The sequence below is a fragment of the Scomber japonicus genome, chromosome 19, assembly GCF_027409825.1.
Source record: "Scomber japonicus isolate fScoJap1 chromosome 19, fScoJap1.pri, whole genome shotgun sequence".
Lineage (NCBI taxonomy): Eukaryota > Metazoa > Chordata > Actinopteri > Scombriformes > Scombridae > Scomber > Scomber japonicus.
Window position 1 is genome coordinate 12,030,914 of NC_070596.1, and position 72,089 is coordinate 12,103,002.

The following is a 72,089-nucleotide window of genomic DNA, read 5'->3' on the forward strand; positions in this document are numbered from 1 at the left end:
CTACAAAGGTTGTAAATCTATGTTTTTCATCTGAGGGGTCAAAGTTCATCACTTGTTTATGACTTCACAAACTCAAAAAAACATATGACCACCATGGCTTGAAGAAGTGTTTATTAAGCCACCAAACACTCACACACTCACATTTGCATTAAGCAATTACACATAATACACTCATAAAGGAAGCACCAGACCTTTATGGACTGCTCTGGATATTGGTAAGCAAGCAGTTAACCTTGATTTGTTGCTGTAATTGCCTATTGGACTGTTTTTATTGAGCACCATGTTAACAAGCAGATTCGAGAGAATTGCGCTGATGCCACTACTGGTTACTGAGCTGAGGTTTGTATGTGGACAGTCTTGGCTGGAGTTTGCTGAAGCTACTGACTTACTTCTTACCCTTTGTGTCTTCTTTGTTCTTTTCTTCTACAGCTTCAGCTTTGGCTGCTTTTCCTTCATCTTTTTCCTTTTTGGTGTCAGCTTTGTCATCTGTTTTAGGAGCAGCTTTGTCATCTTTATCGTCAGCTTTGTCTTCTACCTTGGCATCGATTTTATCGTCTTTCTCTTCACTCTTTTCTTCTTCCTCCTCTTCCTTTTTTTCCTCCTCTTTCGTGTCCTCGTCTTTGTCGTCAGCGCCTTCTGTTTTCTCCTCCTCTTGTGCTTCTTCTTCTTTCACTTCAGTTTCCTCTCCTTCTCCTTTTTCCTCTTTCTCTCCCTCTTCTTCAGCTGTTTCTGTCACCTCTTCATCACCTCCTGTATCAATAGATGACATTTTTTTCATTATTATTATCAGTCGGTGTGACCTGAATACTTACGAAATATGATCAAAAAGATGTACTAACCCTCTTCTTCTCCCTCTTTAGCCTCCTCATCTCCCTCCTTAGCCTCCTCATCTCCTTCTTTAGCCTCTTCATCTCCTTCTTTAGCCTCCTCTTCATCTTCTTTCTCTTTATCTCCCTCTACTTCTTCTTCTTCTTCCTCCTCCTCCTTTTTCTCCTCTGTCTCCTCTCCTCCCTCTTCCTCCTTCTCCTCCTCCTCCTCTTCCTCCTTCACCTCCTCTTCCTCCTCCTCCTCTTTCTCCTCCTCTTCCGCAGGTAGGCTGGCCTCTGCTTGCTGGGCGTGGCTGGCAGAGATGATACCCTCAGTGGTGCTGACACTGGAGCTGAGCAGTCGTGATGTCACCAGGTAGGAGGTGCCGGAGCTCATGCTGGAGAGGAAGGGCCGGGCGTAAGAGGGCGCTGAAAAACTGTGGCTGTATAGAGAGGATACTCCCCCACCCACTCCTGCACTGAAGCGAGACTCCTCCCCTTCCAAGAGCTTCCTAAACAGGTTGGACAGAAGGCAGGTGGTGAGTCATGCAGTAGATGGAAACTCTTTTTGACAGCACAGTTTTAAAAATGGTTAATTAGTATCCTTTTTTTCACCCATAAAAATGAAGCTCATGGATTTGAATAAGGCTCTGATTAGGCTCTTGAATGAGTTTACCTGATGTGTGGATAGAAAAGTGATTAACTGAAGCTAACTCCCACTATTTTTAATACTTATTTATACTATTATAACAGCCTTCTCATGCATCTTTCACATTTGACAGTACTTAATTAAACATAGCTTAATTTGTAATTTACTAACACCATGATGTATAAACTAAAAAAAAGTCTTTCTCATACATTTTATAGATATCCACATTTTCCAAGAGAAATGACAAATAGAATTTCCTAATATACTTTATCATCTCTTACAAAATAATGTGAATCACTTGTAAACCTATTCAAACTTGTATATTAATTTGTTATAGATACAACTGTTATTATGATACTCCTTCATTACGTTATATTATACTTTTTCAGTAATTAAGGATTTATGCAGCACTGTAATATGCTAATAAAATCATAACTAACCAGAACTGGGTTTGGATTTTTCAGACTCCTTCTTGTTGCCACTCACCTGTATGCAGCAATCTCGATATCCAGAGCCATCTTGACATTCAGAAGGTCCTGGTACTCCTTCAGGTAGCGTGCCATTTCCTGTTTGGTGCCCCTCAGCTCACTCTCCAAATCTGCAATGGTGTCCTAAATAGAAAGACAAAGTCACTAATCCTTTATAGGTCATAAAGACACATCATTGTAAGAGCATATGCAACATGCAACATGTAAATAAAATGCTTTATCCTGCAATTTAAATGCTAATCCAAAAAGTCTGAATATTAATAACCCATGATAATGAGGGTACACATGCAGCACCATTGCTGACCTGCATAGCAGCTATCTCTGCACTCTGCTTCTCCTCCATCTCATGCAGCTGTTTCTCCAGGGAGTCATTGAGGCCTTTGCATGCATCAATCTCCAGCAGGCGGGTCTGGAGCTGGCGTCGGTACTCTCCTGCTTCGTCCTTTGAGCTCCTCACAACGTCGCTGTGCTGGGCCACGGTTTCAGTCATGGACCCCACTTTCCCTCTGAACCACTCTTCAGCTGCCTGCATGTTCCTCGCTGCCAGCCTTTCATACTGGGACCGGATGTCCCTGAGAGCCCCAGAGAGGTCAGGAGTGGCAGCCTCAGACTCTACGGCCACCTGGACACCCAGCTGGACTTGGGCCTGAAGCTCGGTCACTTCGCCCTCATGAATCCTCTTGAGGAAGGCCAGCTCCTCAAGCAGGGTTTCTACACTCTTCTCTAGTTCGGCCTTACCTAAAGCGGCCTGGTCAGCTTCACGACGGGCCTCCATCAGCCTGCTCTCAGCCTCCTCACGAGCCAGCACTTCCTCCTCATACCGACCCTGCAAGGCACTCAGGGTTTGTTCCAACCTCTCTCTCTGTCCCAGTATAGCCTGTTGTTCAGCTCTGGCCTCATCCACAGCAGCTCTCAGAGAGCGGGCCTCTTGCTCATACAGGGCTTTTAGGCGGGATGGCTCAGTGTGCCTCTGCCTCAGCAGCAGTAGCTCTGCCTCCAGGGCACGGTTCTGCTGCTCTAGGTCACGCACTCTCTCTATGAAGCCAGCAAAGCGGTCATTGAGGTCCTGCAGCTGGGAGCGCTCTTGGGTGCGTATGGTGCGGAAATCAGAGCTGATCTGGGCTGCCTGGCTGAGCTCCAGCTCCAGAGAGGTGGCTGGTGAGGAGGAGGAGAACAGCGCCCGGCCGGGAGAGGAGTAATGCAGACGGGAGGAGGACAGTGGGGATGCATGGGAGGAGTAGACGGAGTGGGTCCTCCCTCTGGTTACCACACGAGGGGGAGCCTCGACATACCAGCGTCTGTATGACGAGGTGGAGTAGTAGGGGTCATATCCGATGCTACTCATGGCTGAGTGATGGGAGGACAGGCTGCTCCCCCTCTCCTCTCTGTGTATGTGTGTGTGTGTGTATGTGTGTGTGTGTGAGTGTGTGTGGAGATGTATTCAGGGCTCAGGTTTAAGCCTCGACTGCTTACTGCTGCAGCAGCCTGTGCTTTTATAGCTGGACGGTGCTCTGTGACGCAAGCGCTTTCCCCAAACTCTGACAATGCAGGCTCGATAGGCTTACACTGCAACAGCAAGAAATAAAACAGAGGGGGAATCATGGGAATAAGAAAGAGAGGGAAATTAGTTCACACAGAAGAAGACAGGATGGAAGAAGTTGCAAAAGTACATGTTATAACATTGGATTCATCTGTTTGTGTTGTTTTGGCTTTGCCTTGGATGTAAACATGTAAACAAGCCATGTTTTTTTAATGAAATCCCTTTCTATAAAATATGTTCATCACATTGTGCTTTACACTGCAACAAAATCATAAATACATACAAAACAAGACATATTGCACATCTTCAACTTTAAAATAAAACCTGAACTTGGACCATGACCATGAACATGATACCATGTTATAGTTTGTTTCGGAGTTCCATATACAGTACAGAGAGCAAAAACATGGTTTAAACATACTTGGATGTAAACCGTGCTGTTCTCACTGCAGGAGAAAGGGGGGGTGTCCTGATTTAACAGCCGTGACACAGCATCTCTCCCTCTGGTGGAGAGCAGAACTGCAGCAATGACCTCAAAAGACCTCTAATGATACATTTCAACCTGAACAGAAGGTAAGTGTCACACAGTAAGGACATACAATTTCAGTATTACCAGTTAGTAGAAATATGATAAATAAGAAAACATGAATTTGAATTTCCTGATCCATCAATAAGCTGGGCTGTTTACTATGCAGTTGGTTAATTAGTAGTATATGCACGCAAGCTCGGTTTTTTATGTTTAATTTTTTTGTTACTATTTTTTTTTTAATTTGTCTTTGCTTTTTCTGTCTGTGCAAAATGTCCTCATGAAAACTAGATCAAAAATTATCTCAATCACCAATATAGTTAGGAAACAAAAGTCTGGTTTGTGTATGTGTTATATCTGGCTGTAATTTCATATCAACTTTTTATTTATGCACAAATTTGAATTAAATGTAATGATTGCAGTGTTTAATAAATGACACATGAATGGATGAATGATGGTATATAACATTGCCTTCATAATTTGACATGGGAGAAAGCAAGCATTATGATCCCTCATCAAAACACAAGATGTTCATATTGTACTTTAAATGTTATATATTCCTAACTAAAATAAATCATTTTTATCAGTGAAAGAGGAGCTGATTTGCCTTTTGCGCATTTTGTCAGCTTGTACTTTAAATGCTTAAAGACAAACAGTCCCTCTCATCTGAGGGACTGTTTGCACAGATACTCTGGCAGGTCAATTTCATCTAGTTGCTGATATGCATTTTCTTTTGTGTGACTCATGAGTGTGTGTGTGTGTATGTGCAGGTATACAGTGGCTCATTTATGTAAGGAGATTCATCTTGCTTTCAATCTACATGCATAAATGAAATGTATTGCGGGCTTTGCAGCAATATCTGTGTGTGTGTGTGTGTGTGGTGTGCAAGGTATGCAGTACTTATAAACTATGCTGTTCTCAAACAGAAGTGAGGCAGGCAGTGGGAGCTGCACGGACTCTGCTGCTGCAGGCTGAGTCATCGTAACAGTTGTAATCACACAAACTCCCCTGTGTACACTTTTTCCCACCTTAACAGCAGTCTGACAATCTGCACCAGCACGATTTATGGCTGACAATTACTAGATCCGAGGAAATGACACAGAGAAGACTATTGACTTCTCTTCAGTTACAAATTAACTTACTTATGGTGTTACTTTTTCTTGTTTTTCTGTATGTGAGACAAATTACTATAAAAGCTCAATACAACAAGTACAACATTATAACATCCCCATCATCATACAACTGACAAATAACCACAACATTGTCATCCACAACATCCATATTATATCTAGCCTTACAGCCTCTATACACAATGAACAAATATTCCCTTACTTCTCTGTATGTAGGCAGAAACAGCTCCTCTTACATGCATCATCACAGATAAGCCAAGTCTAACCACAGGACAACAAAACCATAAGTCCCCCTTTAAGCTTACATGTTGGCAGTTACAATGTTAATCTAAAAATTAATTCATACTTGGTGGGTTTAGTCTGAAGTTGAATCTCTTGCTTTATGAATTGTATTTATCAACTCTTTAATGGCTCATTGGTTCTTTTTTGGCCACTAGGAGGCAGACAAACTAGCTGACAGGTACACAGCCACCCTGTTAAAACAGTTTCATATTTTCCCATCCATCAAATGCAGAAAGAATACAGCACTGATTATGATTGCTGTATCTGGGCACCTAACAAATACTAATCCAATACTCTAATATGTATTTTAAGCTGTGTCATTGTTTCCATCAACTCCTGAAAAATATGTTTTGCTCTGTTGCTTCTAGATGTGCAACTATAGTATGATAAACAGCCATTCTGTAACTTTGTTGCCTTGTTGGTGCTTAGCAGGTAGTGCACAGCTGGTTTATTTTTTCCCTACAGGCATTAATGAGAGAGGTGAGACTGGAAGACCAAAACAAAATAGTCTAAAACACTCTGTAGAACTGCATAGCTGTGTTTTATTTCTTCATTTTTTCGACATTAAAAACTGTGTCCTCATATTAATTTCATTAACATCAGTTTACCAAAGAGCCAGTGTGACCCCAGCCTTTTCCTGCATCATCATACTTAATAGTTCCTGTTTTTTTCAATACAATAACCTAATCACCTTTCATGAACACATGATGCAGGTTGGCGTCACGCCTGGAGCTCCATTAATATATTTTTGGATTATTGTATTTTCTTTTGTCTATATATGGATCGTAATTTCATTTGGTCATGGGGCATTGACTTTTCCTGACAGCTCAGCTTTGGCTCAGTGGCTTAGTTTTCAGGCTTAGTCAGCACTTGCATCTGTATGTCCTGTAAGTTGCAGAGCATTTTTGATTTCCAACCTTCAGCTTCATAAGGGATATAGCAGAATATCTGGCTTTGAATTTTTATAATCATTTAATTATTAAATACAGTAAAGGTAAGTTGTAATACAGAAACATACCAGTTTCCTATCACAGGATTTTTTCCTTCTCACAGGATCTTTTGGTTTGCAATCAGCCCCATGCTTGTACTACATACAGTTCCTAAGACTACTGACATAACATGACTGAAATAGACCTTTTATGAGATGCAAAGCTTCCTCAGTCTGACCTGATACAGTGTAGCATGTTGCACGCAAAATATAATTTGTGTAAATGATACAAGAGCAACTCCTAGAGGTGATGGGCAGAAATAACGCCCTTAAAAAGCCCTCTTTACCATCATTTGCTATGACATGCTGTTTTTCAGCATTAGCTATTTCACTGTGCACTTCGTTAATGCATTATGCTGCTTCTGTGTTTGTCTTTATAGTGTCACCAGATGATATAAAGGGCAGGTGGTGTAAGACACCAAAATGAACCCCAGGAATTTAACAAAAACAAGTATGCAACACAAATATAAAGTCTGCAGCTTCACAGCAAGCTGCCACCTTCCCGTCACTACCACATCACAACTGAGCTGTGATTGGCCTTTTACCTTCTCAGTCTCTAACCATGTACTCAGGTTACCGTAGGGTAAGCTAGACCTACAAACTTTCAAAGCATATAGAACATCACTGATGTAGAGTGTCTCTGTTACTGCTGACAATCACAATTTTCTATGGTCACACATGCACTGCCATGACCGCACCAAATTATACAGAATGTCATTTACTACAGAACTGTTTTATCCATCCTGCCTCAGCGTGACAGCACCAAGTGACTCACTGCTTAGTGCAGCTAATGATGCACATCTGTTGTCACTATCATTGATTAAGCAGACATCTGCCCAAATGTCACAAAACTCTTTCAAAAAAAGAAACATCACAGCAGGACTAATGCCCTTCAACAACCAAAATAGTTAACTGAAACTTGTATTCTATTATTTATGTAACATGACTGATAAATTAACTGAAACACTGGAATGAAATGAACGATTTAATAAAACACTAGTAATGTTGGGAACTAGGGCCTACAATCATATTTCAAATGTATATTTCAATTCTATCAACAATTATCACTATTAGTAGTAGCAGTAACAGTATTAGCAGCTGTGGTAGCTGGCTGCATGATTACATAATTAGAGTAAGAGAAAGTGAGAATGAAATGAGAGCATACTGTATGTAGCTCTTCATTCAACTGTGATTGGGGTACATACAGTACATGATGTCCATGCATTTTTGCCTATCACAGTGTGGAAACTTGAGTGGACCTCTGTAGGCCTCATTGTCATTGGTATTCCACCCAAATGCCATGTACACAAATGGAATGTTTACTAAACATACAGTACGAACTGCTTTCAGTGCAATGAGTTCCAGTTTCACTTTTAGTGATAAACTGTACATGGAGTGTGGGTCCTCTCTGCAGGCAACTCTGATCTTTACACTTTTGTTCCACAGTTCTCAGTTTAAAAGTCATGTTGCTATTTTGGCTTAATATCTGACCTATGCCCTTCCCAGCCACCACATGCAGAGGCCTGGGTTTATTGGTTGAGCCTGTATGTCAATCAGAGTACGAATGCCTCTCACAGGTGGAAAGTAAAGGAGGCCTGTCTGCTATGCACTGCCACTATCTAGACTGCTATAAAAAGACTGTTGTATGCTGGCGGGGCTCACTGTTGGTCAGGCTGTGTGTGTGTGCACAACTTAGAAGGGCTGAGGGTACTTTGTTTGCTTTAAGGTAAACTCAGAAGAACCATTGCAAGCATGGCTGGTGTGCATCGTCTGGTTATCGTTCGCCACGGTGAGAGCGCCTGGAACCAGGAGAACCGCTTCTGTGGCTGGTTCGATGCCGACCTCAGTGAGAAGGGTCTGGAGGAGGCCAAGCGTGGAGCCAAGGCTATCAAGGACGCAGGCATGAAGTTTGATGTGTGCCACACATCTGTGCTGAAGCGTGCCGTCAAGACCCTGTGGACCATCATGGAGGGCACAGACCAGATGTGGCTGCCTGTGCACCGTACCTGGCGTCTGAATGAGCGTCACTACGGAGGCCTCACCGGTCTCAACAAGGCTGAGACAGCTGAGAAGCACGGAGAGGAGCAGGTGAAGATCTGGCGTCGTTCCTTTGACATCCCACCTCCACCCATGGAGAAGGACCACTCTTACCACAAAGTCATCAGTGAGGTGAGACAACTGAAATTAAGATAGATGTTTCTCACTAATAAATCGAACAGTAAAGACCAAATTCAGCAGTCATATGAGACCACTAAGCAGGTATTGACATGAGTTTATTTGGAGCACTAGTGGTTTCTCAGTGGTTTTATCATTCAGTTATGTAACTTTTGTCAATTGTTGTGGGAGTAAACTATCCTCTAACTGTTTCTACTACCTGCAGTCCCGGCGCTACAAGGGCCTGAAGGCTGGTGAGCTGCCTACATGTGAATCACTGAAAGACACCATTGCCCGTGCCCTGCCTTACTGGAATGATGTCATCGCTCCTGAGATCAAAGCTGGAAAGAACGTTATCATTGCTGCCCACGGCAACAGCCTCCGTGGCATTGTCAAGCACTTGGAGGGTGAGCATTACAGTTTGCAGGTGGCAAAGCTTAAAAAAAAGACAATGAAATAGAAGAGTGGTTGGTAGGGGTGAACGCTTAGATTATAAAATCTCCATTAAAAAAGTTAGGGTCAGGCTGTTGTCTTTGCACACACACAAACAAAGGCACATTAGTCACTTGTGGGGACATAGGGTTATGATTAGGGGTACATTCATTTCCTGGAGTTTTATCCTAACCATAACCATAACCACTGCTTGCCTAACCATAACCCTTACACTAACCCTAGCCTTAACCACAGGCCCAAAAATCGGCTTTTTCCTAATTGGGGACACAACTTTTGTCCCCAATTGGACAAGCTGCCCCCAATTAACTGGCGTTTTAGTTTGGAATTCATCCCTGAAAGTAGACTATGATAGACAACACCTCCCTCCCACTGCCCAACACATACACACACACGTACACACTCATGGATTACAGTGACTATAAATAGCAGATGGGGACTCTCGCTCTAAAGCTCAGGGACAGGGGAGATGGTCATGAGCTTGGTTCCCATTACAGTCACGACCTTTATGTAGAAAGGTTGTCCTTTTTCAAGGAGTGGCCAGACATGCATAAGGGAGTTACATAGTCAGAAAGGCTTAAGGGCAAATAGCAAATGTCACTGAGGAAGTGCAGAGTTTAATGCTGAGGAAGAAAAAACAAGCAACTCAAGTTTCTTATATAAGCAATACATAATGACACCAGTTTAAGATAGAAAAAAATCTTAAAATGCAATAATATATGCGGAAAATCTGCTCACTTGACTAAGTTTTATTATGCAGGACCATTGTCTGTCCTGTGTGCTTTGCTGGGCTCCAGACAGCTTCATATCCTATCAATTACATTTCCTCTGTTCTGTCTGCTGCTCTGCTTGTTAATCTGTCTGGTCTGTGTCCCTGTTATCTTTCCAGGTATGTCTGATGCAGCAATCATGGAGCTGAACCTGCCCACAGGAATCCCAATTGTGTATGAGCTGGACGCCAACCTGAAGCCAGTCAAGCCCATGGCTTTCCTTGGTGATGCAGAAACCGTAAAGAAGGCCATGGAGGCTGTGGCCGCCCAGGGCAAAGCCAAGAAGTAAACCTGCCCTGGAGGGTCTGTGAAGGAGGAAGAAAAAGAGACTCTTCCCCTTTTGTCCTTCAACCCTTTCCTCCTATCCATTTGTCCATCCTTGTTGTCCATTCCAACTGAGGAAATGTTTAATGGTTCTTTTGGAGACGGGCCATTTTCAGCACATTAGCCTCCTGTTTGCTTTAATGGCAGACAGAGATGACCTGTCAATTCAAGCTGACAGCCAAGCTCTACATTTTCAACGCCCACAGACCACTCAGCCCTTTTAAATTGTGGTCAAGCCCTATTTTGAGGGCCCCACCACCCTGGCACAACCAATAAAAAAAACATGTTTTTATTTAGGCTCATGTCTCCTTAATCATCTCATGTCTCTCTTCCCATTTTCTTTCTTCATATTACATTGTCACCCTTATCTGGCACCCCTATTCTTCTTCCCATTTGGAAATCGGTGGTTTCAGCAAAGTGCAAAGGTGCTGTGAAATCTTATCCAGGAGACAGAGAAGAGGAGGAGGGGGAGGAGAGATAGCGAGAGCGAGAGAGAGAGAGAGTCAATGGGTTCATCTTGGCAGCATTCCCATGATGCAGGAAAGCTTATCTGAGAGTTTCTGCCTCTTCTCTGCTACAGTCAGATCATACAAAGAAACACACAGGTGAAAAGTCAGTTTAAGCAGTTACCTATCAAACATAAAGGAGTTTTAGTAACAGACAGGTGAAATATTAAAGGACAATAAATGAGTAGAGCAACATAAAAAAATCTGAATTATTCAATGCAGGCAACATTTTCCTGGCATGGTTTAGGTCTTCTTGCCACTTTACAGAAAGGGCCACTTATTTATTTATTTATTATTATTATTTATTCTGGGTGATCAGCTTTTATTCAATGATGAAACACTTCAATACTGAAGGAAGTCCACTCTTTCAGGATGATAATGTCCCCATCTAGAGGACATGAGAGCTCACTGAATGGTTTGATGAACATAACAATGACGTGATTCATAAGCAGTCACCACTTCCCACCCAAATGAATACCAAAGGGATCATTTGTACATACATACATTCTTTTGGAAGAATATTATTCACTCCTCTGTGGAGTTACAGAGACAACTCATAGAGGCCCAACACCTCGCACTTCAATTTTGTTATCCTTTAATCTGTACATCATCCCACTACTTAAAGCTCTTTGAATACTGTTTTTTGTACACATTAAGGTAATTACTTTCAGGTGTGAGGCGACAACTTTTAGAAACAACCTTCGATAACTTAATATTTTTTCATATTAAAAGCATAAACCACATCACAGGTCAAGCACTGTTAGAACTCAGACTGTTGTACATTGCATATCATAATTGGTTCAGGTATGTGTCATCATGGTAATCCTCTTTTACTCCAAGTATGATTGAAGCACTATCAACAAATGGACAGTAGCATTTACAGTGCCTCTAGTGCTAAAGACATATTACCCTATACACAAGATGAACTATATCTCAGATAAATTATACTTTGTACACATATCACTATCCACATACTCCCTTGAAAAACTTATCAAATGTATAAAATGCAACATATTTTTACAAAGTGATCAAAATTAATAACAAAAATACAAAATATTAGTTTGCATAAGCATACACACCCTTTAATAGGACGCATTACTTATAACAAATTGGTGTTGATCTCCAATGTGAAATAGAGGGGTTTCAATTGAGCGTAGAATACGTACACTTTCATTTAAAAGGCCCAACATTTGGTGAGTCAGAGCTGCTCAGTGAAGATGATACAAAAGCATTGCAGCTTTATGGGAGAGAGGCAGAGAAGAGGAAAACACTCAAACTCATGCCATTTTTACAACAGTTTCAAAAGGCAATCTCTGGAAAGGCTCAAAAATTCAAGAGCCATCTGATCAAATGCTACAGTTATCAACACTATCCCCACCATGAAGCATGGTGGTGGCAGCATCATGCTGCAGGGATGCAACTCTGCAGCAGGCCATGGTGGGCTTGTGGTGTAAAGGGTAGAAGGTAAAATGACTGCAATAAAATACACAGGGAAATCCTACAGGGAAAGAATGAAAGACTTCTGCCAATACAATTGAGAATTTTTATGGCTGGGCTTGAAAAAGCCTGTTCACTTACAATCCCTGAGCAATGTATTAAAAGGGTCTTTTTTCTGTTGGTCAGTATAAAATAATGGCATAAAATAATGGAACATAGAAACAAATAGAAGTGAATATTTTAAAAAAAAGGTACTGTAGGTTTATTTTAGGATGAACATGTTCTACAGTTTACAGTCACAGTTTTACCATATCACATCATTGCATTAATAAAACACAGACACACATATCAGAGACAACACAGCACCGGAAACACAAACAGGATTGCAGAGATGAGGGATGTTAACTGACCCTGGTTCACAGTTCTAATGTTTTTATGCCACCTACTGGCTGCCAAAGGGAACACAGACAAACTGTGACAAACAATTGTTTGGTTTATTTTAAACAATTTAATTACTGCTATGCAATGAAACCTAACCTCTCAGCATTTAGAGTCTGTAAACATCTGACTAATAAAGTTAAAATTATGATTCATGTTTGTATGATTGTGTCCTTGGCAAGATTTGCATTCAAAATTGAAGTTAAAATAACATTCCTCATTATACTTTTAGAGAGACAGCATCTGAGGGGGCAGAAAGACACTGCACCATAAATCAGATGAAAAGTATTTTTCCCTCTGGCTTTGATGTTGATCACGACGTTTGGTGCAGTCAACGTTCAAACAGCTTCAGGAGCTCAGTCATGGTTTAAGTCTGAGGTGTTTTGATCACTACCAGTTTTAGCAGCTGTTCGCCTCTTGAAGGGTTTGAAGAAGCTTGGGAGAGATGCTATCTTGTGTGGGTTTTTCTTGTACGCGACTGCTTTGTTAGTTTCTGCTTTGGACATGTCTACAAACTCTGTTGCACTCGTCACGTTCTTTTCTATGTTGTTGATCAACTCCCCCTGGCAGAAGAAACACATGATTGACACCAGTCACGTCAGCATATTCCTTTACATGTGTCACCATAAACAATTTTGAAATGAGGCAGCCACCTTACCTGATTCTCCAACAGCATGGCGGTGGCAACAAAAATCTCATGCAGCTCTTTGATACTGGCCTCGAGGCAGATGATGTCCTGATGACGACACTCAATCTCACTCAAAGCCCGACTTGAAGTTTGAGCATCAGTTTTGATCTGTGAATTTTTTAAATTCTTATATCATTGTCAGAATAGCTTCACACTACATGCTTGAGTGGTACAAAACAAAAACAAAACTATAGTAAGTATTATTCACTTTATTCATCTCTCAAAACTGAAATAAATTCTGTCTTACACCAGATATGAAGATGGCAATACTGTCACAGTCCAGCATCTCCTCTAATTCGTCATCTGTGGTCACTTTATCCACTGAACAAGAGACAAACCAGATTGATTTTCAAATGATTATACAGGTTAGGTACAGGTTTGTTTAACTGTTATCTCAAACACATCTCAGAAGTTTACATCCTTAAAAATCACAGAATGAAAAAAGATTTACTGTGGCAGTGAAATACCCATCAATGAATCAGTCAACGAACTGCTTTGTTAAGTGTCTTTGTAAATGAACAAACTGTGTTGGCTGTGGAGTGTGCAGCCAAGGCAGAGACAGCATTAATTAACATACATTAATGCCTGTTCACCTCTGGATGGTGTAATTTTACATTTCTACTTAACTGCTGTGTCACTTTCTCTCAGCCCCAATCAATTTAAGTATACTGCAGAGCCAGACCATAACCTGTGTGATGGGAATATGGTAAAATGCTACCTTTTTAAAAAATTCAAATAAAGTAAAAACTGAATAAAATGTGAGTGAAGCTGCATGGCCTGATGACAACATGTATCTACCAGTTAGCTGATATTACATTATTAACAGATCACTGTCAGGAGAGTATTTCCACCTGCTTCAAGACAGCCACCATCACCCCTGTATCTAAAAAGTCTGCAATCTAAATGACCACCACCCAGTGGCACTCATCCCATTCACATGCTGTACTCTGAAAAACTGTAGCACATCTGATGCACTCAGCCCTCACAAATCTTGAAATAACGACACCTATATCCGAATGCTGTTTGTTGTTGATGTTGAGGTGTCTGCATAGAGCCCAAAGGACTCTAAAAAACATTGGCCACTGCAGCCACATCATGTTCACCCTGCTGCAATCAATATAAAAATATCTGCTGCTCCACTGCATCCTCCGCATGTGTTCTATATACTGTAAGACATAACTGCAATCCAAATGCTACTTTAAGATTTTCTTTTTTTGCACTATAACTTGCATATTACTTTTTATTTTGCACATATTTAAAAAAAATGTAGGTATATAATACTACATGCATGTAAATTCCTTGTTCCTTTTTAATTTCCTCTTTTGTACAACTGTCATATAATTTGTTCTATTTAATTACCAAATTATTTTATTCTAACTTTTAACTTTAACTTTTGTACATATATTGTCTGTATGTGTATTAACATTAACCTTGAGTGTACACAACACACCAGCAGGAAGTATGGATTTTCAAAGCAAACATGGATGTGCAGTAAGAAGTGTGGATTTTTCTCTCATGAATATGAATGAGAATTGGTTTTAATCAATGTGCACACTTTTAAATCTAGAGGATTAAGACACTTGTACTAATAAAAGCAGGAAACTTTTAAAGATTTTGCATGGGGACTACAAGGTAGGAGGATGGACACATGTTTATGTTTTGGTTGTGATTGTTTTTGGCATTACTCACCAATCTCCAGTTGTCTCTGAATTTGCGCTTTGCATTTGTCTCTGAAGGAGATTTGTGACTTATGGTAGCCCCTCATGACTTCAGCAAACCACCTAGTCAGGTGTGAGTGCTGGTGAAAGGTAGAATATGAAAACAGATTATTGAGCTATTAATTGAAAAGTGATTATTTAAACATCAGGCCTCTGTACACAGACCATTGTCAGTAGTGATTCTGTCAAGTGTGTAAAGCTTGAAGCCTCTTTAAAATAACTTTAATGTTTTCCAGAGAAAACAAATTGAGATTTGATCATCTATATGCATACATGACCCATGACAAGATTTAAAAAGTACTGGCAGACCTGGTTCCTCTGAATACGCTGGATCACTGAGGTACCTATGCAGTTGTCGTCTACAGGCGAGTTAACCTGCATTTCTGAAATAACACACAAGACACATCTAATACAAATACAAACACTGGGTCAAAAACTCAATTAAAACCCAAAGACATCCTTCACAATCTTATGGAAAACACATCAGTAAAATAAAGTCTGTCATAGAAAGTTCACATGATAGGGTGAATGTTTGTGCTAGTCTGACACAGTGTGTTTACTGATAATCAGCAAATGAGTGGAGAAGCCTTACTTCTCCATTTGCAAGTCAAATTCTGTGTCGTGACCTATGCTGCTCCAGAATTTGAGGAAGTGCAATGTACAACTATACAGTTTCTCCTCATGGTCTCAAACAATGATGGTACACAGTCATGTCTCTGCACTAATTCCAGGCAAACGGGTATATTACAGTGGCATATTGTGCAAAAAATGAGCAAAAATCCCCCCCAAAAAACAAAAATCCCTTCTCCACCCACCTTTTAACTTAGCTTGAACCAAGCTGGCATTCTTCTTTGCCTCCTTGTTCAGCAGTTTCAGCTCATCTTTGTATCCTAACAACAACACACCAAGATGACTTCATAGAGGGAATGATGTCAGCATATTATAAAATATGAGCATATGTATGCAAATTCTGTAGATATCTAAATGTTCACAAGTGTTTTACATTGTTCTGCATAACATCTAGTCAATCAACATATAGAATACCTGTTAACCCTGTATAATCCGGTGCAGGTGTGTTTGTCAAAGGCTGTTTTTAATGCTCTGTTTGTCTTTACATGTGTTTACTAAAAGGAGATCAGCATCAGCACAACAGTGAAGGCATCAAGTTTCTACTTTTTGGCATTTGAAAATGTGTTGAGGTCTGGGGAGGGCTTTCAATACAATCTGCACTTGTTAACCACATGAAGACTATGTACTTACTCTTGTCTTGGTTTGAAGCAGAGAGTATGGCACCATGTCTTCTTTCCACCTCCTCTACTTGACATGAAAGTTTTTCAATGAGGCTTCTCACCTCCCCCACCTACCCACGCACACACACAAACACATACAAGTCTTGTTTCCATCACCTCAGGCAACATTACAATGACTTCCATTCATTTCCGGGAGTTTTATCTTAACCTTCTCATTAGTGTAAAACTTAACTGAACTTTAAACCAGGTCTGTGCCCTAAAATTAATGATTTACATTAAGAGGAGTTGCTTTCCCCATAAGGGAGTCCCGACAAGATGGGGAATACCTGGACCACACACACACACACACACACACACACACACACACATACACACACACACACTTAGACTACTGGAAATAAAACACTAAAACAGAGACAAGCTGTGAGAAAATTACCGTTTTGAAAAATTCCTCCATGTTGACTTTGCTCTCTCCTGCATCACTCATGTCATCCTCCTGCTGCTACTGCTGCAGGTAAAAAACAGGGAGTTCATTAAGCTACTTGAATGCATACTTACTTAAAAGTCCAAGCCTTGCTCCGGATAAACAGTCATATGAACGTTTTAACAGCAGTAATATTCATATCAACTATTTAAAGGATGACTTTAAATACGCCGCTGCTGCCAGCTGCAACACTAGCTGGATGTATTAGCCATTTTCTTTTAGTCCGCGACATTAAATTGAACTCCAAACACCTGTTGTTGTTAAATCCTACTTACATATCGTACTGCCGTCTCACCACTCAATTAATTACAACTTCAAATAATATTAAGTAGGCTTACATCCTCCTTATTTCTGTTACTTTCGTTATTCACGTTAAACGTTTCGACCTCTACCTGCAGCGTTGGTTGAGCCGAACACACCTGTACAATAACGAGCGCGAGCACGCAGGCGCGCCCCCGACAAAAGGCAAACAAAGAGCCAGGTCTACTCAAACCATCTGCGGTAAAGTCGAGGCTAGACACACACAGCAATAACAACTGGAACCAAGCTGTTCACACATTTCCCCCTCATGTAGTTCAACAGGTGAGGTGCACCGTGTGTAGTCAACCCGTGTCTGTTTACTGGATGTGGGTTGTATGCAATGGGAATATTTAGGGTGGCGCTACAGGCTTCCTTCATTTAGACCAAAATTGACCATAAAAACGGGTCATACGTGAACTGATAGGCTCAATTTATGCCAAAACCTGGAAAGTTCAGAAACGCACGCACACACACACACACACACACACACACACACACACACACACACTCAGTATGTGTTTTTTTTCTCTTCAGAAGACTAATGGCTGAATTGCATAGATAGATAGATAGATAGATAGATCAAATTAAAAGCTAAATTTAAACCAATCAAATATAGCAATACAAATAGAGTAAAATCAATAAACTAGAATAGATAGAAATATCTATAATATACTATTTGCCAGTTATACACAGGTCAGTGATGTTAATACACTGGACATTACTGCAAGTAGGCTGGATATTAAATTATATGATAGTAAGGTACATGGATGTTAGAATTGTCCTAGGGCCCAGCTACTATTTATGCTGGCTCTGTCATGTCTAGGACAGTAGGATAGAACAGATCTGTTTTCAATTGTATGAGTTGTTTGTTTGTTTGTTGTTAATGGTACAGGCATCTATAATTTACCTTACCTGTGTCTATTGATTGTGCAATTGTGAGTACTCATGCTGAGGAAGGGCATCTTGCCTGATAATATCCAGATGGCAATTAAAAAGTTATGTAGCAAATATAGAGCATTGTCCTATAGTCTCTCTTTTTCATTGTTAACTACTTCAAGGATCTAGCAGCTATCAGTATTATTGCGAGCAGAGCACATTGTATCTTATTTTTTAACCTTTTTTTTTTTAGTAATACCTTAGCTTTTTCTTGCTATGAAAAATGTAAAAGTACTGTGAAAAAGGCCTGGGGCTTTATTCTTGCATTAATAAAGCACTAGCAGGCTTTGGTGTGAGGTGCCTTTTGACATCAGGCCAGAGATAACCTATGAAATACATTTTCCAGCAACTCTGGACTCATTTTCAAATTTTCTTTTGCAAAGCATTGTCCTGACAAATGGATTAAACATGAAACTAAATCAGAAACCCCAGTGTGCTCTTTTCAACAAGGTCAAGGATATTTACTGAACTATATTCATTAACACACGTACCAGTGCCAAACTAAGCTGCAGGATCCCTGCCAGCCCCTATTTATGTGGTTTATTGTAAACATTCAAGATAACGGTCTTACTACTCTACTGTTGCCTGAGCCTTAACTGCAAACTTCAAGCCTATAGCACTTTTCACAGTGCAGCTTCACACCATGGCTGCCTGCATGTTCTGACTTATGACAAATGGAGACCTCAACCTGATCTTCAGTGTAGTTAAGAAATAAATTGCTCAAGTAGTCAAATAGTTTTTCTTGCCCAATTCAAAGTCATTACATTCTTTTAAAAGCCCACCTGCATTGAAATTCCCATTATGCACTATACGCCAACTTCCCTACAGGTCCAACAGGCCCTTTGTCACAACAGGGTGCTGCACCCAATAAAATACAGAGAAAAAAAACCCACAAGACATTTGAATCTGATGCACCAGTTTTGAAGTGAAAAGCTGTAAATGTAACAGTTTCTCTGATAGTGTCTCACCTGCTTGCTGCAGTGTCTCTGTGTCTGTAAAACAGTCTTCTCTTGTCTCTTCACAAAGGTGAAAGGGGCTCTATGCTTGGGGAAGTGGGAGGATCACTACATCTGCCACCTCAGACAAAGAACCTGCAGAGAAATAAATAACAGATCTCTCAGAGGCCTATAAGCCAGCCTTTTTTTTTACGTGAGTGACACACAAAACGAAAAGCTTCTGTCACTAATCAGAAGTGCTGGTTTTCATACAATGCAGTGAATACTTGTGGGTTTTGAAGTACCTTTCAGTTTGTTGGCGCACAGTAGAATATAAAGAATGTTTTCCATCATTATACCAGTGGTCATGAGATTAAAATGTTGTTTCTTTAAAAGATATGCTGTGAATGTAAATTACCTAATATACTACTAACATACAATTTTGATTAGTAAGTTAAATTACCACTTACTTTGGTTTCGAAGTACCAACGCCACAATCTCAATCTCTCAATGAATGCTGTAAATTTTATTCATTTCTCAAGTCATATCTTAGAAGAATCCTGAAGGCAGATGGATGCTCACAGTTATCAGGGTGTGGCAGGATGTTTGCTCACTAACTGGCATGCAATAACCTTGCTGTCAACCACCTGTTCAAAGTCAGCCCTTCAGTTTGTATATCCTGTATATATAAATATAAGACTAGTCGAAAAAAATGGACCAAATGTAGAGAAGGTTATGTAGTGTTCATATACAGCTGAATATGTATGGAAACACATCAGATTTCTGACTCTGTGGGCAGGGTGAAGACTTGCCCTCACAGAGTCTCAAACACAGGCATTTAACAGGTAAAACAACCCTGAACTCATGTGCTGCTCTTCAGACTTCTCTTCAGTTTTAAACATGTATTATTTATTTAAGAGATACCTGGAAACATATTTATATATCCCTTCTGGGATCTAATATAGTTTCAATATTAATGAATTTGTATTTCATCACTACTACATCACCACATGCATTCTTTCTTTCTACCACTAGAGGTAGCTTCAACATTAAAAACTGAGTATAGCAATGTTCTCTTTTTTTGTCTGGCCTTAAAAGTATGATAATCTATACCTGAATCAGCATTTCACTATCATGCAATTGATTTAGCCCCTAGGTTTTCTAAGAAATCCAATAATGAATAACTAATATTTACTTGACAACAGAAAGATTTTGTGCTATTTCAATAGACTAAGTAGAGTCTGCAGCATAGCCATTGACAGCAAATAAGGAGGTGGTTTTCTCAATATCTGAGTCAGCAAATATTCTCTTTTAGTATTTTTGTGTGAGTATTATATTGGATTTTAGAAAGTGGTGGTCATACAACACTACACATGCTACAATTTTCCTTTTATGAAAAAAGTAGGAGGACAACCAGGAATACAATACATGAACAAGGGAGTAAATAAATTGGTTTTACATGGTTGCCTACTATACACATTCTCCTGCAGTCCCTGGACAGGCAACACCTGCAGTGCCTTGCATGGATAATTCTGTTGTTTTTGGCTTTAGTCCTGTCCAGACAATAATGAGCAGCTAATTACTTATTAGCAGTCTGTCCAGTCCATACTAAAGCTAAAACAGATGTAGTAGCCAACTCTTTCTGCCAGTATTCTTGTCGCAGCATCCACATCCAAAACAATATCTGTGGGATAATAGTGATGGAGCTTAAGATGTTGTAACATGCCATTGTAACGCAGAGGTTGATCGGACTCCTTTACAGACACAACCTGTAGAAGCGTCACTGTGAATTAGCTCAGTTGCCGCAGTGGTTGTCTGCAGGGACTGAGAATTGTTAAAGTGTGTAACAATATATCATTATATATGAATACTGATGTTATAGTGGACTATGAAGCCTTCTCTTCTTTTACTTTTAAAGTGTCCTTAGATTTTCTTACAACTATATTATGATCTGTTACCATGTGTTATAAGCCATTTATTAATTATGCTGATTATAATTGCCACATATGTTGAGTTTGAAATAAAGTGTTGCAAATAAAATAAAAGAAGAAAGCCATTAACTTTTATGAACAGTTGCCAGCAGCTGCCCTAAAGGGCATTTAACCCCTTAAATTGGGAGTTTTGTTACCATGAGTAGTACAGACCTAAACTTTTTCCTGCTAAGTTTTCAACGTAAATCAATAATACATGTTTGCTGGTAGACTCAGCAGTGCTTAGCAGTGATTTTGCGGACTGGTACACCCAGGAATAGGCAGGCAGGCAGCTGGGAAGCAATTTTGCTACATCGCTGCTGATGAGTCCCTGGTGGCGCAGCGGTAGGACACAAGTGGGGTGAAAGTCCAGCTGTAATATGTGTGAGGCTACTATTCCGTGTAATACTGTCAAAACAGACATGACTCAAATTAAAATATATGCATTACAAGAAGGTTTGAGTGCCACAGCATTAACATATACTGGATTATGTATGGGATAATAAATGTAGATGTCAAGGTAGACAGGTTGTAATAATATCCATGTATTTATGCCATCTATTTATGCCATCTATCTATCTCTCTCTCTCCCTCTCTCTCTCTCTCTCTCATTCACTCACTCACACACGCACACACACACCCATGCACACATGCACACAAACATACATAATTTAATATATCCACACCTCCTCCTCTGCTAGCACTCCTGACACCTACCACCTCCTGCCTCCTTTTTACAGTTTTAAATGATAAATTGTATTATCTATGAAAATGCCATCACAAGACGTATGTGGTGCTTTTGTCCATGGATTTAACTGTACAGGGAATGTAAGCCACTAAACATGAACCACCTAATTAACCAGGCAAGCAGTGCAAGCCAGCTTAATAGTGTTTTCATTTCATGATTAAAAGCTGGATCTGATATAATCATGTCATTCTCAGTGGGTGGAGGACAGCACTAACAGTGCCAGGGTGATTTGCATTGGGCCGATTCAACAGCACAGCTTCCACCAAGGCTTTACAGTAAATGAAAAAGTCTATGCTTGTCTTCTAGGGGTAAATATAATAAATCAGGAATGCCTAGAGTATTCCAGAGTTGCTTGTGATAAGGTGGTGTAATATATGTTTATGCTTTATCCACTTTATCTCTTGTCTACTTCTGCTTCAGTTATTGACTTCCTATATTTCTCAGAATGACCTTCGGCATCTAAGCAAACTTGCCCAAACAGGGGAGCGACATTATCCAGCTGAGATAAAGCATGTTATGCCCCTTAACACAACCTTTTACAGCTGCAATGTATTATGGAGGGAGAATTGGATAAATCTGCTTCCTTTATAATGGATTTCTCGCTGTGTGATCGTTAAATGTCAGCAAGGAAAACATGAAACAAGGTATCTCTATTTGAAATTATCCAACCAAATAACAGCTGGAATATATGGTAATTTGTTTTTGGTCTGGTAATTTTGTCTGATTAGGTCCAAAAATATGAACACACCCAGTATTTTTTTTTTAACCAGCCAGTAAATTAAGCAGTGTGTTCCTGTTGAATTTAGTCACTTATGTTTTATTAACAGGTTATCAGTCACATCATATGAGCTCTTTAATTGACCATAAATTATTCTTTCATACATTAATTAATTAATCAGTAGTAATTAATTAGTTTTATAGTCATTACACTGACTTTCATCTTGACTTTGCCTATTAGGAAATTTGAGAAAAACATTTTTGGGTGAATGTGGGAGGGAGAAAGGAGGGAAATGTGTTCTCTGAACAAATTTCTAGAGATAATTGCTTTATCCCGTCTTACACATTCAGCACAGTAGATTCTCCAATTAGCCTAGTCTAGTAACATGTTTGGAGGCAGTATTCACTTAACAGAACCAATATAGTGAACTGTTTTTTTCTTTCACACACCTAGTTATTAGTGTTGTACAAGTTACTTGAAAAATGTAGTCAAATACTCAGTACATATTAGTCATCCAAAAAGTAATTGCATTACCTTTACTGCTAATTCACTGAAGTACACTGATTACTTATGTATAAGCCTACTTGCTAAATGTGGTGTTTGAGGGGTTTGCCACCTTTAAAAACATTAATAGGAGGGAGAAACTTTACTAAGAGTCCCATTTTTATGCTTTTGGTAGAAACTAACTGCCTCTCCATACCTCCAGCCTTTGTGGATAAGCTAAAAAACATGTCCTGGACACACTACTATAAATCGCCCTCCTGCTTCTGATTGGCTAGTATATGATGCCTTCATTGCTTGGGTTGATGCATAAGAGAGATTGGTTAGGGTTAGGGTAAGAATATCAGGGTAAGCCTATCATAGGTGCTCAAAAGCAGATGAAAGTGGGTCTTTCCAAAAAAGCAGTAGGATCCATAATAATAGGTCCTATACCAATTTTTCTACTGAACAAACAGGACAGCAAGCCAGACATTCCCCAAATGGTTGAGGGAACAGAGTTTTTTTCTGTTATCACTCACTGATATAGTTACTGAATTTAAGTTGTAATCCTTTACCTTACTTGTGACCAAAAAAGTTATGTAAAAGGGGGCTACTTGCACTTACAACAGGAACAATGATAATCTCTCTGTGAAAAACTCATTCAATTCTAACACATGCATTTTAAAACATTTTGTTATGAGAAAAAATGGCCAGCTGCCCCACGCTTCACTCTCCAGTCGTCAAACTGAATATTGCCTAAAAGCAGGGTACTGTAATTTTGATGGGTGCATGCTGTGTTGGAGAATCACGAGCATGCTACATTTCACTGCACATCCATTATCACTGGATGGCATACAGTAAACAAAACTAAACAAAAGCTTTGATTGCTCTTAATGCTTAACAGATCTACGCCTGGGAGTCCTTCAGAGGAGCACAATAATGTTCATTAACTTCTATCACTCTTGTAATTGTTGTGGTTTGCATGCATGACAGGGCACAAAAATCACTGACACGCAGGAGATTGAGGTTGCACAGACACACAACTGGACACGCACATGCAAGCTTAGAAGAAGTTATTGCTCTGGACACGTGGGAAAAGAAAGTTGACTCTAGATTCTAGAAACAGTAACTCCAGTTTAACCCAAAAATATATCATACCCTCAGGCCAACTCCATCACCTCATGCAGATACACATATACCAGCAGCTCCTCTCTCAAGATTCCTCGATCTCACCACAAGACCTCTTCAAGCTGAGTAGAAAGCACTGCTGCTCATTCAGCCAAAATCCATTTTAGGATCAGTTTGATTCAGGGACAGCAAAGTCCTCACAGCTGAAAAAAAGGAAATTACTCTGTGATCCTACTTATGCAGTTTACATGAGGTAGAATAAGGAGGACGTCCACTTATTCTAAAAATATGCATAATGAAGTCTAAGGTGTAGTTATTACTCATTTCCTATTAAAGGAGATATACAGTCTAGATTACAAAAGCAAGGCCACCTCACAAGGTCTCTGTAAGTGAATGTGACGTGAATGTCAAATAAGCTACAAATATACACTCAAGTCTACCCTGTGTTGCTGTGTATGGAAAAATAAATCAGTAAAATGTTATATTGGCCTGTATTTCCTAGCAATGCTCGTGAGAAAAGGCATCGACAGCCATATTGTTACCTTTTATAACAGGCTGTCACCACCATTTATGTAAATGTACCATGATTTCATCTTTAGAACAAAACTGCTTAAAATGTTGAGCTTTCATTTGTGTTTCTTCCATCCATGTTCACTGTGAAAAGATCTCATAAAGTAACATATCAAAATGTATTGTGGTTGAAGGCTTCAAATGAATAATAGCACCAGAACAAAGCTAGAGGAGGATGGAAATGAAGGAAATGAAGAGGAATTGCCCACCCTGAATTATTTTACACCACAAGGCTACAAATGTCAAAAATGCGACTCTGACTTGCACCATTGCTACTCTGATTAGTTTACACAAGAAAAACCACTGAGCAAGACATCATGAAAGACAAGAATATGATGCATATTAGTGTGATCGATTGTTTTTCGGATCCTCCTCGAGTTGTAAACATTCTGTTCTGAGTGTACAGCAATGCTGGTGTGATAGACTGACACACCAGAGAGATCTTAGAATATACCTTAACCTTTGTCTGGTTTTAACGTTTTTGTTACTCATCCAATGTTTTTGGTTCTGGTAGACCATTATTCAAATAATACAGACACAATAATTATGTATAAATATGTTACGGGTGTTGAGTTTATCTCAAAAACAAGCAATATACACGGTTAATATTTGCCATTTACTTCTGCTAGATCATATTTATTGATAAAAAAATGCTGATGTTTTTTTGTTCATCATAATCAAAACATGGGTGGAATAACTGTTTGTCTTGTTGTGTTTATCTTGAACAAATATAAATGAAACAAGGTTAATACTATTGATGTTCATTGCTTTGAACTGAACAAAGTGGAAAGGAAAAAAAAAGAAGAGTATTTTATGGAAATGATAAATGAACCCCATGGAACATATTCATGCCACTCTACACAATACATGAGTTTTACTGTGTGTGTGTTGTACACAAACACACTCTCTCTCTCTCTCTCTCTCTCTCTCTCTCTCTCTCTCTCTCTCTCTCTCTCTCTCTCTCTCTCTCTCTCTCTCTCTCTCTCACACACACACACACACACACACACACACACACACACACACACACACACACACACACACACACACACACACACACACACACACAAGGATAAAATATGGCTGTGATAGCATCTCTGGCAGGCCTCAGTTTGCTTCCCTATTTGGGCATGTTCTAACTGCTTTCATCGACTGATTTAAATCTACTTCGAAGTATAAAAGTTTCATTATTCTCCTGCCGCTTGATCTTTTCTGCTGAGTATTTTCCCTTTGCAAAAAATAACTCCTCCTCATTATGGATCAGGCTAAAGTTTCACTAAAAACAATCTGGGATGCCATTCAACGGAATAAAGTTGAAATGATGTGTCATTTTGACTCAAATAGAGACCATCCAAACTGGTCTCATCAGCATTCAGGGATCTTGATGTTCACTGTGTGAGCAAGTCTAAGAGCTCCAACACAGAGAGAGCTTTAATACAGATAACACTGATGGCTTGATAACTGATAACATGTGCAAACACTTGAAAACAAAAATGCCCGAAGGATAAATTTGATGACACTGAGAGAAAAAGTCAGTCATCCAACCTTCATTTCATTCCTGACCAAAGTGAAGGAAGATGATGTGTTTTAAACAAGCTGATCCCACACTGTCTTGGCAAGGTAGACTTTCCCTTTGTGCTTGTCATTGAAAGAGTTTACCTTCTCTCCCACCTACTGTATACAGCTCCAGCATTAGATCTGCTCCTAGACCCATCTTGGTCATCTTCTTATATTTCCAGGACAAAGTGAGGATATTGCAAGTCCATATTTATCCCCACGTAAGTGCTTCATCAAGAAATCTTGGTAATTTGATGCTGTCAAAACTCCATGCCACTGATATCAAATACTCTCTCCTGTATCCTTGTATGCTGAGAAAGACATATGGCTACATAGTGAAGTCACTGATGACAAAACTAATAATTTTGTTCTGTATCGAGTTAATAAGACATCTAGCAGAGGTGAGGTGGCCACATATATTGCTGTTTCTAATGTAGAGCCAGTTCATTTTGAATTTCTTTTTTTCTTTTATTCTTTATGATAACACACATTTAACTGTTCCGACATTTATAGGCATCCCTCTGCTCCAACTGACTCTGCAAAGTATATTTGGTCAACTATTAATTCTCTTGAAAGGCATAATTAAATTATAATCTCAGGTGACTTCAATAGTGACTGGCTTGATTGCTCTTCCTCCAATGATAGCAGTTGATTTGGTGGTGCAAACCTCACTTGGTTAATTAATTAATCTAGTTGAGTGGATTATTGGTCTTTATCTGTGTTGGATTGGATACTTGTAACTAATACTGAAAGCATAATTAAATCTGGTGTTATGCCAGATGCTTTAAATTGATCAGTCTGTTATATTTCGTGTCCGGAAGATTAAATTAAAACAATGCAGGACTATTAATTAAAAGATTGTATTATTCAATCCTTAATTGCTATTACTAGTATAGATTTCAGTTAATTCCTTGTGTTGATGATGCATGTAACTTCTTGTATTCTGAAGTTACTAACATAATTGATTAACATGCTTCATTTAAAACTATTAGAATGAAAGCATTAATCCTAGATCAGCTCACATCTTATCAGCCTTTTCAATTAATGGGATGAAGCCTGTGTCACAGTAGTGGAGCAGGTGGACCCAAATGCAGAGATCAAAAGCAAAAGCAGCGCTAAAGAGAAAAGTCTTTGTTCTGCGATGCGCAAGCAAAAACTAAAAGCTGACTGAGCTGTGCAAAACCAAAACACAGCTGAACAAAACAGACTGGCAGATCAGATCATTCAACTAAGACTGAACTGAAAACTGGACTTAAATACAAACTGAACTAATGAGACAACAAAGAACAGGTAGCATAACATAGAGCAGGCTGGGTGCTGGTAGGCTGGGGAAGACATTGAGAGTAGGGCAGGGCTAATGAGGAAGATACAGGGTAGGTGTGAAGAGGAGCACATGAGTAGTTTGAAGTTTGATGTTTGAAGTTTTTTTATTTTGCACAATAATAAGACAAAAAGCAAAAGATAAAGCCAAAGGGCTTATACAGGGCCTCTACCCGAATTCACAAGTTAGATTAAAAACAGGTAACTATGAAATAGAAAAATAATAATTACCATAAAAATAAAGTAAATTATAATAATATTAAAAACATTTTTTTTTAAATAAAATGAAAGTAGAAGTGTGTGTGTGTGTTCGTGAGTGTGTGTGCATGCATGCACCTGCACAAGCACCTGTGTATGAGTGTGTATACTACAGGAGGAGTGTAGAAACAAACAAAGCCAACACAGAGCAAACCAAAACCCAGAAAACACAACACCTCTCACTATGAATCCAGTTTAAATGAAACTGTCCCCAAAATACAACACCATAAGCTAACTAAGAATTCAAGAAATTCCTTCAAAATTTAAAATACAAAAAAGCAAAAAAGCAAAACCAAAAGACCCAGAGGACTAGGCAACATAAGTGTAACAAAGTAAAACCAAATACGGGTGTTGTATTCGACCTTTGTGGTGAAAAAAGAGCTGAGTGTGAAGGCAAACATATTATATATTATTACATAAATCCATAATTGCAATAATAATTCCAAAGTTTGATTTTAACTTTGTCCAAATTTTGGATTGACCCTAAACTCTCCTTTAAGCCCTACATTAATTACGTTTTAAGTCAGTAAAAGAATAATTTCTCAGTTAATACTACTATTGATTATCCTGGTATCATCTATTAAAATAGCTCTGACACTTATCTTCACTTATTTTAGGCCCCTTGATGTTGTATATAATTCTCTATGTAGAAGTTTTGAGGCGTCCCTACAGAACTCACCATTGTTTCATGTATAAATCAGTTAGATGGTTGCAGTCTAAATGTAGATGGCAATGTCACTGGGTTCAGTTTATCTTCTATTGTTTTGAATTTCTGACCCTCCTATTTGAGACAGTTTTTGATGACATGTAGATCTTAATATTCACTCAGGCATAATGCAGGATTTTCAAAGAAGTTGGAAGCAGGTCGTTCCAATACAATGCTCCATCCAACTGATATAATCTTCCTCTTTTCATGAGACAGATTACCTCTTTCTGCTGGTTCAGAGTATCTTTACTACCTGTTTATGCTTCGGATTTGTGTGTACTTACAATCTAAATACTAACTCAATTACTCTTGATTCTGATGTAATTGATCTATTTTCTGGATCGTTGTAACCATTTTTTCTTGTACAACAGCTGAGTGCTGGCGTGTGGGTGGAAGAGAGTAAGCAAGCTGTCTGTATCTATGTACATGTATTTGTAATATATGCTTGTTATATAATGCTGTTTGTGTGTGTATGTGTGTATGTGTTTTATAATGTTGGTACTGTGCTTATAGGCCCCCCTTGAAAACGAGATGCTGAATTCATAATTACACATATGCAATAACATCACTCACACTTACCAAGGTACTGCAGTTGGTGGTTCTATGGATCAAGTGGATGGGGAAACAGCAACAGCATCCTCCTTCTGAATCCTCCACACACACTCTACACTCTGGATTTGAGGTTTTATCAATGCCTTGCCCAGCTCCTCTGTTCCAGTCTGGGTTCAAAACAATCCAGATGAGAAGTGTTATATGCCAAGATATCCAAGATGTTGAAAAATATCAACCATGACCAGCGTATGGTTCTTTGTTCTTTAATTTGGTTTAGATGTTGTATACTGCTTGAAGGGACAGCTGCCTCTAAATGGCATAAGCTGCTCATCAAAAGTAACACTTGGCCCAGGGTTGTAAAGCAGTGGAAGGCGATCAACCTAAATGTCCCAAACTGACCTGACGGCAGATAGCCTGAACTGGTCTGGTGTCTCAATTATCAAAGTGGCAACTCCTGGAAATAATGTAGAGAAGTTTTCCAGAGAGATTGTTGCACTGAAAAATGTGTCCACCAGTCTCTGCAGCCCACACAGATTCTGTCAATTTCCCACTGGATCTGAAAACACCAGCCAGGGTAAGAACCTCAAAGTAAGCATGTAAATGGGTTTGGTCCATCTTCTTCCACAAAAACACGCCTTCCTTCCGAATGAGCACAGTCAAGAATGATTTTCTGGATGGGATGGAAAGTTCAAAAGAAGAGAATATGAATGAACATCTTTGCATGCATGCTCTATGTACAGAGCATGCACAATAGGCATTCATCCAGTCAGTGTTGGAATGTTGCCACTGACACCAGATTTAAAAAGTCTGTATACTGTAAAATAAAGAGATTTACCTGGCAGTGATACACTTCATCCACATTGTATAAACTCACTTGAATGTAATCAACCTTCATTTATCTGTAAAGCTTTCACTCAGTGGGTTTAACATAACCCTACACTGTAAAAATCTTGCAGTTACTTACTGGCAGTGGGATCCCAGTAAGTCACTGTAAAAATGGTTTATTATTACTGTACTGTTTTTCAATTACACAATTACAATATCAGTATTTTTTCAATTACAGTTTAGTTTTGTTTACTTTCAACAAAATTCCAATTTTTCCCCCATAAAATACAATCGAAAAACATATCTTGACTTTTAACCTAGTCTCCACCCTAAAATTAATGATTTATGTTAAGGGGACTTGCTTTTTGTCCCCATAAGGAAGGTGAATCCCAACAACATGACTCTATAAACAGATTTATGTCCCACAATGTGAGGCATATGTGGACCACTCACACACTCACCCATTAACAGCAGGAAGGGTTGTAGGGCAACAGAATGAAGGTACACAGCAAAGCCTATAGGGCAGTCAGTGCTGGCTATCATAAACAGCAGCCTGTCTTCTGGTGTCGTTCCCCTAAGTTTTAAACATGCTGTGGTGCAGCCGCTACTTAAAAAACCTGGCCTTGACTGCAGCGTGCTGGCCAATTTTAGGCCCATCTCCAAGCTGCCTTTTATCTCAAAATTATTGGAGAAAGTTGTTCATGCCCAGCTACAGTCATTTCTGGATGAACACAATGTCCTGGAGGTTTTTCAGTCAGGCTTCAAAACCCTGCACAGCACCGAGTCAGCCTTACTACGGGTTTTTAATGATATTCTATTAACAAATGACTCTGGTGATCATGTCATTCTTGTCCTGTTGGACCTAACAGCTGCCTTTGATACAGTGGACCACAACACCCTAGTGGCTCGGCTAAGCCACCTAGTGGGTATCTGTGGTACTGCGCTGGACTGGATCAGATCCTATCTGGTTGACAGAACCATGAGCGTGAGCCTTGGTACTTCAGAGTCCAGCTCTGCTCCACTGCCGTATGGGGTTCCACAGGGGTCGGTCTTAGGGCCCCTGCTCTTCTCGTTGTATTTACTGCCACTGGGCTCCATCCTGAGAAAGCATGGCATCTCTTTCCACTTTTATGCTGACGACAGTCAGATATATGTGCCGCTGAAAAAGAAAAACGCTTTCTCCCTAACACCACTTCTGGCATGTCTTGAAGACATCAAAGCCTGGATGGCTTTGAACTTCCTTAACTTTAACGAGAAAAAAACAGAAGTGATGGTGTTTGGTCCCAGTGGCCTTTGTGAACCCCCTCCATTTGACTTGGGTCCTTTGGCAGATTATTTTAAGCCAACAGTCTCAAGCTTGGGTTTTAAGATGGACAGTGATTTTAAATTGGATCGGCAAATTAGTGCTGTGGTGAAGTCCAGCTTTTTTCATATTAGACAGCTGGCAAAAGTAAAACCCTTCCTCACACTACAGCACTTTGAAACAGTGATCCATGCCTTCATCACATCTCGGCTGGATTACTGTAATGCACTTTATTTTGGAGTCAGTCAGTCCTCCCTCGCACGTCTCCAGTTGGTGCAAAATGCAGCCGCTCGCCTCTTAACTGGAGTACGTAAGAGGGAGCACATAACGCCCATCCTGGCATCCCTCCACTGGCTACCTGTGCACTTTAGAGTTCATTTTAAGATTCTTTTATTTGTTTTTAAATCTTTAAATGGACTGGCCCCGCTCTACCTCTCTGAGCTCCTTCACCCCCACGCTCCTGCTCGGTGCCTCAGGTCAGCTGATCTGCTGCTCCTGGAGGTACCGAGGTCAAAGCGGAAACTCAGAGGGGATAGAGCATTTTCTGTAGCTGCTCCTAAATTATGGAATGAGCTTCCTTTAAATATTCGACAAGCCTCCTCACTGTCTGTTTTTAAAACTCGTCTTAAAACCCATTTTTATTCCTTAGCTTTCAACCGTGCATGAGACTCTGCTCTTGTTTTAGTGTTTTATGGTTTGTTTATTTTAATTAGTTTTATTGTTTTTAATTTGTTTTAAAAACAATAAACAATTATCTTAGTATTTATTTCCTGTTAATTGTTTTACGTTTCCTGTGTTGTTTTTATGTATTTATGTACAGCACTTTGTTTCAGCTGTGGTTGTTTTAAAGTGCTTTATAAATAAAGTTGAGTTGAGTTGAGTTGAGAATCAATGAAAATGTGAAAAATGAAAATGAGCCAAGGCCAATGTGTCTCGAGTTGACAAAATAATTCATTTTTCTTTTAGTAAACACTGAAAACAGATCTAATAGAATACCACACAGTAGAAAATGTCAGTGGAAAAGCATCTCTGATTGTAAATCATGCTGCTCTTGATGGATATTTGACAATCTCAGGTTCCAAAAAAAATTCTACCAAGCAGACAGCCTCATATCTGTGCTCACCCATAAAGCATGACTGATCTTTTTTCCAGTTGCTCTAGGAAAAATGGCTGACTTTAAGCACTCTCGTTTTCATTTGAGGCAAATTATTACAGTAAGCCATGAACTGTGGCTCAAGGCTCCTCCAGTATTCAAGACTGACATTGACAAGCCAGGTTCCCAGCAGATGAACCTCATCGACGTCTAGAGGCATCACTGATCAAAACCATGACACGATTGAGAAGGGAGTAAAAAGGGAGTAATGTAAAAAAAAAAAAAAAAAAAAACGTATAAAAACCTGGCAATGATAAATGGAGGTGGATGGAAGCCTGAAATATAAAGAACAGGGGTGCTGGAACATGCAATGTATGATATTCCTTCGAAGGAGATGATGACAGCTGTAATATTTGAGGGAAAGTCAGTAAACACATTCATTATATCATACAATACCAGTTTTACAGTAAATATATTTTGATTTGATTTTGACCAGTAGTTCATTAGGGGAAAAATTGATATTCAGGGAATTCAAAGATGTTCAGTTTAACTCTCCGTGGAGGGAAGACCTGAACTCTAGATGGCAGTCTTGTGCTCTTCTTGATGTAAAGCAGCTCTATTTTCTGCCAGTAAGTGTACCAAAACTGAAGTTTAACCAACACTAATTACTGTAATTGCAATTGTTTACTTTCGTTACGTGATGCTGATTGAAACAGTTTGCCTCACTTTCAAAAACCCATCAGGCTCTTATTGTCTTCAGGGTTAAAAATCACTCCAAGAGCTTTCTGTGGAATGCTAATCATGTTGGATCAGTTCAGCCTGAATGCAGTCTAGTAAGTTGGCTGCATCTTGGATTACCGCCAAAGCAGCTAGCCTTACATAGCTGTATGGCCAAAAAGAAAATCCAAAGTGATACTTTAATGAAAAGGTATTTTAAGATGGAACTGATTTTGGTTTCCATCCTCCTCACTATTATTTCATCTTGGCAAGGATTATGCTGTAATGTTGCTTCATGATACTAACCCATATAGCTCCCCCACTTTTTTTGGCTTGGGTACCCCTGTACCCAAGCCATACTGTACTGTACATTATGGCTGTTCTGTATGTGTCTGTGTATGTGTCAGCTGTGAGCAGTACAACTGAATCATTATTAATTTTCCTAGGAAGGAGGTATTAGAAAACGTTTGTGTTGCTGATGGAAGTTTTAGGTTCTTTCCTAGTGTGTTAGTGATCTTGCAGTCCCAACATCTCTAATACATTGTTGGTCCACACTCCCAAGAACTGTAAGACAAAAGATGGAGACCACATATGACTTTTTAAACTATGAAACATACATTTATTTAATAAAATAAAATAAAATATGTATGTCAGTAATGTTTGTAATGTATGAGTATGTGTGAATGTGTGTAAATGGAAGATGAAACAAAAATATAAATAACCAAAGCTCAAACAAACCCAGCAATTCAAACAGGAAAGAGAGAGAGTGAATGCTCCAAGCTCTATTTATAAAGGAGCATTCACAACCATTCAGGTGTTGACCATCTCTCCTGATGAGCTACTTCCCAGATCCCTTACAACCAATAAGATATTAGGTCAGAGGCCAGAAGGCACAACATGAAAATGCTGTCTAGTCTGATCTCCCTATCAGTAGTTAAATCGATTCAAATCCGATGTATTGTTGACCAATCCATCCAGCCCCACCTCCTCCCTACGTGGCACTGTACAATAAGGTCACCATGTTTTACCTTTGCTCCATGCAATAATCACTGCAGCTGCTGCGGTTCTACTTTTGTCACCTGAATGTGAAATAGTGCTTAACTGAATGTAACTCTTGTATGTGCAGCCTTCTAGCTGCCCAATGAGATAATTAGTATGTAACTACTATTTCATACATACTCCACCCTCTAGTGGGCTCAACTATTGGTTATCAGATAAGGCAAAGGCCATTAGGGATGAGATATACTCCAAGCTGTATGAGTGGTGCCAACCACTTGTGCACGGCCCACTGTACGCAGCGGGGAGTAGCAGTGATTATCTAGTCAATGAGACATCAACAGCCTACTAGTCACTAAAACAAAGTGCGGGGGATCTTCCTGTGATTTGGAGGCTGTCAGTATAGTGCTAGAATCAGTTTTCTTTAGGGCCATATAATGAATGGGCCAATGTCATTTATTGTATAATGCTTGCTGTCTCCAACTGGAGGGAGCAGCATGAATGGGCTTGACATCCCTCCACAGAATACCCAGGCAGGTCAAGGATGGCTCATGCTGGCATTAAGCCTGTTTCTGGACCTCTCCCCAATCATGATCTGGATGTCAGGGCTGAACAGGAACTCAGTGGAGAGTGGCACAATTATAACAAGGCACTGCTCCTGCTCTCTCAGGGTGGACAGACCAAGCTAGAGGTGCCTGTATCCCACCTGAGCCTGGTGTGGCCACCATCGATGGCAAATGCCTGGCACATGCGGAGGAATGCAGCCACCTATAATCTGCATCTACACTATCTCTGGCACTGTCAGCTGGATCCTCTGGCTGAGTCAGTCCAAAGATACTGTCAAGAAAGCCATGTTGTTAGCCAGGCCATGGAGGGCTATACCAACAGAAGCTGAAAAAAGTTGCTGTTACTGTGTGCATTTCTACTGAGTGGACAGGCTCTGCGCTAATACACAAAGCATAAATGATTTTTTTCTGAGTTGCTCTTAGATAAACTGCTGCCTTTTAGGGGCACTCCTTGTTTTCCTCTGTGGGAAATGATTATTGTAAGTCATGAGCTGTGGATCAAGGCTCCTGTGGGGATTGTCTGACATTAACAAGGTAAGTCCAGCAGATTGACAAGGTAAGTCCTCAGCAGATGAACCTCATTGACTTTGTTCACACTATAATAATGTCCTGTCATAATTACTACAGCCACTAGAGGACTTTGTCTCTTGGATGTAAACCTATGTTGTTTTGGGACACCAAAACAGCTGATTCTGTCATTTCATAGAGAGGACAGTCTTATTATGTATTTTGCCCACAGCAAAATGACAGATGCAAAAGACAGAACCAGAAAGGGAATTCATTTTGGGGAGACAGGAATACAGAAACAGAGGAAGGTGCATTTCACTGAATCCCTTTAAACAACACAGCTAGAGATGTGAAGGTGCACAGAAGAATATCACTGAAATGTCTCAATGTATTCCCACCCACTCATGGCAGTTTGCACACCTCCTATGTCTTGTATAAATGTGGTTTCTGCATTTGTCATTCTTCACCACAAATGTCCCTCTGATAAATGGTAAGGGTGGAAAGGAGGGTAAGTGAAGATAAAGCAGAATACCACTCATTTGTATTCTTTTCATCCAAACATGCAGTTCTTATAAAGAAGAGAATTTAAAAACCTCTTACTTTTGGTATGTAAAAGAGCATTTTGGAGCCATTGCTTTCACACTCTAGGGAAAAGTTTGGTGAGTTTGAAGAATAACACCATTTAAAAAAATATTAACCTAAGGCCTTTGGACCAGTACAGACGTCTAAGAGGTAAATGCAGGAATACAGATATTGGTGCTGATGATCTGTTTTATTTATGAGGACTTTAACTTTACTCTTAATCTACTGGAAGAATCAGCAACTGAGGACTAACTTGGACAGTCTATCTCACTTAACAGAAAGAGCCATACTAATCCCTGTGCCTAATGGCCTGGAGCTACCAGGCTAAGAGCAGAGAAACATTTATAAAACATACTAATTAAGTAATGTGCCTTTTCCTAAATGAAAACCCTGTAAACACAATTTGCATGGTGACTCCTTGGCTGCTGACCACATTCCAATCCATAATAATGCTGCCATCCCATTAACCTCAGTATACAGTTGAGACCAGCTTTAACACAGCTTTGCATTCATTTTGTTGTAGATTAGCATGCTACATTTGTTTTTTGTATGTATCTTGTTGTGTTTTAGGGATTATGTATTGAAGAGGTGCCTAAAAGTGAGTCTTAATCAGAACAGGGGATAATCATATTTAAAAGTGAGTTGGCTGAGTTTTTTCTACTTTCAATAACATATATGCATAGATATAAACACATAGGGTCCCATTTTAACAGTTTATAGGGTATGACGTGAAGTGTGTGGCACAAGTGCCTTTTGGGCGTATCCAAATCCACTTGCTATTTTAACGGCGGAAAAATGATCACAGCTCCAGGTGCATGGTCTAAAAGGGATGGACTTAAGTCCCCTCATTAATCATAGCCGTGTTTTGGGCGTAACACGCTGTAAACCAATCAGAGTGTCATTCCTCATTCCCTTTAATATCCAGGCACACTGTCATCTTGGCAGATTGTAAGTTTGATGATGGATTTACCAGGATTGGTTATTGACAGTTTCATTGATCATTACTGTGATTGACTGATTCTGATACATAGTGGCACGTCATTGTGACTTTTTTAATATGTTGATGTACATCATAATGCAAATTCACATTGTGGTCCTTTTATTGGTGATGTTTTGCATGTTTGTGTGCTGCTGCACGATCGTGTGTGTGTAACAGGCACAGTGTCTGCGCGCTGCACACCTGCCTATCTAGGAGCATATTGGACTCTTGATGATGCACCCCTTTAATAACAGTGACATATGCACCAATGACTTTAGACCTGTTTTTCTTTGTTCAGTAGCGTAATCACTTTCCTCTGCCTCAAAATGGCAACGTGCCACCAATGCGCCTGACCACACCTCATTTTGAGACCAACACATCCATAGGCGCACAGACTGGTGCAAGTGCATTTGCTATTTAGACAACGTAGGTGCAGGGTGAGAAAATGACAACTGCGCCAGGGGAAACTAACAAAGACACATGTGCCACGCCCGCCAACCGCTGTGCGCAAACCGCAAGATGGGGCCCATAATATCTTTATAGTGAATTTTGTATTATTAGATTCTTTTTGAAGAAACATGTTTGGATTTATATTGGTATAGTGTTTCATCATTTATTTTACCCACAGGAGCCTGTGAAACTGAATGATGTGAAGTGAACATGCAAATGCGTATTGTGTCTAGACCAGGACAAAGATTAAAAACGACTCTGTGTGAGTCACAAATTGATGCACAGAGCGTCTGAACAGTAATTCACTGGTGGAGCAACATCAGATGAATAAAGATTGGTGAAAGGAGATCAGATGTAACATGAAAACTGAAAAGAAAATGTCTTCTTTTGCAGAAATGATTTTTGTCAGGTGTCAACAGATTTCAAAGTGATTTATCAACACCAGTTAAGAAACAGCTTTAGCACCATAGGTGTAGCTGATAATAGATTTGTTTTATTCTGGATCAAATTCATTTTGAAGAACATAATTTAGGGATAAAGTAGATATTTAGCCCACTGGATCTTGATTGATACACTGAAGTTCGTAGTTCAGAATATTCAGATTTCAAATCCTTTATATTTGACCTACAAATCTTTTGCAGGTAATTCACACTCAAACACAGGAACGTTGTTGAATGCAAATTTAGCTTAGCTTTTGTTCTTTTTTTATATAGGGACGTTAGGGAGCTGAAACACTTCAGATGTAAGATGGCAAAGAAAAGTGTTGATTTGCTGGAAAGGCTAAACATCAAACCTGTAATATTCAGGTGGAGTGGGGTAGAATTAAAGCCAGTGAGACTCTTCGCTGACTTCAGAGCAAACCAGCTTTGTTGAGTGACGGGACTTTGAACATGTTTACAATCCAATTTGCTTGCAGTCTTTCTCTTTGAGTCAGAGAAAGTGTCAGCTGAATTCAAATAATGAAGGTAAAGGCAGAAGAGGCAGCTCTTGTCTTTGGGTGAATAGGCTTCCAGGGAGTATGAGTGCATATGGGAAGATAGCCATGTGGCACAGGGACATACACAAACTGGGACTTCAAACCTCAAACTATTGAGTGTCAGTACAAACTATGAAATAAATATGTACACAGTTAACTAAACTGTCAATATATACATCCATGTGCTGAAAGTTGGTGAGAATATTATGCTTTAGCAATATATGTCATCTTCAGATAAACTGTGTATTTGAATGCAATGGCAGCTGTGACTACTTACCTGGATGGGGCTGCAGGCACTGAGGACTTCTTCTGACAATATGGTTTAATTAAGTTTGACTTAGACTAAGGCTGTTACGTTTAACTGAATCAAAAACACAAACACAATCCAACCAACAGCTTATCTACATCATCTTTTCTCATCAAGCAGAAGGATCCACTTGAAAACAAAACAAACCTTATACTTGGGTAAAATGTTTAAATTTAAACATTAATTTCAATATTAATCACTTATGAATCTCATTGTACTGATTAGATGGAGGCAGGATATGGAGTAAACTACAATTAGTGAGTAAAATGCTAAAAATAAAACATGGATTTGCTCCTTCACAATGTTTGATTATAATTTGTTGCTTGCTGATTCTGAATAAAGCTTTGTGGCTGGTGGGGTACCACTACTGAGTGACAACTTTCAGCTTCAGTCATTATTATTAACAACTTTGCTTGCTTTAAAGTTTTTAAAATAATCATACAAGATCTAAGATAAAGGAAATAAAAGTGAAAGGGATATTCAATGCAGAATTCATATTTGATAAAATGCTTTTGATTAACCCCCCTATCGAACTGTGGGTGGAGCAATCTGTCCTCCCACGCTCCTCTATTATAGGGGCATTCCTACAAAGCCAATCTTGAGAGCACACATTTTTGCCCAGGAGAGCAGTACAGGAGTGCTCCTTTTTATTTTCTTTTAACAGTACTTCTCAGTAGCCAATACAGATGGTTGTGACCTTTCAGTCCTGCCTGTGTGGCTCTGCTCACTCGCATATTATTCTCCATTTTCTCTGCGTAAATCAAGACTGGCACTGGCATTGTTGCCCATCATTTCTGACTCAACCCCAGTGTGAAATAGTCCACAGAATAAAGGGGGTGAGGTGAGGGTCGTCACACAAGGACGGACACAAGCTGAGGCTATTATTGGAGCACTGGAGGGAAACGTCAGTCAGAAACACAAACATTTGCTGAAGGATTATACAGTTTGCCTGAGTACACTCATGCACATGTACAGTCACACACACACACACACACATGCACCCACACGCACACACACACACACACACACACACACACACACACACACACACACACACGCACACACACACACAAACACCGTATCGCTCAAGAGGATAGATCCTGACAAGCATATCTTTAGCCTCTTAACTCTCCAGAAATCTGCTAATAAGTGGAAATGAGGACTTGATTAGAAAATAACTGACCCAAACTTGTTCAAATTGTGTGACACGCTTGAGATTTAAAAAGGGGCAATTAGAAATTTCCGGCAGCTTGGGATCTTATTCTACATTATGTAACCAGATCGTACTGCCGCTGCAGTCTCACTGGCTTGCTTTGCCAGCACCCCTCTGTTGAGTCAAGTATACCCTGTCCAATTCAAGCTTAGAGGGCCTCCTTCATCTTACCAGCTCCCTCGGGTGCCACCAGAAGGTGGTGGGTGCTTATCATGGTGCTACCATGACAAACACAAAGTACCTTCTGGCATCCTCTCCTTACTGCTGCAGTCACACTTTATTTATGGTACACTAATAAGACGTAATAAGCTGTACTTAAGCCATATCAAATTAGACTAAAACTAGAAATAATGTTTTTCATTAGACAGTAAACAAACACAGTTATACCCTAATTAGACACCATAGACCTAAATTACACTCTAATTAGAAACCACATATAATGCTGTATTAGATCCAAAATGTACTATACCGAGACACTATCATACCATACTCTAATTAGAAACCAAATAAGAGATCCTCATACCCTATTAGAAACAATTTTACAAGATCATTATCTAATTAGAAATCAATTACAATGCCATATCAGATCCAAAATATGCTACAGTTAGACACTATTCTACCCTTACCAAATCATGCTGTAATAACTTTTAATGCTACCAACACAAGCCTATGATAGCTTAATTAACAAAACAGGTTGTAATGAGATGAAATGAATGCCATATTATATCGGCCATAGCCTTTACGATAGTCAGACAAAACACTTAGAGCTCAGACAACAACTCATTTATTTGGCTTCTGTTTAACATAGTTTTAGTTTCAGGGTCATTTGTTGATCATTAGAAAAAAAAATTGTACTGTAAACTAAAGTCAAACCACATCGGATCACTTCTGATAGCTACTTCACCCATCCTTTGTAGCCTGGATGTTCTCCAAAGTCCCGTGGAGATTGTAGATAGTAATACATAGCCTGATACACGATTCTTTGACACTCTACTCCCATACCAGTTAAGGCAGCAGACCATTTAAAGCCATCTCACATCCAACCTCAGTAACATTATGCTCTGGAAGCTGCCAAGACATTACATCTTCATTTCCCACTATTAGACTATTATTTGAGACATACTGTACCAACACCTTCTTCGGTTGGTCCCATGCAATATAGTCTAGTAACAAATACTGCAGGCTACTTAAACATAAGACCATTTAATACTGTGTCACTATCTAACCACAGCAACATTATGGAAGCTGCCAGGACATTACATTTTATTGCTCACTGTTATACCTTTAGTGTACTTTCTTAGAGGGTAATTTGCGACACATCTGAGCTCTTAGTACTTTGTCTGTCTACTATAAAGGCTAAGCCAAATATTAGGCATTGAATTCATCTAGTTACAGTCTGTGTTGTCTAATTATGCTATAATAGGCTCCTGATGGTAGCATTAAAAGTGGTGTCTAATTAGAGTCAAATTTGATTGTAAGAGAAGAATAGCATCTAACTGTAGTAGATTTTGGATCTGATATGGTATTGTATTTGATTTCTAATTAAACTGTGAAATGGTTTCTAATAGTGTATGAGGATCTCTTATTTGGTTTAGAGTATAATTTGGTATAATAGTGTCTAAATGTAATGTAGTATGTTTTGGCCCTTTAATGGCATCATATGCAGTTTGTTCTAATTACAGCATAATTTAGGTGTATGGTGTCTAATCAGGCTATAAAGCTGTCACTCACTGTCTGATAATAATAGTAATAACAAGTTGATACGAAGTACAGTACTTATTAGTGTACTGGGAAAAAAAGCTGCTGGATCAGGGGTTTCCAACAAACTGTTCAGACTGAGGGGTGTTGTCTGGGACCTACTTAGAGGTAAGCGTTAAAGTCCAAAATGCCAAATATTTGCTGGTTCCAGCTGCCCAAATGTGAGCAAATGCGGCTTTTCTGTGTTATATGGCTTTCTAAATTGGATATATTTATGTTTGGGACTGGTGCTCTGTCAAAACAAACAATTTGAAGGTTTCATAGGCTCTGGGAAATAAAATTTGATGGGCATTTTTTACTATTTTCTGACATTTTCTAGACTTAATAGTCTAGAAAATGTCAGAAAGATGACATGTAAGATGAACGTAAGAAAAGTAGTGGACAGATCAATCGATAATGAAAATAATGATCATCAAATGACAGTATCGTCTCCTCTAAAATAACACTAACACTTTCCCACCCCCCCTTAAAAAACAATCTTACACAATTCATTCTTTATATTCATTCTCTTTTTGTATTATTTCTCTTAACTCCCACACATATATTCAGAATGGACAACAGACAGAGTGGACAGGAGTCACCACAGCCCAGTCCAAAGATGAGTCTTAGAAAGCAACACCAAGCATAGATCTATAGTTCTGTTTGATGTGGAGCTGTCTCTAATTGATGCTGAACTTGTGCTCTCCCTTTTTATTTGATCTTTTCTCTAAAGACGTGACTTGATTAGTGGGGGAGGCTTCTCAAAATCCTCAACCTTTAAATAATTGGATTAAATACACCAAGACGGTTGTTTTCTTTTACTGACCTGATGCTGAACTCTATGGCCAACAGAGGCATGATGCCTGGGGTTAGGAATCAATGAGAAGAAAACTCTCACCTCTCTCCCAACTAGCAAGTAACCAGTAATTTATAATGACTAAGATGAGGTCACAGAAGAGACAACTGTACACACATTTCAACACATAGACATGCATATGAGTAGGCTTGCATGTTGAGCAACTGGTGCTGCACTTGTTGCATCCTCTCACCATCATTTATATGTAACCAGCTATATCAGAGGAAAAATGTATAACAGACCTGGTTTGCTTGTTTTTTGTTGATGTTTTTTGAACTGGTAGTGTTCAAATAGCAACAGGTATTACCAGACAAGACCACACATTTTCAATACTTCCAAGATGAAGGCAAGATAATGGAGTTTATCTTAAAAGGGACCTATTGTGCTTATTTCAATCTCTATATTTTTATTCTGGGACTCCACTAGAGTAGCTTTGCATGATTCACAGTTACCACAGTTATCTCCTGATTTATCTTATACTGGCCCTTTATGCAGCCCCTCAGCCCCTGTCTCTAACTGGCAGTTTTATCTCCTGTCTCCTGTCTGAATGTCCAGCTTTCTGAAAGCCTGCCGAGGGGCAGCCGTGTCAGAGTCCTGTTAAGTTATTAACTTTTATTGCCTTTGCTGCTTTATATTAAAAGCTCTTAAATGAATAAATAACAGGAGACATTTATGATATAGTATTTACAGGAAATGAAACATAGTCCTCACAGAATTAGCTTAGCTTTGTTGGTGGCATATAAGACTGGCAGACACAACAAGAAATGGAGATATTTGGAGGTGTTTGTTCAGACTATCAATGAGAAATAATATACGGAGGAATTGTACCAACAGAAACAGCTACAGTGATGATGATGTTTGATGAAGATGCTGCAGATGATCAGCACACCATCAACAGGTAAATTACTTGTATCACTTTGTCGTGCTTTATTATGGAAAAACACTAACAGTGTGCAAGTTCGACTCATGTCATGGTTCAGCTTGACTACTCCCCAAAACAATGGAAAAATGACATTTGACGTTATATTTGACTGAAAATAAAGAAGAAGTCCCCTTTAAACAATTCAAAAATATCAATGAAGCCATCCAAGTTCTTCAGTTTGGACTTGCAATTTGACTAGTTTTTTACCAGGTCTACTGCTAAAAAGTGTTTTTGCTCTCATTTTAGGGACCTGCACGCTTTAGCATACTGTTTCCTATTACATCTTTAACTTTGTAACACTCTGTATGTCAGTCAGCTCTGACATTGCCTACAGCTAACTCATCCTACAGCCACTAAGATCTTGGGCAGTAAAAGAGCCCATATTTCCTCTGCCTCTTTACTTCATTAATATTAAGTGCAAAGTAAAATCAACCATCTCACGTGGAACAGAAGAGAAAAACTGCAGTCTAACTGGACATTGGCATCAGATGGATCAGAGGACAGAAAAAAATGATCTTTAAAACTCTAAAGAGTGGCTACTTTGTCAGAGTATGAGAGATGAGAAAAAAAAGTAAATGCCCCAGAGGCAAAAGAGATAGATTCACAACAAAGACAGACACATAAAGCAGAGTGATGGAACACAGTACAGAATAGATGGTAAATAAAAAATGTAGTTTGGACTGTGCCCACATTCCCCCCTGGCCCTGATAATTAACTGATTAAAGAGCAGCTGAGCTTCCATTAGCAGCTTAATAGGTTGACTGATCCTGGCCCATGATAGTGTAGCTTATAAGATTGAAATCGATTTTATAATGTTTGCAAGAATGTATAACACTGACAAAATGATTCATATAATGTACAACAAAAGTTTCAATTACTCATTTTGATAATTAGAGTTAATTACATTTAGCTTGGAAAGATTAACTTGGACGACAGAATTTTATAAACATGATACAATAATATCATCACAATGCCACTGAGTCCTTAAATAAAAAAGAATTATGGTCCTTTTTATGCTGTGGCTATTCATTTATGCCAGTATCTGTACTACTTTAAGCCAGTATGAACACACACACACACACACACACACACACACACACACACACACACACATTTGTGTTTATTTCCAAAATCCTAACACTCAAAAGCCTCCACTAGTCCAGATGAAACTGTGGTGACATGGAGGTTAATCCTCCACAACAGACAGGAATACTTGCAGGACTCACAGAGATAAACTAGGGACTCTTACTGATAAATCCATCCCAAACTTATTGTATGCAAAGTACATTTGAACATTTCAAGCCCTTTACCTGAGCTCTAAGATTGCAACTATGTTTTTGTTCTATATAGAGAAAAAACTCCCCATCAGTTCATCAGCTTCACAGCACTGGCAACTTGCAGAAATATTCTTTAATATTATCCTTAACATCAACATAGCAGGTTTTTACAATTTGTTTTACTTTTTATTTTGATAATAGTGATTGCTTACTAAATGCATATTATAAGATATGCAAATATGCTTAAGTTGAGTGCAAACCTGATCTCTGTCTCCTATTTTAGGTTTCTGGTGCCAGTAGAAAAATTGCATTGGAAGGAATGTCACATTCATCTTCTTTATGCAGTCTCGCACGGTGCACCCTTGCGAACTCACGTAGACATTCTGAGCACTCCCGTCAACTTCAGAATGCATAAAACCATAGTCCACAAGGGCTCAGTCTGCCTGTCCAGAGTTTGGCAAATTTGGATTCAGCTATTGCTGTTAGGAATAGTGAAAACTTTCCTTTGGGGGTTGTCAGTTCTGTGCTTGTTGATGGCAGTGGGATATCCAGATTAAAAACATGAGATAATGAGGCTAGATTGTCAAAAAAAGCCCAAAACAACACTGACAACAAAAAACAATACTACACTACAACAGCTAGCTATTTGGAAGACCAAGACCACTGTTATGAACTCTAAGATTTTCATAAAATCTAACGTAATTTTGGTAACATTTATGATACAGCCCCCCCCCCCCCCCCCTGCATTATCCATTCCATTCAACATATTTATATTCAGTTGTCTCTATGAAGTATCTTTTATTGAAAGGGGTATAATCAGCCATTCTTTTGTTGGATTGCCAATTTTAGCAGGTACGAGAGATTTCTAGGAAAATTTGGTGCATTTTTAATCAGCCTCACTGTTTACTCTTTACATTCATTCATGTCATTCGAGCTGGTCAGAGTCCATGACTTTTGAGGCTGAGTTCACAATTATTCCAGCTGCTTTCCCTGTTGAGCAGTTGAGTTGCCAAACCACATCATAATGGAAAAGGTCAGTAACTCTACAGAAATGCAGCATCCTTATCTATGAAACCAGTATCAATTTCATCAACGGAAACTGTGACGAAAAATACGGTGACAACCTTTATATTTCCTATCTGGAAGAGCCTTGACAACCAGTTCCCAATCACATTAAAAAAAAAAAAAATACTTGGAGGAACAACCTCAGTGCCTTCATAACGGAAGATGTATCCTTAGTATGAAACAGATGCCTCATTGATAATGTGTATAAAGAAGTTTTTATAAAATGAGCAATAACAAAATAAAACAGGCATTAGGGTATTGTTAGATGAGCAAAACTCATGCATGAATAGCACTGAGGTCTGCCCTAGTGCAAGTAACTTATGGCGCTTTTCCACTACACAGTTCCAGCACTACTTGGCTCAACTTGGTTTGACTCGACTCAACACGGTTCCAGGAACGTCCTTTTCCTTTACAAAGAGGTACCTACTAAACGTGGGTGGGGTCGTCATAGCACGGCTCCACGAAACTGCCGTGACTTCACGACACAAACACATAAACAATGGAGGACATGGAGGTGATGGTACTTACTGCTGTATGTGGCTTTCTGTCACACACAAAGCAAGAAAAATTGAGCTGTATGGTGTAACACTGTTGCCGGTATTTAAAAATGCTGGGTTTGATTCTTGTGTAGGACGGCTCATGACTCTTTTAGCGACAACTCTTCTGACTAATCAGTGGCCGGCAGTCTGTTGACGTCACATTTAGTATCGGCTCGGCTCGCTTGGAACCTCAGCAGAGCAGGTACTAAAAAAGTACCAGGTACCAGGTATCCCTATCCCTAGTGGAAACGCAAAAAAACCAGAGTCGAGTCGTGCTGGAACTGTGTAGTGGAAAAGCGCCATTATTAACGCTCAATGTTCCCCTCAATAAGAAATGCAAAAGACAGCAAGAAATACCCAAAAGGGCCTGAACAGAGCAGAGTTGCTGACTGACAATATGTGCTTAAATGAGACCTGTAGTAAGTAGAGGAAAGACCAGACTGCCGTGGATGTGCAATTTCCCACCTTTCTGAAACCCCAGATAAAAGGCATCTTCACACCCTGATTTTCCAAGAGGGGAATGCACCGGGCTGCTCTCAATTACTATTTGGGAGCCGACCCCCATATTGTTTGCAGCAGGTGATCTGTATAACCTCTCAATCAACTCAGAGGGATTTCATAATGAAGCTACACAAATTCGGAACAGGGAAATGATGGGAATTCCCAAGAATGGGTGACTGCTACTGTGTCTTCCTGTTAAATTCGTAGCCTATGGAGTTATGGCACCTTTAAAATATGCCTCTCATTCAGTCTGATCACACTTCTGGTTCTTTTTAGCACACAAATGCCCACTGGGAATTGGAAATTATATATTTGCATAATTCAGTATAACTGTAGGGCTGTGTGGAGAATTTGAGTTAATTATGCAATAATATCCTACTAATTAAGGTGCATTTCACAGTTGAGCTGCTAACAAAACACTGTGGCACTACTTGGTGTGCTCTTTACAGTGAGCAGGGCAATGACCATTGGATAAAGTAGAGATTAGACAAAAAGGCTTAAACTCAAAAGTTATGGTGCTTTGTCTCAACTAAGTATGAGGTTAGATTAGTTATGCTAATAATGACCATGGTATTTTTGTGGGAGAGAATGCTTGGGCATCTAAGAGTGTGAGCTTATTTGAGTATTATTATGTGATTAATGAATTAGAGATGGTTAGAGATGGCACTGTCATGTTAGATTATATGGAGTGAGAAGCTTCAGTGCTTCATCCAACAGATCATATCAGAGCAAACGCCTCACAATCTGCCAATTTTCTGCTTCAGTGCATGTGCTTCTCAAAGCTGCAGGCATGTACAGTGCTACTGCCATGTTGAGGTGTCCAGATGAAAAGTCATCATTTACAGGCCAATTTTAGAATATAAGAACTTTTAAGTCACGTCAAATCTTGTTATCTAGACAAAGCCAAGTGGTCGGTCTTGATACGCTGACAGACATATATCACTTACATACACATGATGGACAAATTAAAGGAAAAATCTGAATAAAAGACTGGAGAAACATATCAAATGCAGTAGCTTCTGTGCACCAGGGCCATTGAATGGTTTAATGGATATTTAAAAGATGATGTGAATGAAATGCAAAGGTCTTTACAGTCACCACAGCTCAACCCAATTGAACACCTATGGCTGACATGTCAGACAGCTCTCAACCACCATCTCCATAAGATCAAATTATATGATATTATCTGCTCTACTCAGGTATCTCCTGCACAAGACATCTTGATCTCAATGAGATTACCTAATTAAATAAAGGTTGTGGGGGGATACCTCCTGGAGGAATTGTGTTCATCCATCCACAGCATTGAAAAGCAGCACTGAATCTGTACTAGATGCTCACGGTGGCTTGACTTCATACCAAGACGTTTCATTTTGTTTTTTTCTTTAATTTGTCTCCCATCTGTATAACCACCTTATGAAGTCATAATGCTTGCAAACATACAGAAAGTTAGGGTCCCAAGAAACCTAACTAATTAAATAGAGGCAAAAAAACCAAAAGAGGAAGGTGAGAGTTAGTTGTGAAGGTGATGCAGTATTTTGTGATTTTCACTTTACCTGACTTCACTTTATTTGACATCCTTCTGGACTTATACCACTTCTGAGATGCATGGCCGCACTTTCCCGAAGCATCCCAGAAGCGGTTTCCCAGCTCCGCTCCTCTAAATACATATGCCTATACTGTAGTCTATTTTTGATGGAAGCTGTGTCAAGCTGTACAGAGCAGACTGAGCCAGTCAGGAAGTCAGACAAAGGAACGTCATAGAGCTGGTCAATTTTCAAAATATAACACTGATTCCAGATCATATATCACATCATTATATCAACATTACATTATATGTGGTGGCATCAGGCCAGAAGTCTGGCTTTCATAACAGCCACTAGCTGTTAGTAGTTATACAACGTTTGTGTGTACTTTGTGTATATTTGCAATGAGATCATCCCCTGCTTTATGAGGGACAGTGTTGGTCTTCACTGTTTTATTACTGTCTATTGTACTAATCTGGCTTTCCTATGAGCCAGTTCCCAGCCACAGTTGCGTGTTTGCATGTGTACCCTATATTTTGTGTATTTAACTTTTTCATGGATCAATCTTTGTTAAGGGTGGTACCCTGCCCCCCCCCCCCCCCCCCCACACTCCAACTCACGCTTATTGCATCATCCTCACAGCACCATCAACTTGAAACATTTTTCCATGGCTATACATTCTTGGTGTGTTTTCTGTGATGTAATTGTGTGAAATGCTATTGAGTTTTCTGATTTGTTGATTGTGAAATGTTGTGTTGTCTGAGATTCATTTATTTCCTGATATGGCACTGTGTTTTCTGACTTATATTTACTGAAATGTCATTGTTCTTTCCTATTGTGTTATCTGATTTGTTATTATGATAATGTTATGTTTTCTCTATTGGAGTTTTTTTATTGTATTTTTTGTAATGTGTTAACGTTTTGTGAAATGTGTTTATATTTGTTACACACATTTTTATTTATCATTTTACCAATGGGTTAGTGAATTGTATTGTATTATTTCTGTATGGTTTCTGCAATGCTATTGAGTTTTCTCATTTGTGGCTACTAAATATTGTGTTTTCTGATATGTGTTTTTATGTTATTTTGTTATTTGAAAGGTCCTTTTATTTTCCTAAATGTATTTGTGTTTTCTGAAATGCGTTGTGTGGAAATACGTTTTGTATAATTACTTTGTGTTATAATTAGTTGTGTTTCGCAAAATGCTATATAATTTATATTGCTACTCTTTAATGTTTTGTTTTTGTTTTGTTGTCTTGGTTTTTGTAATAGTATTTTCTCTAATGATGTATTTTGTCTTTTGAAATGCTGTGTTTGATAACTTTGTTACTCTGTTTTGTGAGGTGTTATTTTGTCTTTATGAAATGTATATTCTGAGCTGTTAATGGTATTTACTGAGATGTCATCGTATTTTCTGGTCATATGTTTTCAAAAAATCTAAATGTGTTTGAGGAGGCCACAGCAAAGGACTTCTGGTTGGCCTCAAAGAAGTTGTAACAAAGATTCAGATGACTCAATAGTGGGCTGTAGTGTGTTGGACCTCCGTCTCATCCAAGATGGTGGCTGAGACTGCATTCCCTTTATTCTTCAAGAAAGAAAGAAGCTGTTGAACTCAGTTCCCCAGAACACTAGGTATTTCACACCTGGATATTAACTCTGCCCATGGATCCAGTGCCCAGCTAACACTGGTCATTAGTGTTAGCTTGTTTGTGATCATTATCATATCAATAAAAGTGGTGAACACACATTCCTCTCTCTTTGCAAAGCTGATAGCTGATAGAGACGTTGCTGATAAAATAAGATCAAAGGAACAAAGACATCCTTGTATTTCCTACCTTTACCATTTAGCCATGCTTTAGATTAAGATTTAACAATATTAAGTCACTCTGAAAATGCTGATCTATGTTCTCTCTGTTACAAATCTGAAGCTCCTGAGCTCCTCCCCTACACACTGCTACTGTACCATACAACACAACCGTCACAGTCACTCTGTCTACAGAGAATAACAGCTTGCGACACTCTGTACTGCATCTGCACTGGTTACTCATGCATTTTATTTCATACTTCAGTTAACATCTACAGTTTTCTAATAATCCAATCACAACCCCCTCAAAAACCCATGCAGTGTGAAACCAACCTTCAGGAAATCTATTAGTGTGCCTCTGAGCCACCAGGGTTGTTGGTCAGTGGAGGAGAGATCCACAAGCTTTAACATCGGCAATCAGACATTATTGTAAAGTCTGCATCACTGTAGCTAACTTGTGGTAACATAAGCCTTGGAGGAATGATCCAGTGTTTTTCCAGGAGTTGACAGCCTTGGCAGAGCTAAGGCCAACGCTGCCAACCTGACTGACGTTACAACGAGTACCCATTGTTTATATTGTAAATAATCGCTGTTATTGAACTACAGATACAGATGCTGCTCTTTCAATTTTGAGTCCCCTGTTTTATATGTTTTAATAAAACCTTCACAGGGTCAGATTTTTCTTTTATGTGAACCCCAACATAAACAAAATCGAAAGCAAAACAGATTATTTAGTTGAATTGAACTCTGAGACTGTGGGATGAGTCTTTCACAGGCACACACTCAAACACACACCAGTACCTGCTTTGTGTGCTTGATTTAATTCATCTGTAGAAAATTTTATTGAGTTGTGGTTCATTCATTTTTCTAGTTTTGGTATTTAGTGATGTATATTTCATGCTACTTGCTGTTTGCTTTATTGTTTTTTTTATGGTTTAACAAAACTATTTTATTTCTATTTTATAGTTCTCATAAAATAGGGGGTGTGACAATGCAGGGGATGTCACACCCCCTGCATTTACTGCATTTGTTATGTTCATTGCTTCACTTGAGTTTAAACATTCAAGTTTATGAAAAAAACGTGTTCTAGTTCTGTCTGAAACTCATTCCTAGGGTCTTTGTAAATAGTTGTCTAATAAATGATAGATACATCAACCCATATTGAAATTAGTTTCATCCTTACGAAACTAATTTCTAGTTAAAGTCAACCACTTACAGTTTAAGCATCATTCATTCCAAGTACGGATACAGATGATGGTGTAATCGCTCATCCCTACACAACACAACATAATCAGGACTTCCTACCTAATGGCCCATTTCTACAACTCATGATCGACTTCAATGAACTAACTACAGCTAGTTGTAGGTATGTTCTCCAAGCATGGATTTCCAGAAAAACTGTCATAATGTTAACAACACAATCTCATTCTTGGCAGAAAAAACAGGTATTGATTTAAGACAACATTGTGCCTACCATCCACAGAGTGGGGTACTTTTGAAAGGGCTAATGGGGTGTTGAAAAAATATTTGAATGTATGTGTATGAATTCGCATTCATACACTGATGGCAGGGGTTACCATGCAGGGTGCCAACCTGCTCATCAGGAGGAGTTTAACCATTCATTCTCATTCATACACCGTTGGCGCAGCAACAGGAGCAATTTGGGTTAAGTGTCTTGTCCAAGGACATGTGACATGTGGACTGGAGGAGCCGGGATCGCCGATCTTACAATTGGACGACTGCTCTACCTCCTAAGCCACAGCTGCACAGCGAATACGGTATGAGACAGACATCAATCCTCTACAGCTTTGTCCCTTCATGCATTTTTCACAGGCAGTTTTATCCATGGGCCAAAATCTGTATAAAGGAACAAATACAGACCAAATGCTTGTAGATAAGGCCATAGTGGCCTACTGTAGAATGTCAATACAGGTTGTGAGTTCTATTTCTTCCTAAGTGAAAGCAATCCTTCCATTGCTCCTAAGGGAGGGTGATGTGGCTCATCCCTTCCATCATGTTGACTGGGTCATGGTTACCTTGGAAAAACATTACAGATTTAGTGAAGCCAGCACAAACACAAAGCTTCACTAGCAGGAAATTATGGAAGAACTGGAAGACAAATTTCACTCAAACCAATGAGTGGAAAAAAAGCTGAAGTATTCCAATCTAGTGACTAAAGCGGAACAAAAATGCCTGGAGAACACAGGTGCTACCTCTGGAGATGGACTGCAGGAGTTTGTCAACCATATCAACCACCAGGCTGCTGAAGTGGCGCTTTTCCACTATACAGTTCTAGCACTACTCGGCTCGGCTCGACTCTACTCTACTCGTAATTTTTTGCTTTTCCATTAAGGATAGTACCTGGTACCTGGTACTTTTTTGGTAACTTCTCTAGCGAGGTTCGAAGCGAGCCAAGCCAATACTAAAATGTGATGTCAACAGACTGCCGGCTACTGATTGGTCAGAGAGTCATCACTGGAAGAGTCATGAGCTGTCTGACACAAGAATCAACCTGGCATTATTAAAATACCGGCAACAGCGTTACAGCGATTCGGCTGTTTGTGACAAAAATCCACAGATTGAGCAGCAAGTACACCATTGCCTCCATGTCCTCCATTGTTTATGTGTTTGTGTTGCGTAGAAAACAAAGTCACAGCAGTTTCGTGCAGCCGTGCTATGACGACCCTGCCCATGTTGAGTAGGTACTAATGAAGTAATGGAAAAAGTCGTTTCTGGTACCAAACCAAGTTGAGTCGAGCCAAGTAACGCTAGAACTGTATAGTGGAAAAGTGCCAAAAGGGATGCAAGTCAAAGGATAGACCCTCTGACAGCCAGTCAGGTCACTGGTAGAGGCTGTCAATCCAAGCAGCAACTGGCTCTGGCTGAAAAGAAGGGACTATGATGCAAGGTGACAAGATGGGAAGCCAGGGGTTTCCATTGAGCCCTCCGCGAGTGGCCTATCAACGAAACATCAAGGGAGGAGAGTGAAAATCTGATGTCTCCAATGCAGCTTTTAACCTACCTTCCACTGCTGGTTATGACAATCAGCATGAACAGGACTGAAACATTGACAGAAGAAGCCTGGACTTGACTGATCCTCCAGATGTTCTGTTGCTGGTTATGATCTACAGTCCACATAAACAGGAATGAATCATTGACTAAACATGGACTTAACTTAACCTCCTGAAGATCTGTTGCTGTGTGAGCCTAGAAATGAAGCACCATGGAGGATGACCTTAGTGAAGAGTTTAACCCTACCCACATTTTGACAATTGTAAAACCAAGTCCTATGAGCTCAACTAGGTCCAATTGCTGAGCCCCATTGTAGTTGGTTGACTAATCCTTTTGGATCATGGGGAGCAGGTGTACTGAAGTTAGTTTCCCTGGGTATTGGGACGGTATAGTCTTTTTTCCTGATTGCTACATACTGTATGTGTGCTTTGAATTCTGTCAAACCCACAAAAATACCTAGAAAAGGTGAAGAGGACTTAAGAGACGATGATGGGAATTTACTACTATTGTTGTGTTTTATCACATCATTGTGGATTCTTGTGGATTCTTTAAAGATTAAGGAGTGGTAATGTAGAGTAGAGTAGACCATGAGTGTTTTTGTAATGATAGAGTGATTTAAAATGTTAATGCCATATTATGATGATTTATTTACTGCTGTGGTGTGTGTTTGTATTACACTACATGAGGAGGTTGTGGTTTGTGCTGCACTATTCATGTGTGCTTTGTTTAAAGGGCTTTATTACATATCTACTGCAGGCATAATGTTGCATGACCATTGAAGTAAATAAAATGATTATACTGACCTGAGACAAGTTTGCCTGCAGTATTGCTGGCCTTATTTACTCTTCTGTGATAGGTTAAATAGTTTTCTAGATGATAGTCAGACCAACAACACACAACAAAACACAATAACTAGTACTGGATTATGACTTTAGGGGAGAGAGAGTGGCATTTTGGCATTTTTGTTTTCGCTTCTGTAACCCCCCCATCACCCCCCTCTTTCCCTCTCTCTCTCTCCAAATGTAATGCATTTTAATTTGATTATACGACTTCAAATTGCCAATGCATTGTGTATGTGTTTATATTTCCCTGAGTGCTTGCAGACAAATTTACACCAAAGAGTGATTTGGGTGACTCATTGGAATGCCTCCTGGCCCCTGTTTCCTTTGTAAGTGTTAAGGGCACAACCAACTGCAAGGAGACCCCGAGGCAGACCCAGAACATGCTGGAGGGATTATATAGCTCATCTAGTCTGGGAAGGCCCCAGGATTGCCCAGGGACAGATAGAGGATGTTGCTGTGGAGAAAGATGTCTGGGTCATGTTGCTCAGTCTGCAGAGAACGGATGGATGGATGGAAATTCACAATATTTGTAAATTACAAAAGACACAGTATCTGCTAAAGAAATGAGAATATGCTATAAAAATGTAACACTTAATATTTTGCATTAGGTCATGACCAGAATATGAAATAAGCGATATACATTGTTTTTGAATCCACATATAAAGCATTGCATTCATACATGACACATAAATCATACACCACAGCTGTAATCAGCTGACAGCCCGCTAAAATCTCATTTGCATTCTAAATCAGTCTGACACCAATCAGCCAATCTCTGGTCCATTCAAATATGAGTCCCTCCAAGACTGACCCCTGCTACACCAATACTGCAACAATCACCGCTGTTGCTGACAAAGTCCTTGTACAAAAGCCATGCTTTGGGGCCCATTCTTGTAAACTGGGGATGGGGGCTGCTTGGCCTATAGTGGAGCTGTTAGCACAAAGCAACAGTTGTTGCAATAAATTGTGTAATCTATGACAAGAGTGTTCCTGACTGAAATTATTTAAATAATAACTGATAGAAATAGTGCTCAAGCTTTGTGGCTACATGAGAGAGACTAAGCTTTATTTTCTGCCTGACATGATTTACAGCAAAACAAGGCATTTTGCTGCGATCAATAGAGTAACAGAGTGGTTTCTTCAGTCAATAATGAACACTTTGATACCACAACACATTTTAGTCAATTCAATTCACCCTACTCAGTGTTTCAATAAAATAAAAATCCATATATTAATAGCTTAAAGATATTCAAGAATATGGATTAATTAATTCACTCACAGGCTAAAAGTTGATGTGGCAATATATGATAACCTTTGGAAAGCCTTCTTATCTCATTGATATGTGCAGCAGAGGAAAGAGTGTTTGTCTACATGTCATGTTTGGCCTGGACAAGAACTCATTTTCCCAGTTTCCTTGTGTGTGGTGATAAGAAAAAAATAGGTTATATTTGCAAATAGAAATGTATAAGAACAAAAATGCAATAAGCAGACAAAGCGACAGATATAAAGAAAAACAGTGGGGTTCCTAGGAGACAAAGAGTGCTTGTCGGTCTTCAAGTTGACAGGTACATAAGCTGAAATTGATGATATGCAACTGCTTTTCACATATTCCAACAATTTACCATCTACAGTACTACAGTACTGCAAGTGCAGAGAAGAGCTGACAGGGGCAGAGATAGGTAACACTAACTACTTGCCACACACACCTGTCACATATTTAGCCAATGCTGACCACTGCTCAATTATTGGTGAAATGACTGGAGTATCGAAAGAAAACAGAGACCGAGATTTTGAGAAAAGGTTGTAAACACTGGGTGAACACTTGCCTTCTGTGAAATAGAAAGCATAGAGCAGCTCCAACAGTTGTATTAGTGACCCCATGAGAGAGTGACTGCTGGCATCAGAGACACACATGGCCAGTTGTAAACACAACTTCAAACACAAAATACTCCAACTTCTGCTCTGACACCTATCCACTTTCAGTTTACTATGCTATTTTGTATTTATAGGCGAGACGCATTCTGTGTTGCTTATTGATTCTCAATCAATAGAGTTTCTTTGTAGAAATGTCATTTACAGCTCATGTTTCTGGAAGGAATTTGTCATGTCAATATGTGGATATGGTGGCATTTTCCATAACAGCTACACCAATATTTACTGCTAATACAGTGTGTTTATGTGTGTGCATGTCTTAATTGTCTCAGATTGCATGAAGATATTTTTTTTATCAAACATGGAGGCATCACAGGATTTAACTTAATCCCAAACGCTGAGTAGACAGTGTTTACATAGACACCCAACACAGTATCCAACCCTGGAAGAGCAAGTCTCATTATCTTCCCATTTTTTCAGGAAGGCTGCTGGTGGATCTGTTCGTGAGGATGAGGATACAGAGAGGAACTGAGAGAGAGGGAGGAGACGGGAAGAAGGAGTAAGGGGAAGCATGAGAGAAAAGCTCACAGAATACAAAAAGTTCCTACCATTAAAACAATTGAGAAGGAAAAGGGAGTGGATGAAGAAATATAGCCCAAGGTGTCATACAAGGATGTGCAGAAGGAAGGAGGGAAATAAACAACACAGTAACATCAAGTTAAGCAGAGAGAGTGCAAGAGAAAGGATAAGGAAAGAGACACATGAAGATACATTGCAGCACAATTCAGTTACCTATGGGGAAAATAGCAAACATCGATATTTCTCCTTTCTCTTTGGCTTTCTCTATGTTGTACTGTATACAATTGGGTCAAAATCCACCAGAGTAAAAGCATGTTTACACAACACTGTCTCCTAAAAATAGTGTTTATTCTGCACTCACTTCCTATGTAGTGTGAAGTCCACCAATAGTGAAAAGGGGTGTTTTGGCCAATTGGCATCTTCCTTAATGACAAAGGTTTTTACCTTATCTCAAACTAGGTAGTTTGTTAGCTTTTTAGTTAGCAAGTAAGCCAGACTGTAATGTTTTGTGAATCTTAACCACACTCAAATATTGTAAGAATGACCTAACATTTGCAACTCACATTTGCGAATGTAAAGAAATGATAAAACAATAAAACAAAACAAGACAGAAAACATTTGAAAAAAATGCATTTAATTAATTCTCATGTACTGTAAACCCCAAAATTAACTAACATATTTTAGACATGGTGGTATGAAATTTAAATACTGCTGTTTAGAATCTTGAGGACTTTAGAATCAATTTGGCCCCCACCAGCTTGTCTCTTCTGTGGGGTCCCACAAAGCTCCATCCTAGGTCCCATTTTTTTCTCACTGTACACGATTCCCCTCGGCCCAGCAAAGTAATCTCATCCTCTATTTGTATGAAATCATACGAAAAGTAGTGCACAACTTTTCGTACGACATCATACGAATGGAGGATGAGAATGGCCTGGGCCCGGTCATTCTAAACTATGATATTGCCTTCCATTGTTATGCTGATGACACTCAGCTTTATATCCCCCCAAAACCAAACAACCAGTCCAATCTAGTCAGCCTCTTGAACTACCTTTAAGACATCAAGTACGGGATGGCACAGTCTGAAGTTGTCTATTTTGCCCCTCTGACTCCATCAGAGTGATTACCAACAGTCTTGGAAAGCTTAAACCTTGTCAAACCTCATGACAAAAACAATGTTGTGATATTTAATTTTGCCGTTAAGTTTGACAGTTAAGTTAATGAAGTAATGATTTTTTTTTTCTTGTATTTGTGATACTTGGCTACCTGTACTGGTACAGCACTGTGGTCATTTTGAGTTGTTTTTAAATATGTTTTATCAATACATTTGACTTTACATTACAGGACATTAAACCTAAATCAAACTCTAGAAATACTTACGAAATAATATGTTTGCTGACTACAGACTGTATACAAAGATGAACATAGTGAAATCCAACATGTTGATACCTGTTGATTTGCACTAATGAGGAGGGAAGGGTGTTGTCTTTCACACCCTGGAAACACACCTACAGTATCTACCTTGGACCAAAATAAACACTAGCTTACAAGAACACTGAGCATTACAGTACACACTTGGTCTAACATTAGCAACTTTTGTACTAACAGGGCAGGTATCATAATCAAGTAACTTTAAACTTACTGAAATACTGTGACATTAATATATAACTCAGTGCAATTCCTTGAGTCAAAGCCTACAGTAACTCAAATCACATTTCCAACATCGCCAACAGCAACTTCTTACAGTGAAAGTTGGGAAAAAATGACTAGGTATTTCTCAGAGAGAAGTTGATGCATTTTGAATTGGAGCTAGAGACTTTTTTGGGTCGAGCCTCTAGCAGCCGTTGGTGGCATTGCACTTAATGTACCTCCTCATTGTTTTCAGCCTCAAGCAGTGATAGTTGCACACATCATTGTTGCTACTGCTTTTGATTGGGATTTTTCCAGATTAATAGCAAGTGTCTCTTCAATCCCTGTGATGTTCCTGGCTGGCTCTCTGTTGTTTGCCGACTACCCACCTTCATCAGCTCAGCACGAACCTGCAGGCCATCCACAATGACAACGGTGATCTAAATCACACAGTTCATATTCTAGGGGAGAGAAATCACAGTGTGAACTCTATATGGATTTTCCCTCCTAGTGTTTATCTCTACCTCCATTCCTCCCTCACTTTCTTTTGTGTCTTTGCTCATCCTATCAATAACTGTCAGTCTTGTTTTTTCATGCAGATGAGGATAAAGTCAAACAGTAGCACAGAATGACAAAAAAGGTGGGTGTGTGGAAAGGTGGTGGTGGCATTTGTAGACTCTGAAACACATGTTACAGGTCCTCAGTGAAGTGCTGGGACCAAACTGGTAAACCATATTTATTTATGGGGGCTATCTATGCAAAACAAGGGATTGGCCATAACACAAGAAAGACTGAATTTAAGGACAAAATGACTTAATACTGTTGAAATTAGCAACAGCAGCAAGATCATTTTACTTTTTAAATTTTAAAATAAGTTGGTTCATATCTAGAAATAAGTGGGCTCTAAGAAATATTCAAATGTTTGAAATGAGAAGAAAATGATTTTAGATCAAATTATTTGTGATTGATCAGAAGTGGTGCTGCACAGTAGTAAGTGGAACACACTGAATATTAATTAGCACATAATTCTTAATAATACTTAATATATATTTTGTTGCATCATTAATTTTAGCACACTAAAAATATGACTTCCAAGCAATGAGAAAATAAATCGCTAATTCAAGTTGAAATTAGTATTAGAGTATGATTATGTCACTTAAAACTGATTCAAGGTTTTTAGATGGGGCAATTGTGGAATGAGACATTAAGGGTTGTGCCTTTAACAAAGCATCAGCTTGCCAAGCTGAAAAACACTACAGATGCATGAAATGTATGTTTTTGTTTAGCAATTTGACTGTGACAATAAGTGTTGTGTAGCTGACAAGTAAGCAGAAAATACTTCAGTGCGGAGCTCAAGGAAGCGTAATCATGGAAAAACTATGCTGTCAGTGAATAGTGTATGTGTGTGGAGTACATATTTGAAACAACATGAATCTTAAAGTCACCTTGGGAAATTGTACATAATCTGGTACATTTTGAAAAATTGCCCTGATTTTTGTGCTTAGAGAGAGAGGACTATTTGTTTTTGGAGCTCACACGCCCTCTCTCTATCCTTCTTGGAAATGTGCACAGCAAAATGAAACAGTGAAATAAAAAACTACTGCAGTTATTGGATCAGCAAACTGAAGGCTTGGCTGGATGGTGACAACAGTCGCGGTGAATCTATAATAACCTTGTCTGTGTTGCTCCGGGGGTATAAAAGCACTTGTCAGTTGTACAAGGGAAAAACAAGACAATAAGGTTCATCTGTATACATGACAAAAAGTAGTAGTGGTCTTTAAACCCTATTGTGATCACTAATACCATGGAACTATCATTTTGCTGTAATTCAGGTAAAAGTAGATATGCTTAAATTGTGGTAATGATTGAGCATAATAATTGATTATTACTAATGTCAGCCTGTCATGTGATTAAAGGAGAATGTTTTGTTCTTCCTGTGCTCCAGGAAAGTTCAGTCAATATTTGTGAGCATGCATTACTAAGTCAAAGCTAGAAATCAGAGAGAAAACCCTCCAATCAGTGACTGGCATGCAAAATCTGCTCCATAGACAATAAACAGGACTCTGACTTTATAAGGCCATCAAATAATTGTTAGCTTTTTTCTAGTATTACTAGAAGCTATGAACCAGAATTAAAGCACATTTTATGACTAATTCCCCTGTAACATATTATGCATTGTCCAAACTATATTAGCATAATAGGAAACACAAAGCAAGTACAAACTTCAGAGATATAAAGTCAATTGATAAGAACTATTAAATAAGAGAACAGGCAACATACCTTTGTAATTGGGAATATGTTGCTGGTGTAGGCTGGGGGGCCTTGCTACTTGACTGGAGATAATTGTGAAAGGAGCAGTTCTGCAGGTTCTGTAATTATTTCCAAAACTGTCTTGAGCCATGTAGAAAATGTAGGAGCAGGCAAGCAAACACACAAGTGATTTAATGTATATCTGTCCATGTCTAAAATATTGTAATCGAGGCTGATTAAGAAGGTTGATGAGCCTCAGTCTTAAACTATGCCACCTGGTGTTAGAAGGCCCAGGAAATCTAAACTGGCATTGGGATCCCTACAAATAGTAACAAAATAACACAGAGACATTGTTTCTGACACTGGAAGGGCAATCAGGTTTTGGCAATTTTATTCATACAACACAATAAAAGCACAAACTGTCCTGTGTTTCCTGAGTGCTGCCAGGATTCCTGGATGACACCGCACACACACTCATGCACTGTCACCTAACCACAGGAAACCATGCATTAAGGACAGAGTGCTCACAGTTACCACATAACACCACGGCATTCAGGAAAGGGGAGAGGGGCGCCAATGCTGTGCTACACTGTTTGTCTGGCAGGAAAAAAGGTAAGGGGGAATGGTCAGATCACACAAAAGACAAAAACATTTACATGGCCCATCCACCTGTGAGCTGGATGTAGTTCATAAAAATGTCATGTATCTAGAAATAAAAAGCACAAATAACAGCAAGGTAACATAGGCAAAACAGCAGTGGCTATGACAACACAGTATCTCTGGAAAAACTTAGATCTGTTCTCCAGAGTTAATTCTATCTCAAGCAACCACAGGCCTTTCAAGGTAACTCAGTGGTATTATCAACTTCCTGTGCCTTCACTGTGATGAGCTCTGGTACAACAGCTACCTTCAAAACAGGTTATCCAACCTGCAGGGCCTGGGTTGTTTAAAGTGCCTTCCAGAAGATTTGGCGGTTCCCTAGCCACATGGGACAAAATGCATCAAGAGCGAGATCTGTGTGCTACCTCTATATATCTGCTCTTAATGAGACAATAGCCTCGAGGTGTGTGTGCCTGCCACTGAGAGGCAAAGGGAGGGGCTTCCATGGAGAGGGGAAAACTGATGGCGCTATTACAAGGCTGAAAGTCTACAAATCACAATATATTAACACAAATTTAAATTCAAGTACAAGTCCATATTTTGTCAAATGAGTTTGCCCACTCTCAAAAAATGACAGTTGGCTGATGATCCTAATAACTTCATAATACCATTATTGTAAAGAACTGGGAATTGGGAAGTAAGGTACTAATACATTAAAATCACACAAATAATGAATATTCATGAGTGGTTCCAGAGTCAAAATTGTAGAATAGCATAGGAGATAGGAGTTTCATGTTGATGTGACCTACGGTTTGGGAGTTATAGCCTTTTAAGTTTGACCCTTTGTTATACATGATTCATTTACACACCTGCCGAATTTAGTTGGTCTAGGACTTATTCTGTCTTGAAGACAAGCCACAGAAACCCACCACATCAGAGATTTCTGAATTGCAACTCTAACTAGCCCTGTTACCTTTTTTATCTGCTGGCTTGGGAAAACAGTAAACGTAGCTTTCCAGCTTATGATTCTACAGGCTTACAGATTTGACTTTCTTTTTCTTTTTTTTCATTTAATCTTTTATAGCACCAAATCATAACAGAAGTTATCTCAAGGCACTTTTCTTATAGAGCAGGTCTAGACTGTATTCTTTTTTTTTTTTTTTACAGATACCCAATATTCCCCCTTGAGCAAGCACTTGGGGACAGCGGGCAGGAAGAACTCAGAGAGACATAGCAGCGTGATAACAACAATAATAACAATAACAATGATAATAATAATAACTTAAGTTTTACAAGAACTCTGTTGATACTCTGTGTGTAGTAAAATGCTATGAACAAAACTGAAAAAAGTACTGAGGTGAGTGTACATGAAGTAAAAATTTCAGACTACTGAATTCAAATGTATGCTAATGCTAACCGTTGACACCCATTACACTCTTAATTACCTATGCAAATTGCTAATACTATTATTAGCCTGAAAATTGCCAATGTCACTTGTTAGCGCAAGTTGCTAATGCTCATCACTAGCATGTTTCACTAATACTTTCCAGCACATAAACACATCCCGACCCCAACAACACACCAAAACACTAAGAAGGTGGCTGTATTTTGTCACTATTGCAGTTCTTACTGTACCTGTGCAAAACATTTAACACAGTGGTCAGCAATGGTCATCATTTATTTGCAGCACTAGCTCTATCTCTGACCTCTTTCACTATATCCAGTGAAAGTGATGCGTGTTGACAGCTAAACTCAGATTGTTAGGACCTTTTATTGTCCTAGCACACACATATAGTAGTATTTGCTTCTGCCACTCACACAATAACAATAAATCCTTACAAATGTGGGGGGTTAAACTTCCTTAAAGGAAAATGTATAGACTGGCTTGGTGACTCATTTGGACTGGACTGTGGCTGTTTTGTTATGTCTTCTAAACTGTGTAACTAAATTAAAATTGTAAATCTGATGCCATAATTATAATCCTTTATAGGGCTGTTCTCCAAAAAGAAAATGATTAATCAATATAAGATTAATTAAAAACCTATAATTTTGGGTATCAAAAGATCAAGTTCAGTCTTGAACTGTAATTGCCCTTGTTGAGATGTAGACATCATTGCATTCATACACATCCCTAATCATTATTGAGAAAACAAAAAAACTGAGTAGAGGAGTAACAAGGCAGACTACATCACTCCTCACAGATGGCTTACTGATGGCTGCCATTTTTTGTTTGTTTATCTTCATTACGTGAATTGACAGGACCCTGTCATGGTTTTGTTTCCTTGCTCACTCGCTAACTTGGACAGATTAGCTCAGTGTTGGCAGACAGGTTTTGTTACTGTCACTTCTCTGCAGTGGAGTTGCAATGGAGATTCATGTGTTGCTGCACTCCTATAAGGACTTCTGGAAGAGTGCAAACTGCATGTCTTGAAAACTGCCACACAACTAAAGTTATTGTAAATACAGAAAAATGTGTGAATCTGTCTCTCGCTATTCTTTATTCACATCTGCTCTCAGAGCAAAATGTAAACAAGAATGGCAAAAGCTATTAAGGATGTGTATACAGTCAGATAGAAATCAATTTATGTAACTCGAAATTATGTACTTTGACTGATAAATGCTTATACTTCTAATACTATCAAAGTCTCTTGACAGTTACAGCAGAGTGTTTTCAATTGCTTTGCTGCGATGAACCCGACATCATGTGTTACTATATGCAGCTAAAAAAATAATTACTCTGAGAGATTGCTGAAAGTAGAACACCCACACAAATATAGAGAATGTACCCGGAGACCAAACATTATTTCAGCCTTCATGCATCAGTGGGTTGCCTTGATGAGTTGTTGTATATCGCATAAATACAGCAAAGAAAACAGGAACACACTGAAGTGGAAATATGTATAGTCTCTCTCTCTCTTTCTCACAAAATACAATCCATGGTAGTTTGAGGGATTACAAAGTTAAATGTCCAGCATGTAGAATTTAGTGGCATCTAGCAGAACGGACTTAGCAGAAATGGAATATATTATTTGTAAGTATGTTTTAATCAGTGTATAATCCCATGAAAATAAGAATCATTATGTTTTCATTACCTTATAATGTGCCCTTTATATCTACATAGACAGTGGGTCCCCTTCCAAGGAGGCCGCCATGTTGCATTGCCATCTTTAAACAGTAGACCAGAAAGGACAGGGCCTTTCATAGCCATCGTAGGTTCTCCTACAAACTTAGAAGAGGAGGGGGAGGTGAGGGGTAGATGCCACTAAATTCTACTCACTGGACCTTTGAATAATTAATAATAGCACATCATTTTACAACATTAATTAATTACAATATCTGTGCATGGCCACTATGAATAAGGTAAGGGAAAGATCATGGTGATCAATTGTGAGGTGCACAATGTGTGTCAAATTTGGATACTGAGCTGCTATTAGCTGCTCAGGGTGCCTGCATGGAGAGAGATAATCACTGAGGAGATGACGTAAACCTTCCATGTCTCTCACCCTCGGCCCATTGTGGTTCAGATTGCCTGTCATCTTCACACCTGTCTCCCTTGGCCAATCATTTCTGTAGAAGTATCTTTAACACTGACCCAGCAGTGGACTGCTGCTAACTCGCTTTACATGAATAACATAAAGGAGAGCCAAAAAGGTTAAAATGGGTATCCAGATTCTTCTACCAGATACTTCAAATAGTCTCTAGCAGCAGCAAAATAAATTCAGATGTGTCTCAATTTGTGTAGCCTTAAGCAAATCTGTTTTTTTTTTTTAAATGTCCACTTGAATCTTTAAAATGATTTTGGATATAGTGGTGCAAATTGTGCATGTATTGTGCCCATTCAGGACTTAATCATAGTTATTTCCCACAGTAGTCTATACATAATTAGAAATAACATATTCATGTCTCCAAATTTAGTTTTATATCAATTGCGTTTGTTCTATTTTGTCGACCTCATCTGCTGCAATTTGTATTCCTCATTCTTCAGCCATGTTGCTGTTGAGTCAGTCTTCTTTCCTGACTCAAGTGGTCATCTCAGGTCTCAGTAAATAATTAGTACATTTAGGAGGGTGCTTAACATAGGAGTCAGGCATAAAGCATACCATAGGCCATCTTTACTTTCCAGAAGGATTGTTTAAAGACCCTGTGCACATAATTCATCACAATTAACATCAGTCAGTCCACAGTACTGTGAGCAGCATTCATTTGTATGCTCTTTCTCTCTCACACACATCCTTGTCAATTACAGTATCTTCTACTCATGGTTTGGAAGAAAGATTATGTGATATAACAAGCTTTGTTAGAGTTACACAAAAGTTAGTCCTCTCCTAACACCATGAGTTTCTCCTCTGCAAATTGTCAGATGACTGACTGATTGTAGCGACCTCATTCATCATTGCTGAAGGTGGTTATTTACAGCAACGCCTAAAGTTAGAGTCTTATACATTCACACCAAGTACAGTTGCTTTGCGATTAGGCCGTGTTTGTAAGAGAAACATCAGTTAAGGCGTTACTTGTCTCTATGATGGATGCGTCAATGGAGGAAATTGAACTGCAGTATATTAGTACTTGATTGATGGAACTGGATATTTCTTTTCCTTAGTCACAAATACAATTCATTTCTCACACACACCTGTATATTCATTCATAGGAGGTTATGGAACATACTTTATACATAGAATAATGTTGTAATACATTAGGTTCAAGTTTAATATTGTGCTTTGAAATAGAGTAGAAGAGACCAATAAAATTAAATGTAATACAGAGTCAATGTAATTTATGGTTATACCAACAGTTCTTTTCCTCCTAGTCATCATTTGAGACACCCATTTCCTTCACCAGCAACATGTCATACATATATACCATATATTAAGAAGGAAGCACATGTGAAATTAATAATTGTAGTCATTTCAGATGGTAGGTAATGTCTTGTGGAACATTTGGTTATTTTATTGCTATTACTGGTCTGTAGGGCCACATAAAAAGATATATATCAAATATCCAACTCTGTCTCCTATAAATCATTTTTATGCTCTTTTAAATTACAACAGTAAATGTGTTTCAAAAGAAATGTAACACCGCCTGAATTACATGTTCTGTTACCAGTATCTGGCAAGTTGCAAAAATATTCATAGTGAACAATAACAATATAACATATAACTTTTTCAGCTAAAACATTCAGTCTTCCAATACAATACCCTCTCAGCACTTTGTGGTCTTGGTAAGAAAAAGTCTGTACTGACTAGAAGCATGAGACAAAACATCTTTATTAACATTTAATTGAAATCAGGATTTTACCCAAATCTTAACCAAAGTGCTCTTGTTGCCTTAACATAATCACACACAAGACTCAGGATGCTAAGCTCTTGTCTACTTACTATGTTTTGTGCAGTACATTAATACACCGCTTCATTCATTCAAAAACATTGCCTACACACAACTCAGGCAGTGTGTGCTGTACACTTGCCATTGCAATGTAATTGGGAAAACAATTTCTATAAAAGTGAGGGTTTCCATTAAAAGACAGTCACTTGCTGATGTAACATTTGATTCAAGTTAAAATGTTTTTATTGATCAACAGCTGCTGCCTAATCTCAGCAAACAGTGATACACTGATTAAAGATATTTGTCTGACTGAGGCTCAGGACAATCTCATTTTGCACACTATTAAGAAATATATTGTAGTTTGTTGCCTTGATATGACTTTTTTATTTTAGAAGAACAAAACAGATAAGACACTTTGGATGAACAATTCATTGGATACAGTACTAAACTTCAAAATATTTACTCTCATAAACATCATAGTAATTAAATCACTAATTAGGGCCCGAGCTCGCCAATGGTGGACGAAACCCTATTGTATCTTTCAACTTTATTTCTGTAAGTGAAAAAAACCCTCCCCAATTGTGAATGCTGTGCTCATCCTACATCATAAAGCAGTAGGCAGACAGGATAAAGGGCCCAGCATACTCAATTGGCAGCCTGTGGGCCACATCCAACCCAGAAGCAACCTTCCACTAGCCCAGCAAGCTTGACTTTCAAAGTTATGTTTGAATATTAAGCTGTCTTCCTGCAACAACTCAACTCTTGTGAGATTTCCAAGCAAGACTGTGAGACACAACAACAAACAGACTGGATCAAGTGAAATGTAAAGAAAGGGTGCTGAAAATGTCTGTGCTATTTACATTTCCTGGTTCTAAAGTCTGCCCCAATTGAATTTGTAATTGAATAGCCCTGGTTTATGCTAACAGCCAGGTAAAAATGTTTAGTCCAAAAATGGGGTGCTTTGTGGGTTTGCCATTAGGAATTTCATGTGCATTGCAGCTGGCACTTACAGGCACTCTGGGACAGGCTCTCATTCAGGCAGGAGAAATGCTGCTCAATGTGAATAGTAGTTTTTAGTTTTAATGGACAACATAGACCACCAATACACCCAGTTTTTGCTTCTATGAATGTATTCTCTATCCTTTTAAAAAACATGAGGGGTTGGAGGTAATGCTTTGTGTGAAACGTGAACATCTTGGACTGATCATTAGTTAATCAAAAGTTTTAAGATATATACAGGCATAATCATACTTGGGTTACAACTTTCCAGATAATATGCTATTCATGGATGTGGACTATGAGAAGAAACCTACATAGACAAAAGGGACTCATTCAGGAAACAAGACAAGCAGAGTTCCAAGACAGAGTTGTGTTTGAGTTATATTTTCATATAAGAATTGAAGAAACAACATCAGATCAGTGTAATAATACAACATTATAAGACGCACATTCATTGATGATACATTTGGAACAGCTGCTTCTAAACCTCGAAGAAAAGATGATTAAAGGTGTAAATAAAGGATGTTTAAAGTGAAAATAAAAAAACACATAAGAAAGAAACTAAACCAAAATAAACCAAAAAACACATTTCACACAGCATTTTTACACCTTAAAATGTGATTAGCTGTATAGGTCTCAGATTATCTAAATTGACCAATTCCACAATTTATGAGGAGTGCAAGCATGGGAACTATTACAGGGAATTGGACACCATAATGATGATTATTGGATACATTAGTGGATGTGTATACTGACACTGAGACACATTTTCCTGTGTAAAAAAACTATCTGGTAAAAATAACAGGGAGATGAGTAAATGACAAATATTTCAAGTTGGGCAGTGAAAACCAATGCTTATAGTGTGAAAGGTGCTCACATTGTACTGGGTGTTGTTCAGATGGGATGTAGAGAGCTAGATCCATCCATTGGACTCTTTCACCACTTACATTTAATTTCCTCACATCATTTTGGTTTTGTTTGTTCCAGATACTAGTTATTGCATCACAAGCTGCTCACTTTTTCGAAAACAATTTTCTTTTTAGATAGGTAGATGTCAGATGTGAAATATCAGGATCCTTTTGTACACAGAGCACAGTAGATGCTCAGTTCAAGCAGGAGGTCCTGTTATTCCTTTGTATGCTGTTTCTAACTTTATTTCCCAATGGACACACATAAAGTCTCATACAATCTGAACAGTATCTACACTATCATCTTTCTTACATTCACCTGGGGCTCTATTCCCAAGCATTCAGACAGTAATAGACAGCCTACACTCCAACAGCTTTTAGTGTAACAGTGACATTTCCTGTAGGAACCATAGAAGTGACTTTAAGAACACTCTCAATACAAAAAAGAGCAATCTGATAAGTGCAGCAGCTTCTTATTTTGGTAAGAAACATCTGCTGGAAGTAGTAATTAACCTCTGTACTTTTTATGCACAAAGGCTTAGGCTTTTTATTTAAAAAGTCTACTGCCATGCCATTTTGTTAGGCCATTACTCATGCCTATTTAACAATGGTGCTGCTAAATGCCAGCACTAGAATGGCAAAATCCCCACAGAACCATGCTAACATGCTGATGTTTAACATGCAATGTTTACCATGTTCACCATCTTAGCATTTTAGCAGGCTAACAGTCTAACAGTCAAATTAACAGGCTAGCAGAGCCTAGTGACATTAGTTTTATAGATATGTGGTCATAATCAAATGTACTTGACATATTTTGACCTGATAATGGTGCTGCAAACTTGCTGCAATTCATCCTCAGGGGGGAATGAATGTTTGTACCAAATTTCATGGTAATAGATGTCATTTTAGCTCAAAACCACACACATGATCCTCATGGTGGCACTAGAGGAAAAGTCAAGGGATAACCAAACTCATTATGATTCATGTGTGGGAACTGTGATTGTCTGGGATTAGTTCTCCATGCAGCATCACCCTTGTTGCTGCCTGGATACTTTTAAAATTCCCCCAAAGAGCAGAGCCTTTCCTGCCAAATGAAATGGTACATGTATTTGCCATAAATTGTCAATTCCTTGACAGACCTATTTCTGGCTGAAATGGAGAAAACATTTATATCAGTGATAAGGTGTGGTTGACCTTGATGCAAGAACTGATGCTTTTTGAGCCTCTTAACTTTAAATGGCCTGAATATATCCCCTGAATATCGCCTTCAGCTTCAAAGTTGGATAAAACGGCTTGACCTTATAATAGTGCTGGATGAAAATGTATAGTGATTGATGTCAATAACCCAAGAAATCCAAGCTCTACACTAATCCCATAATGTGTCATTGTGAAAAATATTCTTAATGAAAAACAAAACAGAACTAAACTAAACCCCAAATGTTCTGAGTCAATGATCCTTCATGAGTAGCTATTATCTGTACATGGTATTCATTTTACTGTAAAACAGGCCATTCTTACAAAATATCAAAGGATTTTCAAAAGAAATTTTAAAATTTTAGCACCAGTATGAAAGAGCTTCATAAATTTTCCCCCCCGGCCTTAGAACATGGTGAACAAAGTGGTTAAAAAAAAGCCAGAGAAGTATCTTTATGTGCAGGGCCTACTGCTGAGCATTTATTTATTTCCTTTTAAAGGTGAAGTGATCCCTCTTACTCACCTCATCTTTCTGCAGCCTTTTTGTCCAGGTCTGATACCTGGCACCTTTACCTTTTTTCTGCCAGTCAATCAATCCCAATCTCTCTTTCTCTCTCTCTCTCTCTCTCTCTCTCTCTCTCTCTCTCTCTATCACTCTATTTTGTATTCCCTCCAGAGGCGTTGAAGATCCTAGAGGCAGACTGCTGGAGATGAGGAGTTCTTGTGCAGTAATAGCCTATTTGAAGTCATTTCTCACATACAGTGTTACTGGTTCCCAGACAGTCCTGTCACTCCCTCACTCTATGAATTAAGCCACATAATCAACAGAAAATTGACAATTCTACAGTGGGACACCGTGTCCACACTTTTGTAAAATGCACACACACAAACTCACACACACTGAATGATGTCCTCACATTGACTTCATCATTTCTCCTTAGTATAAAGGTAAATTTAATCCAAAACACATTAAAAATCTGTCTTTATCCAGACAGATTTTGAGTCTTGTTGATATTTGGAACTATTGGCTGTAGATTAACTAGCATGATCGATGGCACAAATTGTAGTGCAGTGACCCTCATAGTGTGTAGTGCAGTGCAAATCAAGCAACTGGTCAATAATCCACAAACTGGATTATTGACCAGTTGCTTGATTTGTCAAAAAATGTAATTGCTCGCTTTTTCAAATGAAATTTAGATTTGTGGATTTGCATAAAGGATAAATCCTAAACAATATTGGTGATCCCCCTGACTGGTATACAGCGAAATATCTCAACATCTACTAAATTGATTGGCACAATATTTTTTACTGACAATACAGATTTTTCTTTTTTCTTTTACTGAATTTTGTGATCCATAACTTTTCTTCTAGCACCACCATGAGTGAAATGTCTCAGTGAAATGTCTCAAAAAATCTTGCATGGATTACCATGACATTTGATTGAGACATTCATCTGTCCCTCATGATGATTTCTTAAACTTTTCATCTAGCCCCATCTCACCAAAATGTATACTTTTAATACAATCATTTTATGACCAAATAACAGCAAATCTTAGTGTTTCGTGCTAATTAGTAAATTTTAGCATCTTAGCACGCAAAACAAGGATCATAAACTTGGTAAACATACCTGCTAAACGTCAAGATGTTAGTGTTGTTATACTGAGTGTGGTAACATGCTGATATTAGCATTTAGCTTAAACCACCTTTGGATACAGCCTCACAGGGCTGTTGTCATGGCTGAGTGTTCATGAATCCAAGAAACATTCATTCTATTTAAGATGTAAGCAAAATTTCCCAAGAGATATCTCTACTAAAAGAAAGTATCTAAAATGAAAATCTACATAATGTCCTAGTCAAATGTTTGGACACACTTTCCCATTCCTGTATGTTTGCTGGAGGAAACCCCCATACCTCATTTTGCATTAAGGCAAATATTTACACATACTTCAGTTCATTTTAATGAGCACTGTAATAATGGCACAGAATTTAAAGCTGAATCTAATTTAGGATATTGTAAGCCAGGGAAATATACATCAACAACCCACTCACATTAATCTCTTTCTTTATCAATTATTCAGTTGTTCTCCTGAGTAAAAAGGGAAATGCAATGCACATGCCTTTGCATTCCTCAGTCCTTCACTCTCTCTGTCTCAATATGCCTCGTCTTTTCTCCCACTTTAGCCTCAATCTAAGATTCCTCTGTTGTTTCCCTTGTTTTTGTGTTTCATCTGCACTTTCTCTTCCATACCACTAATGTAGTTCAAATGTAATTTAATTCTCAACGGCAGACAGATTATGTTTATTTTCAGACATTTACAAAGGTTGACATCTCTCTTCAGGTTTAAATCATTTCTCCACTGACTATTGAAAGTAATGAAAGGAGGAAAAAAATGTGGATTGTATACAGACAATATAGACAAAAATGTCCCACTCTCATTACACAAATACCAGGGAACAAAATGATGCACAATAGCAATGATATTAGATAGATTCTTTATAACAAATTATTACAAATTTGACTATGATTACTATATTACCATATTGTTACTATAAATAAAGCTAACTATGTACTGTAGATGTATTTATGCACAGTACCACTCCACAACCACTGACTGTACTAAATATATATATTATGTACAGTTGAAACAGGACACTGAAAATCATTATAAAGGTGACAGTCAGGAGTTGCACTTAATTGCTTCTATGAATATTCATGCAAACTGACCTCTACATGATCAGATTTTGAAAGCAACATAGTTCATGATCACATAATTTGTGATCACCCATGAGAGAGGTTAAAACGGTGAAATGACGGCAGGGAAATGCCAATGGAAGGAAGTGCATGTATCTGTTTAGACTCAAGAGGCTTCATTGTAATATTTGCACAAGTCTATTTAACATAAAGACAGTTACAGCTTGTTCAATCCATCAACACAGTCTTGCCCTTTAATAAGAGATGTGCTTTTTGAGGCATCACAATTCTGACTAAGCAAACAGTTTAAGTGTTGGAGCAGCACAGCATTAAATAGATAAATCCACTGTCCCCTCTTTATTCTTTTGATGCCTGTCGTTAAATACACACCAGCCTGATATTTCCATATCAATGAGAGTACTGGTTTGAACTCATGTTTACCATCTTACCATCTTACAGGCACATTTTCAAAAAGTAATTATTTAAGGGGAAACAGTTTTAAATGGGTAGACTCTTATTGCGCTGGACTCAGATTCCATTCAGATATTTTTGAAGTTTTAAGTTCCAGAAAGATTCAAGAGCGCCATGACTACAAGGGTACACACTTGCTAAGGAAAGGAAGTCAGTTGGACACACAGAGCAGAGGAAT

At 38.9% G+C, this 72,089-nt stretch overlaps 3 protein-coding genes across 3 annotated transcripts; 1 reads left to right on the forward strand and 2 right to left on the reverse strand.

Annotated features, from left to right (window-relative positions):
* Positions 1 to 385: 385 nt before the first annotated feature.
* On the reverse strand, positions 386 to 3,288 carry nefla (neurofilament light chain a). The gene is made up of 4 exons (XM_053339926.1): positions 2,248 to 3,288; positions 1,942 to 2,066; positions 840 to 1,318; positions 386 to 714 (listed from the first exon to the last, which is right to left on the reverse strand). Exons 1-4 carry the CDS (start codon positions 3,286 to 3,288, stop codon positions 386 to 388), a joined length of 1,974 nt encoding a protein of 657 aa, XP_053195901.1.
* A 4,784-nt stretch (positions 3,289 to 8,072) lies between these two features.
* On the forward strand, positions 8,073 to 10,399 carry pgam2 (phosphoglycerate mutase 2 (muscle)). Its single transcript, XM_053339934.1, has 3 exons — positions 8,073 to 8,578; positions 8,790 to 8,970; positions 9,903 to 10,399. The coding sequence occupies exons 1-3, from the start codon at positions 8,162 to 8,164 to the stop codon at positions 10,070 to 10,072; spliced, it is 768 nt and encodes a 255-aa protein (XP_053195909.1). The 5' UTR covers positions 8,073 to 8,161; the 3' UTR covers positions 10,073 to 10,399.
* Positions 10,400 to 12,844: 2,445 nt separating this feature from the next.
* On the reverse strand, positions 12,845 to 30,729 carry LOC128379815 (syntaxin-2-like). Its single transcript, XM_053339458.1, has 8 exons — positions 30,631 to 30,729; positions 16,155 to 16,254; positions 15,710 to 15,784; positions 15,204 to 15,277; positions 14,866 to 14,974; positions 13,424 to 13,497; positions 13,147 to 13,284; positions 12,845 to 13,051 (listed from the first exon to the last, which is right to left on the reverse strand). The coding sequence occupies exons 1-8, from the start codon at positions 30,727 to 30,729 to the stop codon at positions 12,845 to 12,847; spliced, it is 876 nt and encodes a 291-aa protein (XP_053195433.1).
* Positions 30,730 to 72,089: the final 41,360 nt, after the last annotated feature.

Coding starts and splice junctions, on each gene's coding strand:
- nefla (XM_053339926.1), bottom strand. CDS start 3,288: ATGAGTAGCATCGGATATGACCCCTACTACTCCACCTCGTCATACAGA. Junction 2,067..2,247: donor CAGAGATAGCTGCTATGCAG/GTCAGCAATGGT, acceptor CTTTCTATTTAG/GACACCATTGCAGATTTGGA. Junction 1,319..1,941: donor ATCGAGATTGCTGCATACAG/GTGAGTGGCAAC, acceptor CAACCTGTTTAG/GAAGCTCTTGGAAGGGGAGG.
- pgam2 (XM_053339934.1), top strand. CDS start 8,162: ATGGCTGGTGTGCATCGTCTGGTTATCGTTCGCCACGGTGAGAGCGCC. Junction 8,579..8,789: donor ACCACAAAGTCATCAGTGAG/GTGAGACAACTG, acceptor TACTACCTGCAG/TCCCGGCGCTACAAGGGCCT. Junction 8,971..9,902: donor CATTGTCAAGCACTTGGAGG/GTGAGCATTACA, acceptor TTATCTTTCCAG/GTATGTCTGATGCAGCAATC.
- LOC128379815 (XM_053339458.1), bottom strand. CDS start 30,729: ATGGAGCCCAGTGGCAGTAAATACAACGAGAAGAGCAGGGGCCCTAAG. Junction 13,285..13,423: donor TTGCCATCTTCATATCTGGT/GTAAGACAGAAT, acceptor AAAAATTCACAG/ATCAAAACTGATGCTCAAAC. Junction 13,052..13,146: donor CCATGCTGTTGGAGAATCAG/GTAAGGTGGCTG, acceptor TTCTTCTGCCAG/GGGGAGTTGATCAACAACAT.